General features: G+C 37.8%; 1 protein-coding gene and 1 pseudogene across 1 annotated transcript; one reads left to right on the top strand and one right to left on the bottom strand.

The window, feature by feature from the left end:
* Nucleotides 1-10021: 10021 nt before the first annotated feature.
* Nucleotides 10022-11792, bottom strand: LOC143689756 (nuclear speckle splicing regulatory protein 1-like; annotated as a pseudogene).
* A 14433-nt stretch (nucleotides 11793-26225) lies between these two features.
* Nucleotides 26226-50601, top strand: NECAP1 (NECAP endocytosis associated 1). The gene is made up of 8 exons (XM_077169941.1): nucleotides 26226-26360; nucleotides 43363-43463; nucleotides 43620-43724; nucleotides 44383-44464; nucleotides 45256-45364; nucleotides 45467-45650; nucleotides 48356-48458; nucleotides 48806-50601. The coding sequence occupies exons 1-8, from the start codon at nucleotides 26266-26268 to the stop codon at nucleotides 48852-48854; spliced, it is 828 nt and encodes a 275-aa protein (XP_077026056.1). The 5' UTR covers nucleotides 26226-26265; the 3' UTR covers nucleotides 48855-50601.
* The last annotated feature ends 8125 nt before the right edge of the window (nucleotides 50602-58726 follow it).

The following is a 58726-nucleotide window of genomic DNA, read 5'->3' as shown; positions in this document are numbered from 1 at the left end:
GATTTCTCTCTCTAAAGCCTCCACTAATTTACACTCCAGCCAACAGTGCTGAGAGTGTCTGTTTCCATTTGCAAAATGTGAGGTCTTTGCCATGCAGTTCAATATCATTATATTCTGTCTCCTGCTAGAGATACCATGCTTTGTACTGTAAGAGATGGATATGCAATGAGAGACATATCTGATTATAGTAGAGAAGGGCTGCCAGGATGGCACAAAACACCTTGGGAAGAGGGAAAGACTAATTCTTACAGGAGCAAACAGGAAGATAATGCCTTGAAGAGGTAGTGCTTGGGCTGGGCTTTAAGGATGGGTAGAAATTTGCAGGCACTGATAATGATGTAAGATAATAATTTGATTATTTGTCTTTTGTGCCACTAGACCATAAATATCTTTTTATCTCTGGCACCTGCTACTGTGCCTGATAAAACAATGTTTGGGGCATTAATAAATGAGTACCTTAATGTTTGGCGGAAAGGGTGTTGACTTCTGAATATAATTCAAAGAGTTAATTTGAGTCCTTAAAGCTGTTTCTGGCACAGATTCATCTGTCTCTAAGGACAATCAAGTAATTCAAATCAGTTTGAGAATTTTGCAATTCTGTTCTGAGGCCAGTAAAGAACTCACTGAAAACATCATCTTGTGAATAGTATTCTGGTTTCTGGATCACTTTGTTCCTTCTTATAAAATGACTAGTTGCTTTGTGGTATAGTTGGGAAAATACTGGGGAATTTAGGTAGGTTACTTCTATTTTGTTCCCTTTTGAATATTTGAATATACATTTCAAAGCAGAAACCTAATGCTTTGGAAAAAATGAAATTTTGAATATATATTTCAAAGACAGCCAAAAACCTTTTATGAGTCACTGATTAATTCTATGTTTTTCAATGGTGGAGATTTGTATTAGAGTTCATTTGGCCAATATAAAAATTTTAGCACCACAGAATCTCTAACCTATTTTGTCTGAGAGAATTAAAACTTTCTGACAAAGTTATCATCCTTAAAAAATTTTGATGAAAAATGATTACTGCATTATTAGACCAGATACAATAAACTCTAAATATAACTAAGTGCTAGAAATAGCACTAATATAACTAATAACTAATAGCACTAATACAACTAAGTGCTAGAACTGTCTGAAGTATACGACCACTGGCTCACAGTATCATCATATAGTTGTACAACTGTATGATGATCAATTTTAGAACATTTTCAGTACTCCACATAAGAAATAAAAAAGAAAAAAGAAAACTCAAATTCTTCCATACCCGTCATACCTCCTATTATTGACCCAAACTATTTGTGTGGTACATTTGTTACTGTTGATGAAAGAGTATTTAAATATTACTGTTCGCTATGATCCATAGCTTGGCATAGGTACATTTTCCCCATATATCCTTCTATAGTGTTGTACATTTGTTCCAGTTCATTAAGGAACTTTTTATATAATCAAGGATGTTGTCCACCACAAGATTCACTGTGCTATATATTCCCAAATTTTAGCCTCCAACTGGAAGAAAAAGTTCTTGATGTAAAAATATTCTAGGAATTAGGAAACGTGGATTTGAGTTCCATTTTTGGTAATAGTTGCTTGACCTTAGACTAGGCACTTGTGCTGGTTTGAAATGATGTATGTACCCTAGAAAAGCCATGTTTTAATCCTAATCCCATTTTGTAAAGGCAGCTCTTTCTTCTAATCCCTATTCAGTTTTGTATGCTTGAAACTGCAATTAGATCATCTCCCTGGAGATGTGACTCAATTGAGAGTGGTTGTTAAACTGGATTAGGTGGTGACATGTCTCCACCCATTTGGGTGGGTCTTGATTAGTTTCTGGAGTCCTATAAAAAAGGAAACATTTTGGAGAATGAGAGAGATTTCTGAGAGAGCAGAGAATGACATAAGAAGCAGAGTCGACCAGCCAGCAACCTTTGGAGATGAAGAAGGAAAACATCTCCTGGAGAACTTCATGAAACAGGAAGCCAGGAGAGAAAGCTAGCAGATGATGCTGTGTTCACCATGTGCTTTTCCAGCTGAGAGAGGAGCCCTGACTGTGTTCACCATGTGCCTTCTCACTTGAGAGAGAAACCTTGAACTTCATCGGCCTTCTTGAACCAAGGTATCTTTCTCTGGATACCTCTGATTGGACATTTCCATAGACTTGCTTTAATTGGGACATTATCTCGGCCTTAGAACAGTAAACTAGCAACTTATTAAATTCCCCTTTTTAAAATCATTCCGTTTCTGGTATATTGCATTCTGGCAACTAGCAAACTAGAACAGCACTTGACCCAAAAATGACTTTTTTTTCCAGCGGCGACATTATGCTGGTTATTGTTTTTCTTTTTCCACATAGGCAGGCACCAGGAATCAAACCCAGGTCTCCAGCATGGCAGGCAAGAACTGCCACTGAACCACCATGGCCCTGGATATTGTTTTTTTTTTTTTGGATATTGTTTTTAAAATATAAAGTGTTGGTGAGGATGTGGAGGAATTAGAACTCTCTCATGAATTGCTGGTGGGAATGTAAAATGGTGCATCCACTGAGGAAAATATTTTGACTGTTCCTCAACAAGCTAAACATAGAATTACCATATGATCCAGCAATTTCACTCTTAGGCATACACACCAAAGAACTGAAAAAAGGGACTCAAAGAGATACTTCTACACCAATGTTCATAACAGTTTATTCACAATAGCCAAAAGGCAGGAGCAACTCAAGTGCCCAAGAGATGAACAGAGAAACAAAATCTTGTACATACATACAATAGAATACTATTCAGCCATAAAAAAGAAGGAAGTTCTGATACATGCTAAATGAAGCTGAAAATGGGAGCCAAAATGGAGAGTTATTGCTTAATGGGTAAAGAATTTGTTTTGGGTGATGAAGAGTTTAGGTTATAGATGGTGGTGATGGCAGCACAACAGTGTAACTGTAATTAATGCCACTGAATGGTGCACTTAAAATACATAATTATATCTATATAGCTCCACAAAAAATGCATTTAAAAAAAATAGTAACTACCCCCAAATCTGACAAAAAAATGGAAGTGCTGGATTGGATGATCTTTAAGGTTTCTTTTATATGTAACAGTCTATAATTCTCTCACTTGAGGGAGAGAGAAGCTAAGAGGGCATTTCAGGCAGGAGAAAATTATGAGCAAAAGTATTAAGATAGAGGTGAATCCAACATGAGTAAATGATACAAGTGAAGTGATTGGCAGGAGTAAAAAGGATATGCTGAAGCATAATAGATAATAAAATAAAGAGTAGTGAAAGGTTAAGTAGAAACCTAGGTTTGAATCTCAGCTCTGTCACTTACTAATTTGTGACAGTACATGTTATTCGAACTCTGTTTCCAATTCTTCACCTGCAAAAGGGGTGTGAGTCAGGTATCATTTACTGATTTTCGAGTCCATTCCCATTCTTCTTTATAATCTCTTTGTCATGGCAGATTGGAAGCCTAGGTACTATACTTCTTGGACCTCCTCCCCAGCTAGGCTCTGATAAGGTAGTGCCAGAAGGAGATACTCATGTGAGAATAGAAAGGGAAGAGGAAGGAGAAGCACGTAGCTTTTGGCTCTGGCAGCAGCAGGCAACTGTGGCAGCCTCCTGCAATGGGGATGGCAGGTTTGCCAGTGGCAGCTGACAACTGCACACTCCAGTACATTATTTTTTCCAGTAGAGCCAGCAGGCTTGTGAGTAACCAGATTCCTGCTAAGTAGCAGCAAGAGCTCCAGTCTCAGAAACAACGTCCATTCTGGATAACATTCATTTCCATTTTTCTTTTCCAACTCTAAGGAGTTGGAAAACTGCCTCCTGTAGGTTTGATTTTCTATTTTTAATTAGAGCAGATGTAGGTTTTTTGCAGAAAAATCATGCAGAGTACAGAGTTTCCATATACCCTCCTCTCACACACAGTTTTCTCTATTATTAACATTTTGTATTAGCGTGGTAACTTTGTTACCATCAATGAAATGATGTTATTATAATTATGTTATTAACTGTAGCCCCAGTTTACATTAGGGTTCACTCTTTATGTTGCACAGTTTTATGTTTTTTTCTCCAAATTCTCGTAACTTATATATAACCTAAAATTTCCCATTTTATCCACTTTCATATATATAATTCAGTGGTATTAATTACATTCACGAAGTTGTACTTCCATCACCACCATCTATTGCCAAAACTTTTCAAAAACCCCAAACAGAAACTCAATATCAATTAAGCATTAACTTGCCATTCCCCTTCCCCACCTGACTCCTGGTAACCTGTATTCTATTTTCTGCCTTTATCAATCTACATAATCTACTTTTTTCATATGAATAAGATCATAAAATATTGGTCCTTTTGTATTTGTCTTAATTGATTCAACATGATGTCTTCAAGGTCCACTCATTTTTTCATGTAGCAAAATTTTATTCCTTTTTAAGGCCAAATAAAATTCTGGTGTTCCATTGATAGGCACTTAGGTTGTTTCCATCTTTTGGCCGTTGTGTATAATACCGTTTTGAACATTGCTGTGCAAATATCTGTTCTAATCCCTGCTTTCAGTGCTTTGGGGGTATTTAGCTATATGTGAGATTTCTGGCTCATATTGTAATTCCATAGGTAACTTTCTGAGGAACGTCCAAACTGTTTTCAACAGTGGCTGCACCATTTTACGTTCCCATCAACAATGTACCAGGGTTTCTATTTCTCTACAGCCTCTTCAACACTTGTTATCTTCTGTTTTTAAAATAGTGGCTGGTCTAGTGGGTGCGAAATGGTATCTCACTTTGGTTTTGATTTGCATTTTCTTGATAGCTATTGATTTTTTTGGTATGCTGCATGGCGGGGTCACATTTCATCATTTTCCCATGTGAGTATCCCGTTATTGCTGCACCATTTGTTTAATTTTTGTTTGTTTGTTTTGCTTTTCTGTTTTTTTGGAAGTACATGGACTGGGAATCAAACCCAAGTCTCCCACATGGCAAGTGAGAATTCTACCACTGAACTACCCTTGAAACCCCCGACAGCTGTTGACTTTTTAGCATCTTTTCATGTGCTTATTGATCCTGCAGTTTTTGATGGAAAAATAACACCATCTTCTTTCTCTTTTATACCTCTAGTAATTCCAACACTTGTAATCAAACCTTTGTATTTAAACACCATGTTAGCCATTATTATGATGTCAACAGCTAAAGTGATTTTTAGTTACCTATTAGATCATAAACATTCTCTCATCTTAGACTCATAACAAATATTGATAGAATCCTTCCCTTCCCAATGATAAAAGCCATTCTTTCTGTCAATCAAATCCCTATTCATGGCCCTCAAGGAAGTAGATCCTACAGGGATATCTCTCTTCCCCATATAATTATAATTATGCACACAGTAATAGTAAAAAAGTCAAGTAGGAACACAAACAGAAGAAGAAAATCACCCAGAAAGTAAAACAGTTCTGTTGGAAAGTGAAAAAAAAGAAAAAGAAAAAAAGCAACAGTTAATCTTATCATGATGACAAATATCAGGTGCACCTATACATATATTTCTGAGTCTTGAATGAAATCAACTGAAGCTGAGGGTTTTAAAGAGAATTTAATAAGGCGTGCTATTTCTATTGACTATTGGTTATTGGTTTTTTTGTTATAATATGTGTCCAGAACAGGCAAGGAGGGGTTGATGGGGTAGTGAACTGAGTGTAGGCACATATTTTAGTAGCAGTCCTTCTGACTTTAGTTTGCTGAATCCTAAAGTGGAAAAGACTTCAACTAATTAAACAAAAAAACCATAAGAAAAGTTTTTGAGGCACAAGACACAGGACTATTAAGGAGTGAGTGACTCTCATAAACGTAGATCTAGAAAAATTTTTGAGTAAATTTCATGGATTTTTTAGGTTGACTGCCTATTTCTGCCTTATTGAGGAAATGTCTTCCCTGTTTCCTTTCTCCTTTGCCTTTTTTCTCTATTTCATTTGCACAAGAATGTGGGCCACCAAAAGCGATGACACATAAACACGCCCATTTCAGATAAAATTCTCCTTTTTAACTCTTTTCAGATCATACCACATTAGGCACATTTGCCAGCCATTTAGAGAGAAAAGGTGTTTGAATTGTAGCTACATTGCGGTTATTCTGATCTCTGTTGATTAACTTCTGAAATACTATAAATCAATGTTTTTGCTAATGTTTGCTACATTACAAACAATAGTAATTATTATTTTAATGTAAATTGGAATTAATAACAGTTATGCAGCTTGAATCTGTGGTTTACCCCAGAAAAGCCATGTTCTTTAATCCTCATTTAATATTACTGGGTGGGAGCTTTTTTATCGTTTCCATGGAGATGTGACGCACCCAACTGTGGGTGGTAACTTTTGATTAGATGGCTTCCTGTGGAGATGTGTCTCCATCCATTCAAGGTGAAGTTGCTTACTGGAGCTCTTTAAGAGGGAACAATTTTTTTTTATTGATTAAAAAAAATTAACAACAAACAAAACATTAAGATATCACTCCATTCTACATATACAATCAGTAATTCTTAATATCATCACATAGTTGCATATTCATTATTTTTTAGAACATTTGCATCGATTTAGAAAAAGAATTAAAAAGACAACAGAAAAAGAAATAAAACGATAACAGAGAGAAAAAAGATTATACATACCATACCCCTTACCCCTTGCTTTCATTTATCACTAGCATTTCAAACTAAATTTATTTTAACATTTGTTCCCCCTATTACTCATTTTTATTCCATATGTTCTACTCTTCTGTTGATATAGTAGATAAAAGGAGCATCAGACACAAGGGTTTCACACTCAGAGTCTTATTGTGAAAGCTATATCATTGTTCAATCATCATCAAGAAACATGGCCACTGGAACACAGTTCCACATTTTCAGGCAGTTCCCTCCAGCCTCTCCACTACATCCTGAACAACAAGGTGATATCTACTTAATGCATAAGAATAACCTCCAGGATAACCTCTCGACTCTGTTTGGAATCTCCCAGCCATTGACACTTAGTCTCATTTCACTCTTCCTCCCCTGGTCGAGAAATTTCTCTCAATCCCTTGATGTTAATTCTCAGCTCATTCTAGGGTTTTTCTCAGTCCCTTGATGCTGAGTCTCAGCTAAGAGGGAACAATTTTGGAAAAAGCTAGAGAGCCACAAGAGTAACCAGGGCTGCCAGAACAGACAGAGTCAACAGAATGGACAGACCCCCAGGGAAATCGTTGAAGAGAAAGCTAGCAGATCTCACCATGTGCCTTTCCAGTTGAGAGAGAAATCCTGAATGCCATTGGTTTTCTTAAACCAAGGTGTCTTTCTCTGGATGCCTTAGATTGGACATTTTCCTAGTCTTGTCTTAATTTGGACATTTTCACAGTTTTAGAACTGTAAACTTGCAACTTAATAAATCCCCCTCTTTAAAAGCCTGTTCTGTTTCTGGTATAATGCATTCTGGCAGCTTTCAAACTAGAGCAACAGTAATAACTTATACATTGAGGACATAGCTACCAGGCCTTGTGCTAAGCACTTTATTGGCCCTATTTTATTTAACTCTCACCACACCCTTGTGTTGAGATAGGCACTAATATTGGTGCCCCATTGTTAAAAAGAACACTGAGATGCAAAGAGGCTAATGAGTTCTCCAAGTTTACACTGTTATGTAAATGGTAGAATTAGGACCAGGTAGTCCACCTGCAAAGCCATGCTCTCAGCAACTCTGCTAGTCTGGGATACTAAAAATTACTAAAACTCTTGTGTATTCTGTCAGTTTTCCAGATGGAGAGGTCAGTGAGGAGAAGGAACAAGTTATTGAGGCAGAATTGCATATTGGCTACGAATTGGCCTTGGAAATAATTAGGCCTATGTCTGCTGCTTGTGATGGTGGACAGTTTACTAAATCACATTGTAAGCAGTTTCCTCACCTGCGAAATGGCCAGGAAAATGATCGTCCTGCCTCTTGTAAGAATTAATGACATAATGCATGTAAGATGCAGAACAGTACTCAATAGTCAGTACTCTTAAATGTTAGTCATCATTATAATCCAATCACAGACATAGAAATGCTGATAATAATGCTAATAATATATGTGAACATTAAAATATAGAGTTGGCTGCAATGACAATTCTTGCACATTTTCCCTAGTGTATGGAGCCTCTCCATATACTAGGTGGGGAACTACTGAGAGGTAGGGGTCAGATATGTTCAACCTTATGAGTTCCCATTGCCCCACAGGTTTATCAGCACTGGGTATTGGCAGATTAAAAAAAAATTCTTTTGATATCTGGGCTGTGAGAAATGTCTTCCTAAGAGATTACTCTGGAAATCAGGCAATTCCTTAGTAGGTTATGTGCAGACTCTGATAACTGCAGCAGGGAGTAAAAGTTCCTCCTTTTGGATTTGTATTTGATGGTGTAGCAAGGACAACAGAGTTGAAGGAAAACCTTTAGTGTCTGATCCTTCTACTTATTACATCTAATGTAAGCACCTGCCACATGCCTTATGTCCTCAGGATGGAATGGGGATTCTCAAATAATGAGTCATTGCTGCAGACCTCCCTGGGGCCAAATGATTATCTGTGTTCTGTAGCTGTTATGGCTGGAACACCTGTTAGGAAAAGGATATGTTCCTTAAATCAGCAGGAAACAGAATTCTCATCTGGAACTTAGAGTGTCTCCAAGTGAGACTTAGCCTTTGCTTTTCAGGGATGTAGGCCCTGACAGAGTCTTTTCCACAGGTGCTAAGATGACTATGATCTCAAGGCCTGTACTTCAGAACTCTCAGTCTTTTTTGTCTCTAGATCTCTAAGCCATTATTAATTTACCCGCAAGTATTGACTGAACACCTACCATGTACCAGGCACTGTTCTAGGTACTGGGGAGACAGTCATAAACAAAGCAGACAAAGTTAGAATTCATTATCCCTCAGATTTAGAGATTGTCAAATTTACAAGCTGGACCAGTTTAACCTGATGCAGAAGCCACAGGCACAGCGCTGGAGAGCAAAGAGCAGGGATGGCAAGATTTAGGTGGATGGCTTTATTTACTATTTAATTAAACATTTATGAAATCATGGTAAGACCACTATAGTGTTTCTAACTTTGAAAAATGTTTATTTTTTTTGAATTACAAGCAAATACATGTCCACTGTAAAAATAAAATGCAGATACATATAAAGTAAAAAAGTTAAAATTATTTTTCTACTTCCTTCCCTATATTCCATTTAGTAGGTGATTGCCATTAACTGCTTGCTGTGTATCCTTTTCAAAACTTTTCTATGTACATATGCATGTGTTTTTGAATGGTATTTATACTCATTTTAAGCTATACATATAATATTGCAACTTTTTTTATTACTCAATAATATATCAGACCATTCTTTGTTATTTACTTTTTAAAAAAAATTCCTGGACTCCTATTCTCCATTTTATTGTTATGAAATATTCAAAACAAATAAGTATATAAAATAATGTAGTTAAACATCATCTTTATCAAGTTGTAATTAATCAGCTTTATCAAGATCTTAATATTTTCCTTTGGGTATTTGTTTTTTTGTGACCATATCTTCTACTTTATTGCTCATTGCCACGTATTATGATCTGAAATTCAGCATTTGTAAAACAAAGCAGCTCCTGTATCAAAATTGACATTAGGGTAGTTGTTTAAATAATTTTTTAATGGTTGTGGTAGAGCCAACTGTCCTCATTAAGTACCTACAGGCATTAAGCACACTCTTTTTTTTTTCAGTCTACTAAATTTATTTTAACATTTGTTCCCCCTATTGTTTATTTTTAATCCATACGTTTTACTCATCTGTTGATAAGGTAGATAAAAGGAGCATCAGACACAAGGTTTTCACAATCACACAGTCACATTGTGAAAGCTATATCATTATACAATCATCATTAAGCACACTCTTAATGGTTACTTAAATATATCCAAGAATGTGATACTAAATAAGATTATAAAAATTCAAACATTGATGGTAAAAGGATATAATTTTCTGTGCTTCCCTAGATCTTTCTATTGGTGCAGCTATCAATCATCTTCTTTCTCAGTATAGGCCTTTGCATTAACCACTACCATTTTTGCCTTGCCGAGTACCTGTCTCTAGCAGACATTACAGTTTCTTCCTTATTCCGCTTTGCAAGCTTTCTTACTGCCTCAGGTGAACTCTCTTTTTCTTTCTCCTTCTCTAACCTTTTCTCAGTAATTCTTCCAATGATGTTTCAGAGCTAGTGAGTTTTGCTTGGTTTCTTTCTTTGTCCTCTTCAATGTTTCTAATTTCATTAGAATTTTCCTGGTCAAGCAACCCATCCTTTGCTCTAGAACCTGTGCTGCTTTCCTTTCCATCTTGATTTCTTTCTGAAGATTGTACACTTGATTCTCGTTTTTCCGTATCTTTGTATTTATCATTGTTCTCATATCTTTTCTTCCTAACTTTCACATGCTCTTCCTTTTCTTTGCTTTTCTCTTCCTTCTCTCCTCCTTTCTCACTGTGTTGGTCATGAGCATTTCATTGTCTATTTCTTTCCTGTTCTCTTGGGGGATATTTCTCACTATCTTTCTCCCTTTTCCACTCTCTGTCATTTCTTTTTCTTTCTCTCTGGTCTCTTTCTTTTGATTTATCTTCTTATTCATGCCTCTTACAGCGAAATTCCATATACTTGGCCTCACTATGCCTATGGAAATCTTTCTTTTCTTTTAGGTAATCAGTTAGGGTAATACCTCTCCTGGTCCCCGTATTGTCTCTGGGAGCTTCTCTTCCCTTTTTCTCATGTCCTTTTTTTTTCTTTTTTGCATGGGCAGACACCAGAAGTCGAACCTGGGTCAATGGCATGGCAGGCGAGAACTCTGCCTGCCGAGCCACCGTGGCCCTCTCCTGTCCTCTTGACTTGGAAGTTTTTGTGTGGCATTTTACACTGTGTCCTCTTTCTTCTCTAGATGACTGTAAATGAGATTGATTCCTCTGATGCCTGGGGTCATTCTGGGGGATCTCCGTGCTTTCATCCCTTCTGCGTTCACTTTATTATTTTCTTCCCTTTCATCGTCCTTGCTGCTCTTATCATCAGAATTACCGTCTGCATCTGGGTTTTCCTCTACCTTCATACCAGTTTGGGAAACACATTTCTCATGTGGTATTTTGTTCTCTGAACTCACTTCATCAGAGTAACCTTTTGATTTCTCTTCCTTTATTCTAGAACTGGTTTCACGAAAGCTGCATTTAGGTACTTCCTCTTCACCAACTGCTTGATTTAACAGGTGCCTATAGAATCCACTGAGATCTCTCTGCTTAATTGTATCCAAACGTGCTTCAAGTGCAGCAGCCCTCTTTTTCTTCCTGTTCAGCTCTCTCTTGCAGTTTTTTCTTATAAGCAGATGATACAAATGTCTCTTCATCATCAAATTCTCCCTTTTCCATTTCTCATTGAATTTTCTTTTCCATTGTTTTTTTCCAGATCCTTTTTTCTGATCTCAACTACTTTTACTAATTTGTGAATATACATGGGCTTCCAATCTTTTCCCAAGAGTAATTTGGGATTACTTGCCTCCTTTTTTTGCTGCATTTCACCATAAATATTATCATATTCAAAACCAGTGGCATCTTCTGCAAGCTCTTCTGGATTTCCAGTTTGGTCTGTTTCATCACTTGCTTCTTAGCTGCTTCCCTCTGAAGACTTTCACTCACAGAAGCCTCTTCATGATCATTAGAATCATTCCCAAACCCTGATGTTTTTTGCAAAACAGGGTGCAACTACTGTGCTTTCTTTGGCAAAATAAGCCCATACTGCCTACCCAGAATCACCATCTTGTTGCCGTCTCTGCTGAACATATGCCAACGTCCCTTTGGATATTTCTTAAAGATATGAAACATCATAATAAAGTACAAATTTCTGGCATATTTCTTCCCAAATCTTTCATATCCCTCCTTCCCCAGAAGTAATCACTCTTCTTCCCATATATGTTTTTATACTTCTATTACATATAAACTCATCCATGTATCATTTTATTTTGAATGTTGAAAAATTATATTTGAATGGCCCTTGATTTACTTTTAAGTTATTATCAGTATAATAAAATCAGCATAAAGAAGGGTATAAAATGGAAAAGAGTTTCCTCTCCTTTCCCCTTTCCATTTCTCAGAAGTAAGTCTCTGTTGAGTCTCAGATATAGCTCATTAATTATTTTATGTCTACCAAGCCTATATATTTTCTATTCATTTTCACACAAATGACCTGATATATTATCTTCTCTTCTGCACCTTGCATTTTTCACCTAATAATATATCTTTTTTATATCAGCATATATTGATTAATCTCAATTTTTAACAGGCACATGGTACTTTGACAGATGTTCTATATTTTATTTTATCAGTTCTGGATTGATAGACTTTTACATTGTTTCCATTTTTTATTACAAAAATACTGTAATAAATATTCCATATATCTTTGCATACATGTGATATCTATAGTTCATACTAAATAAAATACAGATGTGCTAGCAGAACTGCACAAGTATACAATTTTTAACCTGTACTGTGGTTTCTTGTATTAAATTGTGTGGCATTGTGATAAAAGCACTATTTTGTAAATAATGAGACATGAGGTTCCAATCCTGATTGCATCACCAACTCTGACTTTGGACAAGCAACTTACTATGTTCAAGATTCAAGTCTCTACATCTGAAATGTTGTATTTGAACTACAAGGTCACTAAAGTCATTCTAGCTAAGAAAAGCTATTAATTATGATTAAAATCTCTTTACAATTCTTATTATCACTGCATCTGTAGCAACCCCAGGAGCTAGGAAAATTAGACTTAACAAGTATCTTTTTTCTGTTGTTCTTTATTTAGTCAAGATGACATAAAAGTTTGAAAGTAAATAGCAGGGTTAACATAATTGAAAAAAACATTTTTTTTAAAGTGAGGAGGTATTACCTAAAACAAAAAGGAAGGAGATGGCCAATATACATGTCAATAAGTATATTCATCTGGTAAGTGTCATCTAAGCAGATCACTCAGATGGCTAAAAACATTTTATAGCTTCTCACTAAGAGCTAACAAATAATCCAAGAAAACATTGTCATTTTAACAGAGTGAAAATCAAATTCTTGTTTTGCATGAAGATACATGTGATAAGAAAACTATTAAATATCTTATAAAACTACAAAACCTTTGCCAACCTTAACAACAACCAATACAATTCACCTCCAACAAGACTTCTACAGCTTTCTACATCCATCCATTTTGTTTCCTACACATTCTTATTTCTCATTCTGTGTCAATCAGACAAGTATCATTTTGTGATTGATAATAATACACTGAGAAAATTTTAAATTAGTCAGAATCAAAAGAAACTGCAATTCAGGGAAAAAAAACAAACCTGTAATAAATAACTTTGTGTTTGGCTGAAGAGAAGGAGCAAGGAAATATGTTACTAGTGGGGAAATGTCAAGAAAGCCACGATTTTCTAGGAATGCCTAGAGTGTATAATGATAATGACTAAATGTGCAAATTTAAAAATGTTTCTGCATGAGGAAGAACAAAGGAATGTCAATAATGCGGGATGTTGAAAATAGATGGTAATTAATATTTTATGGCTTTAACCTATGTGTGAGACAAGCAAAAAATGTTTATTTGGTACAAAATTTATATTTTGGCTAGTGCATTTCCTAATATAACTTATGTGGACAGCTTAATCGAACACCATAGTACTTGCAACCTTGCATAGGGCATGAGATTTTGTATGTTTGTCCAGAGTGATGCCCAGATAAATCCCAGAGTGATTTAAACAGTGAATAGGAAAGTATTAGCAGAGTCCCCTAGGGGGAATGGTGAGAAAGGGGGTGTGCTGGTTTGAAAGGAAGTATGCCCCCTAAGAAAAGCCATGTTTTAATATAAATCCCATTTCATAAAGGTAGAATAATTTCTACTCAATGCTGTATGTTTGAAACTAATGAGATCATCTCCCTGGTTGATGTGATTTAGTTAAGAATGGTTGTTAAACTGGATTAGGGGATGACATGTCTCCACCCATTTGAGTGGGTCTTGATTAGTTTCTGAAGTCCTATAAAAGGAGAATGAGAGATTCAGAGAGACTTAGAGAGGGCAGAGAATGCTACAGCACCACGAAGCAGAGAGTCCACCAGCCAGTGACCTTTGGAGATGAAGAAGGAAAATGCCTCCCGGGGAGCTTCATGAAATAGGAAGCCAGGAGAGAAAGTTAGCAGATGACGCAGTATTCGCCATGTGCCCTTCCAGCCGAGAGAGAAGCCCTGACTGTGGCCGTCTCACTTGAGAGAGAGACCCTGAACTTCATCGGCCTTCTTGAACCAAGGTATCTTTCCCTGGATGCCTTTGATTGGACATTTCTATAAACTTGTTTTAATTGGGACATTTTCTCGGCCTTAGAACTGTAAACTTGCAACTCATTAAATTCCCCTTTTGAAAAGCCATTCCATTTCTGGTATATTGCATTCTGGCAGCTAGCAAACTAGAACAGGGGGAAAATTCAACTTCCCCAAGTGGAGAATTCTTGATATTCTCACAGGCAATGGGGAAAACCAAAGCAATAGGCCGAGCCTCCAATCTTGGGGTTTGTTCATATGAAACTTAATCCAAGCAAAGGATAGGCTAAGCCTAGTTAAAATTAGGCCTAAGAGTCACCCCAAGAGCCTCTTTTGTTGCTCAGATGTGGCCTCTCTCTCTCAGCTGACACAGCAAGCAAACTCACTGCCCTCCCCCTGTCTACATGGGACATGACTCCCAGGGGTGTGGACCCCTAGAATGAGCTGGAACTCAGCATCACGGGACTGAGAAAACCTTCTCGACCAAAAGGGGAAGGAGTGAAATGAGACAAAATAAAGTGTCAATGGCTGAGATATTCCAACAGAGTCAAGAGGATTATCCTGGAAATTATTCTTATGTGTTAAATAGATATCACCTTGTCAGTCAAGTTGTAATGGAGAGGCTGGAGGGAACTGCCTGAAAATGTGGAGCTGTGCTCCGGTGGCCATGTTTCTTGAAGATATTGTATGATGATATGGCTGTCACAGTGTGACTGTGTGGTTATGACAGCCTTGTGTCTGATGCTCCTTTTGTCTACCTTATCGATGGACAAGTAAAACATATGAATGGAAAATAAATAAACAATAGGGGGAACGAATGTTAAAATAAATTTAGTAGATTGAAATGCTGGTGATCGGTGAAGGGGAGGGGTAAGGGTTATGGCACATATGAATTTTTTTCTGTCTTCTTTTTATTGCTTTTTCTGAATTGATGCAGATATTCTTTCTAAGAAATGATCATGATGATGAATATACAACTATGTGATGATAGTGTGAGTTATTGACTATATAACAAGAACGGAATGATCATATGATAAGAATGTTTGTGTTTGTATATGGTTATGTATCATAAATTAAAAATAAATAAATTTGAAAAAAAAAAAGCCATGATTTTAATTTTCACGCTCAAATTAAACCTAAAAATATTCAGGATTCAAAGATGAGTGAGTTCTCTGTCATTTCCAACCAAAATGCTTTTGTTAGATTTGGCTATATCACATATACTTGGGAAGTCATACATATAAGGAAATTAGCCTGCTTTCTACCACAGTTAATCTATTCTCCAGTTTAGAACCTCTCTGAGGTGTGTAGCTACTAGTCGAAAGAGGGGGCAGAGGTGAATTCCAGCCAAGATATTTTGAATTTTCTTTATTGGTAAAGAACAAATCACACCTGTCAAGGGAAGCCAAAATCATGATTCTTTTTTTTTTAAATTTTTTTATTAATTAAAAAAGTTTTTTGAAAAATATGACAATAAAGAAACACAAACATTCTTAACATATGATCATTCTGTTCTACATATATAATCAGTAATTCACAATATCATCACATAGTTGCATATTCATCATCATGATCATTTCTTAGAACATCTGCATCAATTCAGAAAGAGCAATAAAAAGAAGACAGAAAAAAATTCATATGTGCCATAACCCTTACCCCTCCCCTTCACCGATCACCAGCATTTCAATCTACTAAATTTATTTTAACATTCGTTCCCCCTATTGTTTATTTATTTTCCATTCATATGTTTTACTTGTCCTTTGATAAGGTAGACAAAAGGAGCATCAGACACAAGGCTGTCATAACCACACAGTCACACTGTGACAGCCGTATCATCATACAATTATCTTCAAGAAACATGGCCACCAGAGCACAGCTCCACATTTTCAGGCAGTTCCCTCCAGCCTCTCCATTACAACTTGACTGACAAGGTGATATCTATTTAACACATAAGAATAATTTCCAGAATAATCCTCTTGACTCTGCTGGAATATCTCAGCCACTGACACTTTATTTTGCCTCATTTTGCTCTTCCCCTTTTTGGTCAAGTAGCAAAATCACGATTCTTTTTTTTTATTTTACTTTTTTAAATACCAAAAGAACATCATATAAATGCAAACATTCCTATTTTGATCATTCCATTCTGCATACATAATCAGTAATTCACAGTATCATCACATAGTTGCATATTCATCATCATGATCATTTCTTGGAACCTTTGCATCTATTCAGAAAAAGAAATAAAATGAAAATAGAAAAAAAAATTATACATATCATATCCCTTACCCCTTTCCTTCATTGATCACTAGAATTTCAAACTAAATTTATTTTAACATTTGTTCCCCCTATTATTTACTTTTATTCCATATGTTCTACTTGTCTGTTGACAAGGTAGATAAAAGGAGCATCAGACACAAGGTTTTCACAATCACACAGTCACATCGTGAACGCTATATCATTGTTCAATCATCATCAAGAAACATGGCTACTGGAACACAGCTCTACATTTTCAGGCAGTTCCCTCCAGCCTCTCCATTACATCTTGAATAACAAGGTGATATCTACTTAATGTGTAAGAATAACTTCCAGATTAACCTCTCAACTCTGTTTGGAATCTCTCAGCCATTGACACTTTGTCTCATTTCATTCTTCCCCCTTTTGGTCGAGAAGGTTTTCTCAATCCTTTGATGCTGAGTCTCAGCTCATTCTAGGATTTCTGTCCCACGTTGCCAGGAAAGTCCACACCCCTGGGAGTCATGTCCCATGTAGACAGGGGGAGGGTGGTGAGTTTGCTTGTTGTGTTGGCTGGAGAGAGAGGCCACATCTGAGCAACAAAAGAGGTTCTCTTGGGGGTGACTCTTAGGCCTAATTTTAAGTAGGCTCGACCTATCCTTTGAAAATCATGATTCTTTTAATAAATTGTACTGAGTTCTTACCATATCCTGGAAACAGTGTTGGGGAAATGTAAATATTTTTCTTGCCCTTGGAGATGCTTTATAGTAAGAAAAATGGGCATACTAATAAACAATTGAATGCAATGTGTTAAGAACTGAATTATAAGAACTGAAATATAAGAAATGTTGTGGGAGCATAGAACAGAGTTACTAGTTCTATTTAGGGAAGTTAAGGAAAGCTTCCCAGAGAAACTGATATTTAAGCTAGGTCTAAGGATTTTTTCCTCAAGGAATGAATAGGAAGGGTATTTCAGCCTGTGCAAATGAGTTCAGTACAAACAGGTATGTTTGGAAAATTATGACAATGAAATCACGCAATAACCACGGTAATAATTGTGTGATTAAATTAAAGAAGTTTTGTGGGTAAGGAAGAGGGTGCAGGGAAGTGGCTCTAGATGAACCTGGAAGGAAAAGTTGGGGCCAGGGAATGAAGACTCATATAAGGAGGTTAGACATTATTGTGCAACATTATTGTAGACATTATTATGGAGAGCTTATAGGATGACTCCTTCAAAACGCAGAATACAAAGCTCATACTGCTCTTTGTAGGTATGATCTAATCCTTAGATACACTCTTAGCCTGTCTTCATTACTTACTTTTCTTATATATAGAATAGTGGGTATATTAGTTAGGGTTCTCTAGAGAAACAGAATCAACAGGGAAACACTCACAAATATAAAATTTATAAAAGTGTCTCACGCAACCGTGGGAACATAGAGTCCAAAGTTCACAGGGCAGGCTGTGAAGCCCACGATTCCGATGGAGGGTCTGGACAAACTCCACAGGAGAGGCTCACCAGCCAAAGCAGAAAGAGAGCCCGACTCTTCTGAATCCTCCTTAAAAGACTTCCAGTGATTAGATTAAGCGTCACTCATTGCAGAAGACACACTCCTTGGCTGATTACAAATGGAATCAGCTGTGGATATAGCTGACATTATCATGATTTAATTCTGTGAAATGTCCTCATTGCAACAGACAGGCCAGCACTTGCCCAATCAGATAAACAGGTACCACCACTTGGCCAAGTTGACACATGAATCTGACCATGACAGTGGGTAATATGAAAAACTTATGGGTCAAAATAAATTAGTAGATATTAAAATCTGTTTTTTGGGGGAGTTCAGAGCAACAACAAAAAAATAGGAAAAAATAAAAACTACAAAAGTGCCATCACATTTGATAAAGGTATCATTTTTAGGAACTTTTGGTGATATATATTCACATATGTATGGGTACACTGGCCTCTGATAAAAAGTGCATTCCTACTGCAGGTCACAGTAAAAAAAAAAAAAAAGATTTGGAAAGCACTGTTTAATAATCTCTAAAGATCTCCCCCAATAAAAAAATTCCTATTCTTCCATTAGCTGATTCTTCGGAAGTAGATCTTATTAATTTAATTTGCAGAAAGTTTGAAAAATTCTAGAAGTAGTCTTTCAGTGGAATATGTGAATGTTAAAAGATTTGAGGTCCGTCTACATGTACTGATGTATTTAATGTATTGTTAAAGAAAAAAGCAAAATGTACACATTATGTTTGTATGATTTCCATTTATGTAAAGTTGTACATCACATGCACATGTACATGCTTATAAATGCATAGCAACTAGAAAATGCTAAGAAAAAATATAAAAGATTGTTTACAGTGGTTAATTCTATGGAAATGAAGAGAGTATGGATCTTGAGGAGCAGGGAAGTAGGCTTTTAAATTTTTGAAAATAAACTTTATTGAGTTATAACTTGCATACAATAAAATCCATCCTTTTTTTTTTGCATGGGCAGGTACCGGGTAGGTCTCCAGCACGGCAGGCAAGAACTCTGCCTGCTGAGTCACTATGGCCTGCCCAAAATACATGCATTTTAAGTGCACACTTTCTTGATTCTTGATTCTTGACTAATGTATACAATTTGTGTAACTGACACCATAATCAAGATATAGAACATTTTCTAAAATAGCCTGTACCTCTTCTTATTCAATCCCCCCACCATCCCTACCACCAAGCAACCACTTATCTGATGTCTGTTATATTTTTTCTAGAGTTTCATAAAAATGAAGTCATACGGTATGTACTCTTTTGGGCCTAGTTTCTTTTGTTCAGCGTAAGTTTTTTGAGATCCATTCATGCTATTGTAAGTATTAGAAGTCTGATCCTTTTTTTTTTTTTGCTATCACTGAATATTAATAGCTTGATCTTCCTAATTTCTATCCTGCCACATTTAAAGCATGGTGCAATGCATACTGTGACCAAACACCTATGGGAACAGCTTCTAGCAATTAATACCACAGAGTAGAACATTTTTTGTTTGTTTTGTTTTTTGCATGGGCAGGCAGCAGGACTCAAACCCGGGTCTCTGGCATGGTAGGCAAGAATTCTGCCACTGAGCCACCGTCGCACCACCCCAGAGTAGCACATGTTGCCACATGAGAGCAAAGCCTAGGGCAAAGAGAAGGAAGTAAGAGGGAGAGGAGGAAGAGAGGGAGGAGGACACAATCTCGGTTCATTTCTGGTTTCCCAGCTGATTGGACAGACAGTCCAGTCTTTCCTAAAGCCCATCCCCACTGGTTGCACAGCTGGTCTGCATGTACCAGTTTCTGTGGTGCAGAGACTATAATCCCAGTTTCTGTGCTTTCAGCAGCTTTTGCGGCATTAGAAACATCCTGCTAGCAGGAGAAGACTAGTAAGACAGTATCCCTGAGCTTGTCTTCTACCAACATCTTTATGAACTCTTCTCAGGCCTGTTCACACACTCTTCATCACTGCGGTCAGTCACAAAGATCAGACCTTATCTGTTCTGTAAATAGTGGTTCCACAGAGGTCAAATCTTTTCCTGGCCATCGAAACCTCTACTCTGCAGTTTCTGCGTTGAAACTTGTAGTGGGAATAGTAGTTATTATTTTACCAAGTCTCAGTTTGTATAAAAGAGTAGTCTTTCCTAAAGTGTTTGGGCTGACCATGAGAATGCACATTTCTTTTTTTTTTTTTTTTTTTGCCAAAAAGTCCCTTGAAGAAGCTAGCAAAAGCACTCCCCAAGCTTGGAGATTGGCCAGAGTGACCTCTCTGTGGTCCCAGCAGCTATTGCTGCTGCTGCTGCTGCTGCTGCTTCTGCTACGGTTTGGAGCCAGGGATTGCTTTTGCTCCCACAGCCATAAATGTGTTTTTGTGGACATTATGTTTTCATTTCTTTTAAGAAAATATCTGAGTGGAATGCTTGGTATATGATAAATGTATGTTTAACTTTTAAGAAAATACAGAGCTGTTTTTCCAAAATGCTTGTACCTTTATTCATTTAAGTTATTGCTTTATAAAAATTATGCAGAAAGCACAGGTTTCCCATAATCCTCAAAACAGTTTTCCTTATTATCAATACTTTGCATTAGTGGTAACTTTGTTATAATTGATAAAACAACATTGTTATAATTATACTATGAAGTACAGTCCACAGTTCACTGTTGGTATTCGTGTTAGTCAGAGTTCTCTAGAGTTACAGAACCAACAGGATATATCTGTAAATATGATAATTATAAAGGTGTCACATGCAACTGTGGAAATGGAAGATTCCAAAACCCAGAGGGCAGGCTGTGAAGCTGCAAGCTCCAATGAAGGGTCTGAATGAACTCCACAGCTGAGGCTCACTGGCTGACAAAACAGTGAAAAAGTCTCTCTTCTCCCTTAAAAGTCTTCTACTGATTGGATTATATCATTGGTGGGTGTTCTAGTTTGCAAGCTGCTGGAATGCAATATACCAGAAACAGAACAGCTTTTAAAAAGAGGAATTTACTATGTTGCAAGTTTACAGTTCTAAAGCCATGAAAATGTCCAAATTAAGGCACCAGCAAGAGGTTACCTTCACTCAAGTAAGGCTGATGAAGTTCGGGGTTTCCCTGTGTGGAAGGGCACATGGCAAAGTTCTGCCAGCTTTCTCTCCCAGCTTCTTATTTCATGAAGCTCCCCTGGGGGAGGTTTTCCCTCTTCATCTCCAAAGGTCTCTGGCTGCATGGGCTCTCATGGCTCTAAAGCTATTTCCAAAATGGTTCCATCTTAAAGGGCTCCAGTAAGCAACACTACCTGGAATGGGTGGAGACACATCTCGGTGGAACCCATGTAGCCAAAAGTTACCACCCACAATTAGGCGGGTCACATCTCCATGGATAATGAAAAAGCTCCTATCCAGCAATATTGAATGAGGATTAAAGAACTTGGCTTTTCTAGGGTACACCACAGATTCAAACCGGCACAGTGGGAGATATGCCTTTGTTGATTGCAGATGTAACCAGTCACAGATGCAATCAACTGACTGATGATTTAATACATCAGACTTCTGGTTTATCAACCAGCCATGAAATATCCTTGCAGCAATGATTAGGCCAGTGCTTGACTGACCTGACAACTGGGCATCATCACTTGGCCAAGCTGACACCAGAACCTAACCATTACCCTTTGTCAACTTGGTAGGTACACACATCACCTTGAAACATGCTTAATTTCCAAATAGAACACAATAACAAAACATATATTTTGCCTAATGTTCTAGTTTGCTAGCTGCTGGAATGCAATATACCAGAAATGGAATGGCTTTTAAACAGGGGAATTTAATAAGTTGCTAGTTTACAGTTCTAAGGCCGAGATAATGTCCCAATTAAAGCAAATCTATAGAAGTGTCCAATCAAAGGCATCCAGGGAAAGATACCTTGGTTCAACAAGGCCAATGAAGTTCAGGGTTTCTCTCTCAAGTGGAAAGGCACATGGTGAACACGGCATCATCTGCCAGCTTTCTCTCCTGGCTTCCTGTTTCATGAAGCTCCCTGGAAGGCATTTTCCTTCTTCATCTTCAAAGCACTGGCTGATGGGCTCTCTGCTTCATGGTGCCACAGCATTCTTTGCTCTCTCTGAATCTCCTCGCTTTCTCTCCTGTCGTTCTCTTTTATAGGATTCCAGTAAACTAATCAAGACCCACTCAAATGGGTGGAGACACATCTCCCCTAATCCAATTTAACAGCCACTCTTGATTAAATCACACCTCCAGGGAGATGATCTAGTAAGAATTTCAAACATACAATACTGAATAGGTATTAGAAGAAACAGCTGCCTCAAAATGGGAGTGGGATTAAAACATGGCTTTTCTAGGGTACATACATCATTTCAAACCAGCACACCTAACAAATCCAACTGTCCTGTGTACAACCAGAAATGCACTATGTCTCTCCAGAATAGGATGCAAGTCCTTAGGTAACATTCACTCTTAAGCTTCATGTCCTATAACTTAAACACTATAACATGAACAATACAACTTATGTCATATAATAAGAGAAAAACAAGATATTTGCTTATGTACAAATGCAAACATCTTCTAAACAAAACATGGAGGAAATATCCACACGACCACAGTTCTCATTTCTGAAATTGGTCATGTGGTAGTAGTTTATATTTATCACTAACTTCTTCTACTACCCATTCCATGTTCCCTTAATCCTCAGCAAGTACTTCAGCTGCCCGTGGTTCTTTGCCAGGTGGAGTGACCCAAACCTTCATTCCTGAAATTTCTGGGCCATTAGTAGTCCTGCCTGGATTGGGTTGCTGCAGTTTGTCATTGACTTTAATCACAGGGCATGGTAGTACCAAGAGATGTCCTAGGGAATCTCCTGTATTCCAGGAAAACACTTCTTTTTTTTGTGTAGTTGCAATCTTATTTCTTCTTGGCAGTCAGGATCAATCACCCCAGACAGGATAGTAATCCCCTTTCATGCCTGTTGATTCAGTGGCATGAGAAGCCCAAAGGGGCTAGGTGGCAGTCTTAACTTCCAGTTCAAAGGAATCATTGTTGTGTCTCCTGGTAGGAACACTCCTCCTTTTTGGAATTAAGATTGGTAGACCAGCAGAGATTATGGTTTTAAGGACAGGAAGCAAAAAATTTTCCTAAGAGATCACTAGAGGTGATGGTGAGTGGTGCCACTCTGATTTTCACCCATTGATTACTGGACCCATGAATCCTGGTGCGTTAGTGTTCTCTAGAGAAACAGAACCAACAGGAGATATCTATAAATAAGAGATTTACAAAGGTGTCTAACGCAACCATGGGAATGAAAGAGTCCAAAATTCATACGGCAGGTTATGAAGCTGGCAGCTCCGATGAAGGGTCTAGACAAACTCCACAGGTAAGTCTTGCTGACTGAAGGAGCAGTGAAAAAGCCTCTCTTCTTACTTAAAAGACTTCAACTGGTTAGGTTATCTCACTGGCGGGAGATACGAGTGTTTTCCAGTTGTAATAAGCCATAGATACAATCAACTGACTGATGATTTAACATACCAACCTTCTGGTTTATCAACCAACTATGAAATATCCTTGCAGCAATGTACAGTTCCATGGTTTTAAAATATTTTTACTCTAGAAACATATACAATTTAAAATTTCCCCCTTTAACAATACTCAGATATACAATTCAGTGGTGTTAATTACGTTTACAATGTTGTGCTACCATCATCACCATTCATTACCAAAACTTTTCCATCACCCCAACTAGAAACTCTGTACCATTTAAGTATTAATTCCCCATTTTCTACCCCTGCCCTGGCCCCTGGAAACCTGTATTCTAGTTTGATATAATGAATTTGGTTATTGTAATAACTTTTTTCAACATTTTTTATTGTTAAATATGACATATATGCAAAGAAAAGAAAGAAAGAGCAATGATTTTCAAACTACATTGCAACAAGTAGTTACAGAACAGATTTCAGAGTTTGTTATTGTTCACTATTCCACTATTTCAGATATTTCCTTCTAGTCGCTCCAAAACACTGGAGGCTAGAAGAAACCTTTTTTCTTCTTTTTGTGAAAAATAACATATATACAAGAAAACAATAAATTTCAAAGCCTACCACAATAATTAGTTGTAGAACAGATTTCAGAGTTTGGTATGAGCTGTAATTCCACAATTCTATGTTTTGACTTCTAGCTGCTCTAAGATATTGGAGATTAAAATAAATATCAATATGATGATTCAGCAATCAAACTCGTTTGTTAAACTCTACCTTCTCTGTATAACTCCACCATCACCTTTGATCTTTCTCATACTCTTTGAGGGGTATTTGGGCTATGTTCATTCTAACTTTTTCATGAGGAAAGGGGCAGTTGATAACATTGGATAGGGGAATATTACTTATAGACCCACTAGTGAACTGCCTTTACTTCTATCTATTCCCTTACGTTTGCGTTCAACCTCATTAGCTAATCATTTAGCTAGCTTCTCCGTTTCTCTAGGTCCCCTACATTGTATACCACAAGCCTCTGATTTTACTTTTGTAATTACTGCTTATAAGTGAGAATATACAGTATTTGTCCTTTCATGTCTGGCTTATTTGAATTAACATAATGTCTTCAAGGTTCATTCATGTTGCTACATGTATCAGAGTTGCATTCCTTTTTACCGCCAAATAATATTCCATTGAATGTGTTTTAAAATGAAGTTATTCTATCATTCTAACTCCATGCCAGTTATGTATGAGTTGTTCCATCTCCTTACTTCTTATCCTTGCCAGCAACTTGCCTTTGAGCAAGTAAAACATGGACAATTTTTAAAACTGTTTTATTGTGTAATATAATATATATATATATAAAACAAAGAAATACAAAAGCAATACTTTTCAAAGAACTCTTTAAAAAGTAGTTTACAACAGATCCCAGAGTTTCTCATGGGATACCAAACCATTCTCTCAGAGTTTTCCTTTTAGCTGCTCCAGAATATAGGAAGCTAGAATGCTTAAGTATTTTCCTTATCATTACAATTGACCTTTTTTCCTTTTTTTATGAAAAGTAACACATATACAAAAAACAATACATTTCAAAGCACAGTACCACAATTAGTTGCAGAACATATTTCAGAGTTTGATATGAGTTACAATTCCACAATTTTAAGTTTTTACTTCTATAGCTGCTCTAAAATACTGAGATTAAAAGAGATACCAATTTAATGATTTAGCATTCATATTCATTTGTTAAATCCTTTCTTTTCTGTATAACTCCACCATCATCTTTGACCGTTCCATCTCTCTCTTTAGGGGTGTTTGGGCTAAGGCAATTCTAAATTTTTCACATTGGAAGGGTCTGTCACTACTATGGAGTAGGCAGATGGAACTACCTGATGTTCTGTAGAGGCTGGGCTAGATTTCAGGACTTATCTGGACCAGGGACCCATCTGGAGGCTGTAGGTTTCTGGAAAGTTACTCTAGTGCCTGGAACCCTTGTGCAATCTTATATATTGCCCTAGGTGTTTTTTAGGAATTGGCTGGAATTGGTTGGGATTTGGCAGGTTATGGTACGTAGCAAGGTCTAACTAAAGCTTGCATAAGAGCAACCTCCAGAGTAGCCTCTTAACTATTTGAACTCTCTCTGCCACTGATACTTTATTAATTACACTTCTTTTCCCCCTTTTGGTCAGGACAGAATTGTTGATCCAACAGTGCCAGGTCTGGATTCACCCCTGGGAAAAGGCTGAGCATTTCTAACTTTAATGCTCTGGAGAGTTAAAATCCGCCGTGCTTATGTCTGAATCTTTAAATTTCTTGTAGCTACCCAGTTTGGGATTACTGACGGGCAGATAGCCTCTTTCCTGCCAGGGAACTACAATTAAGCGACTCTTTGAAAAACAAGCGGCGCCAGGTTTGAATTTTTATCCCGCGCCACGTTTCATCACTTCTAACATGGCTTCAACGCCGCTGGGGAACAGGAGTTCTCATAACATTTCAGTAGCTTAAAGGGACGGTATCTTCGCCATTACCCAAGATGGCGTGCAGTGAGACTCCGTTTCCCGGTTTCAATATGGCCTCCACTGCTGCATTACAGAAGAGGTTAATCTGAGGAATAAAGGTAAAGGCGCGCGACCGAAACAGGAAGTTGCGTACAGGAAGTTTCTGTGTAACACAGTCTCCAGCCTCCGCGCTCCGCCCTGGGTCTACGCTCCACCCCCGGTGGCTCGAGAGCGGAGCAAGATGGCGGCTGAGTCGGAGTATGAGTCGGTCTTGTGTGTCAAGCCAGACGTCAGCGTCTACCGTATTCCCCCTCGGGCTTCCAACCGCGGCTACAGGTACTATCACCTAGGCACTACAGCATGCGCATATCTTGTCGGATTTAACAGTTTCTTCGGAAGCAGGCTGTCCATCCCTGCCACTGCCATCTCTGGGTTATCGCCCTGCTAGTCTTCCCACCTGGGTTGTCATCGCTCCTTTCACCTGCTTTCCCACCACTCTGATTATCGTCATCCTTCTTTCCGGTCCTTGTTTTATTACCATCTTGTCTTCTCCTCCGTTCCCCTCTCGTATCCATCTGTGGCACCCCTGTACTCCATTCATCCACATTCAGAGGTGTCTGCTTGTCGTAAGTCACCTTCCGTTCGCTCTTCCCTGCGTCCTTCAGCTTGTCACTTCATCCTCCCCACTCCTCTCTCTCGATACACACACACTTCTCATACCACCTGCACACTTGTGGATAATCATTGTGTTGTCGGGCGATCTGAATGATATAATTTATTTTTTTCACCGTTGTTAGTTTCTCTACCAAACGTCATCATTATTTGTTTTTCTCTTCAAATGTTTTGTCAATGATCATAATTTTTCCAATGGTTGTCAGTTCTGTTTCTTTTCATCATATTTTCTTGATGATTATGTAGTATTTTTCTGCCTCCCCCCCCCCCCCCTCTTCTCCTGTAATTTTTCTCTCCAGAGTTAAGGCACATTTTCTCTGTATGTCCTAACCACCTTGTAATCTAATGACCCATGAGGGCCTCAGGATGCTGTATGATATCACCTGGTCAAAAGAGCATTTACAGGGTTACATGGTAAAAGATGGGCATATGGCTCTAGCCACTTAACGGCTGTGTGATTTTGGGCAAGTTTCTAAACCTTTCCTAGCTTCAGTTTTCCCATCTGTTAAACAAGGGAAGAAGTTAAAGATAATAAACCTGCTTTATTTATATACCTCTTAGGGGTTTTTGAAGAGCTAAATGAAATCATATAATGTATGTGAAAGAATTTGGGACGTTTTAAAGCAGTATGTAAAATATAAGATAAAATTCTTATTCCTCTCTCTAATCCAAGTCACTGTCATCATTTTTCTTGGCATTTACCGTTACCTTGACTGAAAAGTTCTTCTCTCCCTATGTCCAGTATTTTGCCTCCTTAAGGGAAGTTCATTCATCATGAATCAATATTTTCGAGCTTGCCAACCTATACTCTGTGGGTTGTACTTTTTGACAGAGAGTTAGTGTTACTTTCAAGAAACTTTCTATCAGACCCACAATTGACCATGAATAGCGCTCAACATGATTTTTGATGGTCAATAAATACAGGCACTGTCTACATATGACTCCCTTTAGACATCATCTTCTTTGGGAAACCATCCCTGCCCTTCCATTCTGGCTTGTTGTTCTCTTCATGTGATTCCATAGCACCCTGTACTTGTCTCTGCTGCAGCATTCATTCTGTTTGCAATCTATTGTTTAGTCTCCTCTTTTTGTGGCCTAGTATGTGAACAAATTGAGGTCTTTTTTTTTTTTTTCACTGTACATTCCCAGGGTTTGGCACAATGTCTGGCTCTTAGTGGGCACTCTGTAAATGTTAACTGACAAAAGAAATTATATAGCTCTAATTACATAGGTTATTATTGATTGAATTGCACATGAAGTAAAATAGATCATGACTTCTACTTTTAGCAGTTAAGACTTCCTAAAGGAGATGATACATATTAAGTGGGGTTCTAGTCTTTTTCCTGTACTTCAAGTTTTAAAATACCTCCCTTCTCTCACCCATTTGTATTCTTTACTGTCACTTCCTAGGGCATCAACAGTTTATTCTCAAGTCATTTAACTGAACTGAGCCATTAAAGGAATTCCTTAATTTTCCTCTTCCCTATTATCCTTTTGTGTTTTCTGTGTTTACCATTGACATTTTTTATCCTCCAGGAGGCAGTTTATCACCAACCACTCTTCTCTTAGTTTATAGAGTAGTGAAAGCAGAACTAATTTTAATTGTGGTTCTCTCTTTTGTTTGCTTTTTGAGTATGATTTATTTAAGGATAAAAAGGACTTTTTAGCAAGTAGGAGAGATCTTTCCTTTGAGTGACTAATAAGATAAGAGGTAATAAATGTCTTTGTACCTAGAGAAGTCCGTTACTTTCCAGGTTTTACTGATCAAGTTTACTGGACTAGAAGAAGGAAACTTTAGGCTTATAAGAAACTTGTAAATGAGTTCTCAACTTATAAACTGGCTTGTTAATTATCACAATACTCCTCCCCCAGCTAAATCAGTATTAAATGCTTTAATGTGTCTGGGGTTAGACAGCCTGAGTTTGAATTTAGGCATCATTACCTACTGTGTTACTGTCCTTTTCTTAAAAAAAGTATGAAAGAGGTAAATACTTTCTCTGCCTATTTCATATGGCTTTTGCTGTAAGTATTGAATAAATCATACATTGAAATCTCAGAGGACCTGTAATAATGATGTATAAAAGTTTTATGACTAAGGTAAAGGAAAATTCATGAGGTTAGCTTAGAGTAAATGGTCAGAAAACCAGGAAAACTATGAGTTCTTCAGGCTACGTGCTGGAATGGAAGAGAAATTAAGGCCCAGGACGGAGAGAAATTGCTGCTGTAAATAGCCATTCCTTTATACGTTAAATGTTGGGCACTAGACACAGACACATGGAGATAAATAAAATAAGGAAACCTGTACAGAGAAACATATGTGATAGGCTTGTTTCTAATATTTTCCATAGCCTATTTACACCTATATAGTCATGGTATATGACTACAATAAGTAACAACTCATTTTAGAAAATTTAATAGGCAGGGGACCTCTAGAGTGATCTAATCTGGTTCAGATTATTTGAGGGTCTTTGAGGGCAGGACATCAAGAGGGAAAGGTATGACTGGATCCCATTCAAAATCAGTACTGTTTTCACTTTTCCTCCTTTCTGCCTTTCAGTTACCACCTTGTTAAACCCATTCTTGTTCAGAGACTGTTACCTTTCTAACCTGCAGCTATTCTTCAGGTTCCTAGGGGCTGAGTTCTTTTATTTATATATATATATATATATTTTTTTTTTTTACATGGGCAGGCACCGGGAATCAAACCTGGGTCCTCTGACATGGCAGGCAAGCATTCTTGCTGCTGAGCCACCGTGGCCCTATTTTAAAAATATTTTTATTATGAATAGCAAACAGACATACAAACATTCTGGACATGGTTACAATCAATGATTCACAATGTCATCATATAGTAATATCGTCATATAGTTGTATATTCATGACCATGATAATTTTTTTGAACATTTGCATCTCCAACAAAAGAAAGAAAAAAGAAAAAACTCATACATGCCATATTCCTTACCCCTCCCTCTCATTGACCACTAGTATTTCAATCTACTCAATTTATTTTAACCTTTGTTCCCCCTATTATTTTATTTCTTATCCATATTTTTTACTCATCTGTCCATACCATAGATAAAAGGAGCATCAGACACAAGGTTTTCACAGTCACACAGTCACACTGCAAAAGCTATATCATTATACAGTCATCTTCAAGAAACATGGCTACTGGAACACAGCCCTACAGTTTCAGGTACTTTCCTCTAGCCACTCTAATACACCATAAACTAAAAACAGGATATCTTTATAATGCATGAGAATAACCTCCAGGATAACCTCTCGACTCTGAAATCTCTCAGCCTCCGACACTTTATTTTGTCTCATTTCTCTCTTCCCCCTTTTGGTCCAGAAGGCTTTCTCAATCCCTTAATGGGGCTGAGTTCTTAATAACTTTTACTTTGCCCTCCCTTTTCCGCAATCTTGGTGAAACAGAATTAACAAATGCAGTGTTTCATAAAGTTTAGATATTTAGATAGTATCTTAGACTGTATCCAAATTCATTTGTAGGACAGATAATATTCAGTACTTTCTAATAGTTTTCATGGACATTTTTAGCTCCAGTCCAGATGTCTCTCCTGAACTCCATACTCATATATTTAGCTGCCTGTTGTACATATCTTGAATGTCTATGAGACATCTCAAACTCAGCATATCCAAAACTGAAATCTTGATCCTTCTTCCCAATAATTAAGATGAGCCTTCCTCATCTTAATTATTGGCAACTCCTTTGCTCAGGCTAAAAACCTTGGAGTCATCTTTGACCTCTCTTTTTCTCTTATCCCATACATCAGTCCATTAGAAAGTTTTGCTGGCTCTACTTTAAATAAGTTCAGAGAATATAGCTATTTCTCCTGCAGTTTCTTCCAAACCAGCTACTACTCTCTACTCGCCTAGATTATGGCAATTATCTTTTTTTTTTAGTTTTTATTCTGGTAACATTTGTACAACCTAAAATTTCTTTTAACCACATTCATATATATAATTCATTGCTGTTAATTACATTCACAGTGTTGTATAACCATCACCACCATCCATTACCAAAACTTTTTCATAATCCCAAATAGAGACTCTGTAAAAAAAATTTTTTTTTTTTTTTTTTTGGGGAAACTTGGTGTATTTTAAGCCTTAACTTTCCCATTTACTATGCAGATACTATTCTCTGGCAACCTGCAGTCTAGATTTTGACTCTGAGTTTGCTTATTCTAATTGTTTCATATCAGCAACATCATATAATATTTGTCCTTTTCTATCTGGCTTATTTCGCTTAACATCATGTCTTCAAGGTTCATCCATGTTGTCATATGCATCAGGACTTTATTCCTTTTTATGGCTGAATAATTTGCTATTGTGTGCATACCTCACAGTTTGTTTATCCATTCATCTGTTGGACACTTGGGTTGCTGCCATTTTTTGGCATTCGTGAATAATGCTACTGTGAACATGGATGTGCCTCTTTTCAATTCTTTGGGGTATATACCGAGTAGTGGGATTGACAGGTCATGTGGTAATTCTGTACTTAGCTTCCTGAGAAACTGCCAAACTGTCATCCACAGTCACTGCACCATTTTAACAGTTGCATGAGACAGACAGTTTCAGAGGGAACAAAGGTACTTCTTGGGCTCCACTGAGGAAGGAGCCAGAGTCTTCCCCACACATAGGGCAATCTGTCAAAATTCTGTATCCCTGACAAGTACATGGTGCCAGTTATGAGGCAGCTCAGAGCTGAACCAATTTATTCTTCACTGATACAGCTATTCCAGGCTAACATGGGTATCAGTCCCTTCTCTGAAGCTGAATCAGACAAACTTGAGAGCATTGTGAACTTAATTGAGTTGCTTATTTTCTTTGAGTCACCACTTCCTCACCTGTTCCATGCTGGGGCTTCAGAGCCCTGGGGAATTTCTCTTCTGGGGTTGTCGTATTGTTACTGGACAAAGACGGTAGATTTGGAAACACTCAAATGACCAATTTTCTCCCATATATTTACAGAAACAATGATGAATCCTACTTTCCTTTTATTTCTGTTTGGGATCTCAACCCTTCCACCCATTTCAGACTGGTGTAAACCATGTCTCCAGTCACTGATGTTCCCCCAGCAGTTGTTCCATACATTTCCTGGCTATTTACTAGTTACTCTGGAGGACGAACTAAATTCCACACCTCACTATGCTGCCATCTTGCCCCACCTCCTACTGCAATAATCTCTTGACTAATCCACGTACTTCAGCCTTCATCTCCTTACATTTCTTCTCCACATTGAAAATATAAGGGAGATCATGTTACACCTCTGCTTAACCCTATGTATTAGTCGGGGTTCTCTAGAGAAACAGAACCAACAGGAAATATCTGTAAATAAGAGATTTATAAAGATGTCTCACACACCTGTGGGAATGGAAGAGTTCAGAATCCATAGGGCAGGCTGTGAATATGGCAGCTCCAATGAAGGGTCTCAACGAACTCCACAGGAGAGGCTCGCTGGCTGAAGAAAGCTGTGAAAAAATCTCTCTTCTCCCATAATAGTTTTCAACTGATTGAATTATCTGATTAGTGGGAGACATGCCTTAGTTGATTGCAGATGTGATCAGCCAGAGCTGTGGTCAGCTGACTGGTGATTTAATAAAGCAGCCTTCCAGTTCATCAGCCATCCATGAAATATTCTTTTAGCAACTGTCAGGCCAGTTCTTGCCTGACCAGACTACTGGGCACCATCACCTGGCCAAGTTGATATCAGAAACTAACCATCACATCCCACTTCTTATCAGCATGGCATCTATACACATCATCTTGAAACATACTTACTTTCCAAATATAACAATAACAGACATACATTTCACCTAACAATTCTCAACTCTCTTGCGTATACCTGGAAGTACGCTATATCTCTTCAGAATAGGGTCTAAGTCCTTAGGCAACATTCGCTCTTAATTTTTTACTTTTTATTGATATATATTCACATACAATGTAATCATCCAAAGTGTAAAATCAGTGGTTCAGAATATCATCATATAGCTGTGCATTTATCACATTTGACTTTTTTCTTTTAAAAATACATGCAGAACATTTTTTGTATGTGAAAAATAACATACATACAAAAAAAACAATAAATTTCAAAGCACATCACAGCAATTAGTTGTAGAACAGAATAACATTCACTCTTAAACTTCATATCCCATAAATTAAATACTATAACATAAACAATGCAACTTATGTCATATGCTAGGAGGAAAACGATATTTGCTTATGTACAGATGCAAACATACTCATAACAAAACAGGAAGGAAATACACATACACTCAGTCCTCATTTCTAAAACTGGTCACGTGGTTGTAGTTCATATTTATCACTACCTTCTTCTACTACCCATTCCATGTTCCCTTTACCCTCAACAAGCACTTCAGTTGGCTGTGGAGTTTTCCCAGGTGGGGTGACCCAAACCTTCATTTTGAAGTTTATGGGCCATTGATAGTCCTGCCTGGATTAGCTTGTGGCAGTTTTCCATTGACTGTAATCACAGGGCATGGCAGTATTAAGAGACACCCTAGGGGATCTCCTATAGTCCAGGAAAATTCTTCTTTACCTCCACTGGGTAGTTGTAGTCCTATTTCCCCTATACTCTAGATCAGTCACCCCAGACAGTACAGTAATCCCCTTTTGTGCCTGTTGATTCAGTCATGAGAAGCCCAAGGTATCTAAGTGGCAGTCTTAACTTCCGCTTCAATGGGATCACTGTTGTATCTGCTTGTAGGAGTACTCCTTCTTTTAGAACTAAAACCTGTAGACAAGCAGAGCTTAAGATTTTAGAAACAGGAAACAAAACTTTTTCTAGTGGATCATTAGGGGTGATATAATGAGTGGTGCCACTCCTATTTCTACCCCTTGATGCCTGGGTCTGTGAATCCTGGCTATGGGAGAACAGTACCATACAGTGGAAGCTGATGCAGTGCATGCACAGTCTTCTGGAGAACATTGTCCCAGCCCTGCAAGGTATTGCCACCTATTAGGCATGGTAATTGGGTCTTCAATAGTTCATTACACCGTTCTGCCAGCCCAGCTGCCTCTGGATGATGGGGAACATAGTAAGATCAGAGAATTCCATGAGCATGTACCCATTCCTGCATTTTATTTGCTGTGAAGTAGGCTCCTTGTTCAGAAGCGATGCTTTGTGGAATACCATGATGGTGGGTAAGGCATTCCGTAAGTCTACAGACAGTAGTTTTTGCAGAAGCATTGCATGCAGGGAAGGCAAACCCATATCTGGAGTACATGTGGAACAAATCACTGCCCCCTCCATGATGGAAGGGCCCAATGTAATCAACCAGCCACCAGGTAGCAGACTGATCACCTTGGGGAATGGTGCTATATTGGGGACTGAGTATGGGTCTCTGCTGTTTGCAGATTGGGCACTCAGCAGTGGCCGTAGACAGGTCGGCCTTTGTGAATGACAGTCCATGTTGCTGAGCCCATGCATAATCTCCATCCCTACCACCATGCCCACTTTGTTCATGAGACCATTGGGCAATGGCAGGAGTGGCTGAGGAAAGAGAATGACTTGTACCCACAGTACAGGTCATCTTACTTGATTATTAAAACATTCTCTGCTGAAGTCACCTTCTGGTGAGCATTCATATGGAACACAAATATCTTCTTGTTCTTTGCCCACTCAGAAAGGTCTATTCATATACCTCTTCCCCAGACCTCTTTGTCACCAATTTTCCAATCATACTCCTTCCAAGTCCCTGACCATCCAGCCAAACCATTAGCAATAGCCCATGAGTCAGTATACAAATGCACCTTTGGCCAGTTCTCCTTCCAGGCAAAAGGAACAACCAGGTGCACTGCTCAGAGTTCAGCCCACTGGCAGGATTTCCGCTCGCCATTGTCCTTTATGGACATCTCAGAAAGAAGTTGTAGTGCTGCAGCTATCCCCTTCTGGGTGCTCCCTACATATCATGCACAACCATCTGTAAACCAGGCCCGAGTTTTCTTTCTTCCCTAGTCAACTGACTAAGAAACTCCCCAAGAGGCCATAGCTCTGTCTGGGAAAAAAAACGTAATGTGGCAGGAGTGGGGGCTATGGACATTTGGGTGACTTCCTCATATAACTTGTGCCTTCAGGACCTGCTTAAGCCCTATCTCTTATATACCATTTCCCTTTTATGATGGAGTGCTGCTGTGCACACCCAACTTTATTGCTTGGTGAGTCAGACAACACCCAGCTCATGACTCAGGTCTCATCGTAACTTCGTGGCCCATGGTTAAGCATTTGGTCTCTTCTAGGGCCCAGTTGCAGGCTAAAAGCTGTATCTCAAAAAGAGAGTAGTTAATCTGTAGCAGATGGTAAAGCTTTGCTCCAAAATCCTAAGGGTCTGTGTTGTGATTCTCCTTTAGGGGCCTGCCGAAGGCTCCAGAAAACATCCCTATTTGCCTCTGACACTTCCAGCATCATTGGATCTGCTGGATTATATGACCAAGTGGCAGAACACTTGGGCTTGTTGCATACCCTCCTGTTGTTCAGGTCCCCACTCAAAACTAGCAGTTTTTCTGGCCACTCAGAAAATGGGCTGGAGTAGCACACCCAAATGAAGAATAAGTTGTCTGCAAAATCTAATGAGGCCATCTAGGCATTGTGCTGTGTTTTTTTTTTTTTTTTGTTTGTTTTGTTTTTTGTTTTTTTTTGTCATAGGAGGGACATTTCGACATGCCTCACACCAGTGGACACATAAAAATTTCACTGAGGTGGAAGGCACCTGTATTTTTGTTGACATGCAAATGCCTTACCAATAAATCTAGAGTAGTTGCTACTTCTTGCCCATTAGGTCTAATCAACATAATATCATCAATATAACTGGCCATGTCTTGTGGGAGGGAGAAACAATTAGGGTCCCTCCAGACTAGATTGTGACATAGGGTGTTGAGTTGATATAACCCTGAGGCAGGACAGTGAAGGTATACTGCTGACCTTATTAGCTGAATGCAAACTTTCTGGTGGTCTTTTATGACAGTTATTGAGAAAAAAGCATTTGTCAGATCAGTAGCTGCATACCAGGTACCAGGTGATGTGTTGATTTGCTCAAGCAGTGATATCACATCTGGACCAGCAGCTGCAGTTGAAGTCATCACCTGATTATCAATAATCCACTGTCATCCTCTATGGCCCATCTGTTTTCTGCACAGGCCAAATAGAGTTTATGGGAATGTGGTAGGAATCACTACCCCTGTATACTTTAAGTCCTTAAGAGGGGCAATAATCTCTGCAGTCCCTCCAGGAATCGGTATTGCTTCTGATTCACTTTTTTTTTTTTTAATTTTTAAATTATATAATATAACATATATACAAAGCAAAGAAAGAAAAAAAAGCATTAATTTTCAAAGCACTCCTCAACAAGTAGTTATAGGATAGATCCCAGAGTTTGTCATGGGCTACCATATCATCATCCCAGATTTTTCCTTCTAGCTGCTCCAGAACATTGGCAGCTAGAGGGAATATTTTTGTCATCACAACTGACTTTTTTTTTTCTTTTTTTTGTGAAAAATAACATGTGAAAAAAAAAAGCAATACATTTCCAAGCACAGCACAATAATTAGTTTTAGAGCAGATTTCAGAATTTGGTATGGGTTAAAATTCCACAATTTTATGTTTTTACTTCTAACTGCTCTAAGATACTGGAGAATAAAAGAAATATCAATAAAATGATTCAGCAGTCATACTCACTTGTTAAATCTTACCTTCTCTGTATAATTCCACCATCACCTTTGATCTTTCCCCCACTCTTTAGGTATATTTAGGCTATGCTCATTCTAACTTTGTCATGTTGGAAGGGGCTGTCAATAGGAAGATGGAACTAGCTGATGTTCTGGAGAGGCTGGCCTCTGGGTTTCAAGACCTGTCTGGTCCAGACGAACCCATCTGGAGGTTTTAGGTTTCTGGAGAGTTACCCTAGTACATGGAACCTTTGTAGAATCATATATTGTCCTAGGTGTGTTTTTTAGGATTAGCTGGGATGGTTTTGCAAATTATGATAGGTAGCAATGTCTAACTGAAGCTTGCATAAGAGTGACCACCAGAGTAGCCTCTTGACTCTGAACTCTCAGCCACTGATACCTTATTTTTACACTTCACTATTTTGCTATGTAGGGGCAGGTTTTGTGGCTTAAACTTGGCCTTTCCTACCGTAATTGCCCTCACTCCATGAGTCAGAGAACCGTGTGGGGATTCTGCCGGTTGCTCAGTATGGCTATTCCAATTATACATTCTGGAATATGACCACAGAATGGGTCTGGGTACACACTGAACCCACTGTGAGACTGACCTGAGCTAAAACTCCATCAATTACCTAACCTTCATAAACCCGTACTCTGACTGGTGGACCAGAGTGACGTTTTGAGTCTCCTGGAATTAGTGTCACTTCTGAGCCAGTGTCTAATAATTCCCGAAATATCTGATAATTTCCTTCTCTCCAATGCACAGTCACCGTACAAAAGGCCAGAGGTCTCCTTGGAGAAGACTTGGAGGAAGGTAAATTTTGGGCAGTGTAAAAGGATCCTTCCTCAAGGGTACCCATCCCTCCCCTCATTCAAGGGACTCTGGGTTTGTAAACTGAAGTCTGGGAATTGGTTAAGGGGTTGTGACTCTGTTTTTGTAATTCAAGTTAGACTTCTGGTCACTTGACTTAGAATTCTTCTGCTTATACAGCTCAAACAAGAATTTAGTAGACTGCCCATTTATTTTACTTCTAGGTACCCTGTGACCTACTAACCAATGTATAAGTCTCTGTGAGCCAAATTATTATTTATTTATTTTTGCATGGGCAGGCACCAAGTCTCCAGCGTGGCAGGTAAGAAGTCTGCCTGCTAAACCACTGTGGCCTACCCTGAGTCAAATTATTTTGACTGTTGCTTTGAGTCTTCTGTCCATTATGGTGACCATGCCCACCTTATCTATGGTGGCCATGCCTACCTTATCTGTGGTGGCCATGCCCACCTTATCTATGGTGATTAACTTTTGCCACATGACTTCTGCCATCTCAGGATCCGATTTTCCCCATTGTGCTTAAGGATTCCAGCTCAGTGACAGCAGTTCCTACAGTAATATCTGACCTACAAATAAGGGTGCCCGTAGAGCCCTTGAGGGATGATGGAACTGTTAGGCCTGGAGGACAGGACCCCTTCCCCCATGCTGTGACCTATCCCTGGCAAATATTTCAGAAACCCTCTCCCACCCCAATCTATACCAGTCCATATCTTCTTCACCCTCCAGCAGTTGCCCTCTTGTGATAACCCCCTATTACTCAACCTCCACCCTCCAGCATTTACAACCTTGCATGCTTAAGACAGCACTTAAATTTTAAACTTTACCAATGGAAAGCTGCCAACTCCTAACGTAGCCCCCTGTTTCTTGCCCCCAACTCTCTAATCCCAAGCCATAAGAACCCTATTCCCTGCCACCTCTGGGTGGCTGTTTCTTTCTCTCTTGAAATGCTGCCTGGGTGGCTGTGTTTCTTCCTGAAATAAAGCCTTTGTATTCCTTTGTTCCCACCTCCTTCCTGGTGAGTTTGCCTTTCAGGAACTGGTCTCGAATTTATTTGTCAAGATTCTGGTAAAAGATGTGTCCTCTGGACATTCCTGGGTTGTCTCCTCTGGACATTCCTGAGTTGTCCACTCTAGCATTCCAGTCTCTCTAAGCTTTTGAATCCCCTCATCGAGATTATGTCAGGGTAGTTCTGGCATTTTGACCAAAGGTGGTGTCGGTCACCTTTTGAACCATGTTTTAGCTATCCTCCAGACAACATTGAATGCAGAATCTCTGCTTAGTGGACCCATATCAGTACATTCAGACTGATCTAACTTTATACTCCTTCCACCATTATTCCACACCCTTAATATCCATTCCTCACTATTCTCATGGTTTCTGTCTATATAGATTGGAAAACTCTTGCAGTTCTTTTGGAGTATAGCTTCCCTCATGGGTCACACATTGTACCTCACCTTTCAGGGCCTGTTGGAACTTTAGTGTAGTTATAGGTCTTGAAGTAAAGAGGGGTGGGGGTGGGTGGGTCATGAAAAGAAATAGACGTGTCTTTCAAGCCAGTTACTTCAGGGAATTTTGTTGCAGTTTCATCTGGTGAAACAGGATTAGTTACTCCAGACAAGAGTGAGGGCTATTTCCACAGGGGAAGTGGTTGCAGGGTTAGCAGACACTGAAGGGTTAATCTCTTTAGGTGGAGGTTTGATGACAGACTCTTCTGGGCAGACTGTAGGCCAGGAAGGTGTTTCCTCAAGGCAGGGCGGAGGTCAGGAAGCTCTTTCCTCAGGGCAGTCCATTACAGGTCTATCTAGCAAAGGCTCAGATTCCAGGGATTTCATCTTCCCAGTTCTGTCATTATTGAGCCATATTACCCCATCACATGTCTCAGGATCCTTTTTTTTTTTTTTCTTTGCAATCCAAGTCCTTACTTTAGCAGAGTCTGCAAGGTTGAGATTTTAGTTTACTTTGTAAATCTGTTACTCGTACAGTGAAGCGGTGTTTGGTTTTTCAGAGATCTAAAGTCTATGACCACAAAAAATAAGGTTTTCTTTCAGTGCAAACATGGAAACTTTTTTTTTTATTAATTAAAAAAAAAATTAACTAGCACAACATTTAGAAATCATTCCATTCTACATATGCAATCAGTAATTCTAAATATCATAACATAGATGTATGATCATCATTTCTTAGTACATTTGCATCGATTTAGGAAAAGAACTAGCAAAACAACAGAAAAAGATATAGAATGATAATATAAAGAAAAAATAAAAATAATAATAAAAATAAAAAATATATAAAAAAGAAAAAAGGAAAAAGAAAAAACAAACAAACAAAAAACTATAGCTCAGATGCAGCTTCATTCAGTATTTTAACACAATTACATTACAATTAGGTAGTATTGTGCTGTCCATTTTTGAGTTTTTGTATCTAGTTCTGTTGCACAGTCTGTATCCCTTCAGCTCCAATTACCCATTATCTTACCCTGTTTCTAACTCCTGCTGGACTCTGTTACCAATGACATATTCCAAGTTTATTCTCGAATGTCGGTTCACATCAGTGGGACCATACAGTATTTGTCCTTTAGTTTTTGGCTAGTCTCACTCAGCATAATGTTCTCTAGGTCCATTCATGTTATTACATGCTTCATAAGTTTATTCTGTCTTAAAGCTGCATAATATTCCATCATATGTATATACCACAGTTTGTTTAGCCACTCGTCTGTTGATGGAAATTTTGGCTGTTTCCATCTCTTTGCAATTGTAAATAACGCTGCTATAAACATTGGTGTGCAAATGTCCGTTTGTGTCTTTGCCCTTAAGTCCTTTGAGTAGATACCTAGCAATGGTATTGCTGGGTCGTATGGCAATTCTATATTTAGTTTTTTGAGGAACTGCCAAACTGCCTTCCACAGTGGTTGCACCATTTGACATTCCCACCAACAGTGGATAAGTGTGCCTCTTTCTCCGCATCCTCTCCAGCACTTGTCATTTTCTGTTTTGTTGATAATGGCCATTCTGGTGGGTGTGAGATGATATCTCATTGTGGTTTTGATTTGCATTTCTCTAATGGCCAGGGACATTGAGCATCTCTTCATGTGCCTTTTGGCCATTTGTATTTCCTCTTCTGAGAGGTGTCTGTTCAAGTCTTTTTCCCATTTTGTAATTGGGTTGGCTGTCTTTTTGTTGTTGAGTTGAACAACCTCTTTATAAATTCTGGATACTAGACCTTTATCTGATATATCGTTTCCAAATATTGTCTCCCATTGTGTAGGCTGTCTTTCTACTTTCTTGATGAAGTTCTTTGATGCACAAAAGTGTTTAATTTTGAGGAGCTCCCGTTTCTTTCTTTCTTTCTTCAGTGCTCTTGCTTTAGGTTTAAGGTCCATAAAACCACCTCCAATTGTAAGTTTCATAAGATATCTCCCTACGTTTTCCTCTAACTGTTTATGGTCTTAGACCTAATGTTTAGATCTTTGATCCATTTTGAGTTAATTTTTGTATAGGGTGTGAGATACGGGTCCTCTTTCATTCTTTTGCATATGGATATCCAGTTCTCTAGGCACCATTTATTGAAGAGACTGTTCTGTCCCAGGTGAGTTGGCTTGACTGCCTTATCAAAGATCAAATGTCCATAGATGAGAGGGTCTATATCTGAGCACTCTATTCGATTCCATTGGTCGATATGTCTATCTTTATTCCAATACCATGCTGTTTTGACCACTGTGGCTTCATAATATGCCTTGAAGTCCGGCAGCGTGAGACCTCCAGTTTCGTTTTTTTTCCTCAAGATACTTTTAGCAATTCGGGACACCCTGCCCTTCCAGATAAATTTGCTTATTGGTTTTTCTATTTCTGAAAAATAAGTTGTTGGGATTTTGATTGATATTGCATTGAATCTGTAAATCAATTTAGGTAGGATTGACATCTTAACTATATTTAGTCTTCCAATCCATGAACACGGTATGCCCTTCCATCTATTTAGGTCTTCTGTGATTTCTTTTAACAGTTTTTTGTAGTTTTCTTTGTATAGGTTTTTTGTCTCTTTAGTTAAATTTATTCCTAGGTATTTTATTCTTTTAGTTGCAATTGTAAATGGGATTCGTTTCTTGATTTCCCCCTCTGCTTGTTCATTGCTAGTGTATAGAAATGCTACAGATTTTTGAATGTTGATCTTGCAACCTGCTACTTTGCTGTACTCATTTACTAGCTCTAGTAGTTTTGTTGTGGATTTTTCCGGGTTTTCGACGTATAGTATCACATCGTCTGCAAACAGTGATAGTTTTACTTCTTCCTTTCTAATTTTGATGCCTTGTATTTCTTTTTCTTGTCTAATTGCTCTGGCTAGAACCTCCAACACGATGTTGAATAATAGTGGTGATAATGGACATCCTTGTCTTGTTCCTGATCTTAGGGGGAAAGCAAACATGGAAACTTTTATATCATTCATATGATGCTTAAGTTGTAAATTTGCAGCCTTCAGCCCATTCCTGTCTCCCATCACTGTATCCAGTATATCTAACAATAACCAGCCAATGTCATTATATCTCTTTAATTCCACTTAACTCTGTAAAGATATGAAAAACACTCTCACCCAGAGCCTTACCTCATATAAGTGTACAATTAACAGAATCAAATGGTGATATTTTGTATATCTTTCTTGTCAACTGACCCCATGGACTATCAGTGCCATCTTGATTATTGGAAACAGTCATTAGTGCCTTTGAGTCTGATCAGAGTAGAAAACCAATTGTAAAACCCGTTTTTTAAGATTCTGTTTCTCCAGAACCATTCCCAGAACCAAGCTGTATTAGTCAGTGTTCTCTAGAGAAACAGAACCAACAGGAAATATCTGTAAATATAAGATTTATAAATTTGTCTTTATAAATGTGGGAATGGAAGAGTCCAAAATCCATAGGGTAGGCTGTGAAGCTGGCAGCTCTGATGAAAGGTCTGGATGAACTCCACAGCAGAGGCTAGATGGCTGAAGAAAGCTGTGAAAGGCTTCCCCTTAATAGTTTTCAACAGAAGAATTATGCCGTGTCAGACATGCCTTAGTTGATTGCAGATGTAAACATCAATCTGGCTGTAATCAGCCACAGCTGCAATTAACTGACTGATGGTTTAATACACCAGTCTACTGGTTTATCAGCTGGACATGAAATATGGGTGCAGAGAAGGTCAGGCAAGACAACTGGACACATTACTTGGCCAAGGTGACACCAGAAGCTAACCATCACACCTTGTAATGGCTCTCCTTTCACTCAAAGGAAAAGCCAGATCCTGTTAATGACTTGCAAAACCGTATGTGACCTGGCCTTCTATTATCTCTCCCACATCATCTCTTACTCTAATCTAGCTGCAGTTGCTTCCTTGCTGTCCACACCATGCCACACATGCTCCTACCTATGCCTGGAATGTTTTTCTCCAGAGATCTGCATGGGTATCTCTCACTTCCTTCATGTTTTTACTTACATTTCACCTTAATGAGGTCTATCCTGTCTACTCTCAAGTGAATGCTGCAACCTGTTCACTTTCCCACTGCCCTTAGAGTCTCCCTTATCTGCCTCTATTAGTTACCTTTTAAGGTATTCATTAGTTTACTTCTTTATTATGTTTCTTTTAAAATTACCTTTTATTGGAGTATAAGCTAGATGAGGGCAGGAATCTTTGTTTTATTTGCCATTTTTTTTTCACCTATAATAGTGCCTGTGGCATAGTAAGCACTTTATAAATATTGAATTCAGTGAAAGGGATTTGAGAAGTAGACTTTGCTATAACCTGATCAGTGAGGCATCTTATATGGGATTTTATTTATAGTATGAAAATAGCATCATCATGAGAAATTTTCTTTCTTTTATTGCTCTAATATGTATTTTTACTTGTTTTTATTTATTTATTTTTTTATTAATGCTTATTAGAGTCCAGAATCCTTGAGTAATAACATTGTCTTCTACTTGCTTTGGGATGTATTTAACACTGAGACATCTGTATATAGAGAATTGTTTTCCTTGTTGATTATTTCATTGTCAGGGAGAAAGAATAAGGAGTCTAGGTCAGCAAAATAGATCTATGGCAAGTGATTCTGGGTAGTCTTTATTATATTAATGACATGTACCTGAGGCTTCCCATTTTCCTATCCTAGGGCATCTGACTGGAAATTAGACCAACCTGATTGGACTGGTCGCCTCCGAATCACTTCAAAAGGGAAGACTGCCTATATCAAACTCGAGGATAAAGTTTCAGGTAATCTGTGCAGGTGACCCTTTAGCACATTAAGGAAATTGGTTTGGGGTGCTTTTATAGCACATTCTAAGTTGGGAATTGCAGTGGAGATACTTGTGAATTGGAGTTCTAGAAGTTTGCTTTTTTTGCTCAAAAAGTCTTTTTCTTATCTATCAGGGGAGCTCTTTGCTCAAGCACCAGTAGATCAATATCCTGGCATTGCTGTGGAGACAGTGACAGATTCCAGCCGCTACTTTGTAATTCGAATCCAGGATGGTACTGGTAAGGGATATGGGACTTGAAAAGGATGAGGTCAGGAAAATATGTCCCTTTTGCATATATTTGACTTGTTTACTAAATTTTTCTTCCCATTTATCCAAAGTTATTGTAGTTGCTAATGGAAAAGGATGAGTATAGTGTTAGTAATAGATTTCAACATAAGTTTAAGACCTAACAGTTAATAGGCAGATATTTCAAAATGCATGTCTGAGCAAAAAAAAATGAACACACATCCAGTTTTTTGTGGTGGTTGTTTATGGTGGAACTCTTCTGAACCTTTTATGTCTAGGGTAGTAGTTTTCAATCCTTTTTCCACAGTCTGTAATAGAGGTTGGTCAACTTTTCTCTAAAGGGACAGATATTAATATTTTAGGCTTTGCCTGCTGAATGGTCTTTATTGGAACTGCTTAGCTCTGCTGTTGTAATGTGAAAGTAGAGACAATCTGTAAACAAATCGGTGTCTCTGTTTCCCAGTAAAACTTTATTTACAAAAACAGGCTACAGCAGAGTTTCACCCATGGGCTGTAGTTTGCCCACACCTGGTCTATTAGAAAGTGTTTCACATTCATACTATCTAGTAAAGTTAACTGTTATGTTTTCAGTGAATAGAATGTTTCCTAGAGGACATTTCCTGTTCTGAGTATTTCCATCTTTTTCACAGGGCGTAGTGCTTTCATTGGCATTGGCTTCACAGATCGGGGTGATGCCTTCGACTTTAATGTCTCCTTGCAAGATCATTTCAAGTGAGTGAAACTTGTCTTTAGTTACCAGGTTGAATGGTTATCGGAAGACTGCTTCTCAGGTGAATGGGCTCTATCTCTTTTACCTCATTTCTTTATTTGATAAACCAGTTCACTATAACTATGGATCTCCCTATTCACTTCTGTTTCTCTATATTATCTTTGCATCCATTCTGCATTTCCTTTCCTTATAGCCTGAAATATATTTTAGAGCCTTTGTACAATGGTTTGAAATGATGCTTTTGTTTATGCCTCTGGGAAATTTGTCCTTACTTTTAGGTTGTAGAGAGAGGCATATAGTAAGAGTCTGGGCTGTATGTGTATGTAGGAAATTGCGTGCCAATTTTGTTACCTTATGTAGCTGACTTATTTTCTTCCTATAGTCCACCTGATTTTGGTGCAGCTATGTTGGACAGTGTCATGTACACTGTCAGCTTCCTCTTCCTTTGTGCCTCAGGACTCTCTGAAGGTGTGGAAAGCTACTCAGTCAGCACACGGATACAACCTGGAATGACTGGGAAATTAAAACTCTCCAGAGGCATTTCTCAACCAAGGGGAATGGGAATTGGATAAATGCCTTCCTTTTGGAAGGACAAGGCTAATAAACATTCTCTGTGGTTCCTCAGAGAGTTCTCAGTGGGGTTGAGCCTCACTTCTTCTCTTCCTTGGCTTTTTTTCCTTTCCTTTTATACTTGACTGCTTCCTGGAATCCCTTCTCAAACTACACTCAAATTTATGTGACAGGCTTGCTTTCAGAGAAACCCAAACTAAGCCAATTTGCTCTTTTCCTGAAGGTGGGTAAAGCAGGAATCTGAGATTTCCAAAGAATCTCAGGAAATGGACACTCGTCCTAAGTTAGATCTGGGCTTCAAGGAAGGACAAACCATCAAGTTGAGTATTGGAGTGAGTATATTTTGTTTTCCTTTTTATTTTGTTTTCCTGTGTTTCCATAAGCCTTTGACTTGCTCTTTTTCTTTCTTTCTCTCCCTCCCCTCTTTTTTGTAGAACATTACAACCAAGAAAGGAGGTGCTTCTAAGCCCAGGACCTCAGGAGCTGGGGGCCTAAGCTTACTCCCACCCCCACCTGGAGGCAAAGTCACTATTCCCCCACCATCCTCCTCAGTTGCCATTAGTAATCATGTCACCCCACCACCCATTCCAAAATCTAATCATGGAGGCAGTGATGCAGGTAAATCACTCTGGTATCCCTAACTTTGAGAAGTTAAAATATATCTTACATGTTAGTTGAGTAACACCTGTTTGCCAATGACAGCATTGAGATTTTGCTATGCTTCAGGTCTGACTTAGAAATACTGAAATGGCTCTTGTACTGACAAGGTAATTCTGGCAGTCTTTGGTAAAGGTCATAGTTTTTCTGGTGAACAAAAATCAGGTATTTGGTAGGTTCTTTGGCAGAAAATGGATGGTATTAAAACAGTTTCCTTTATTGTACCATGATTAAGTGCCGTTAGACCTGTGAGTCAGATGGACCTTGATTTTAGTCATGGCTCTGCTACTTTGTGTCTGAAGGAGTTTTGTAACATTATTTAAGTTCTTTTTTTAAAACATTTTTTATTGTTAAATGTGACATATGTACAAAGCAAAGAAAGAAAAAGCAGTGATTTTCAGATACAAGTAGTTACAGAACAGATTTCAGAGTTTGTTATGGGTTACCATTTCGCTATTTCAGATTTTCCCTCCTAGCTACTCCAGAACATTGGAAGCTAGAGGAAACATATTTTTTTCTTTTTTTGTGAAAATTAACATATATACAAAAAAGCAATACATTTCCAAGCACAGCACAACAATTAGTTGTAGAACAGATTTCAGAGTTTTATATGGTTACAATTCCACAATTTTAGGTATTTACTTCTAGTTGCTCTAAGATACTGGAGATGAAAAGAAATATCAATATAATGATTCAGCAATCATTCATTTGCTAAACCTCACCTTCTCTGTATACTCCACCATCACCTTTGATCTTTCTCCTATTCTTTTCAGGTGTTTGGGCTATGCCCATTCTAACTTTGTCATGTTGGAAGGGGTTGTCTATAATATGGGATAGGGGAATGAAACTAGTTGATGTTCTGGATGAGCTGGCCCCTCTGCATTTCAGGACTTATCTGATCCAGGGACCCATCTGGAGGTTGTAGGTTTTACCCTAGTGCATGGAACCTTTGTAGACTCTTATATAATGCCTTAGGTGTTCTTTTTTAGGATTGGCTGGAGTGGTTTTGCTTGGGGTTTGGCCAGTTATGGTAGGTAGCAGTGTCTAACTGAAGCTTGTGTAAGAGTGACCTCCTGAGTAGACTCTTGACTCTATTTGAACTCTCTCAGCCACTGATACTTTGTTATACTTCTTTTCCCCCTTTTGATCAGGATGACATTGTTGATCCCATGGTGCCAGGGCCAGACTCATCCCTGAAAGTCATCTCCCAAGCCACCAGGGAGACTTTTCACCTCTGGATGTCACATCTTACATTAGGCGCAGGGCAGTGATTTCACTTGCAGTGTTGGGTTTAGAGAGAGAGAGAGGCCACATCTGAACAACATCCTCTGGAAGTAACTCTTAGGCACACCTATAGGTAGGCTAAGCTTCTCTGCTACATACATATGCTTTTTCAGTCTCAACTTCCTTATCTACAAAATGAAGATGTAAAACTACCTCAGGATTGTAAAAGTTAAATGATTTGACATCAGCTAGCACAGCACTTGGAACATAGTAGTCATTCAATAAATGTCACTTTTTAATCTTTGCCATTTCTTCACAAGGGTAATTGGTAGCAAAGGAGATAACATCTAGGTTCGTGAATATACATTCCTTTCTCCTCATTATCTGATGGAAAAATAATAGACAAGATTATATGTTCCCATTTAAAAAATGAGAACATTAGAACTCAGAAAGGCATGGGACTTTCCCTAAGATTAGAGAACCAGATTTATTAGAATCTGAGAGTTTTAACTGAATGTATTGGATGACGCAGGGCATTCCTAGAATTGATTACTAAGTGCATGCTTTCTCTTTTGGAAATATTTGGAGTAAAATTGGTATGTCTTTTGCTAAGTGTTAGCAGAAGGCACTGACTAGACTAGGGATAGACTAGATATTTAAATCCTTTTCACTTTTGAAACATATATCTAAATTTTATTTCATTTTTAAAAATTTAATGTTTTATTTTGATTAATTATAGATTCACCTGCAGTTGTAAGAAGTAATATAGAGACCCTGTGTACCCTTTATATATAGTCTCTCAATGGTAATATCTTGGCAGTTGAGTATCACACTCAGGAAATTGACTTTGATATAGTCCTCCAGTCTGATCCAGATTTCACCAGTATTTCATGTACTCATTTGTGTGTGTGTGTTTAGTTAAATGCAGTATATATTTTTTAGTTATGAAATTTTATCATGTATAAATTTGTGGGTTCACCACCACTCAAGTTGCAAAACATTTTCACCACCAGAAGGAACCCCCTCATATTGCCCTTCTATAACCATACCCACTTCTCCCCTGACCTCCCCTTCCCCCATTCCTAATCCTGCTCAATCATTAATGTGGTCTCCATGTTTATAATTTTCTCATTTTAAGAATGTTATATGAATGGAATCATACAGTATGTAACCTTTTGGGATTGGCTTTTTCCACTTAGCATAATACTTATGAGATTCATCGACATAGTTACATATATCAATAATTTGTTCCTTTTTATTCCTTAGTAGTGTTCCATGGTATGGATATACCTACCATTTAGTTGCTTCAGTTTCTGGCTATTATGACTACAACTGCTATGTACATATGTGTATACAAAGTTTTTGTGTGAATATAAATTTTCTTTTCCAAGGTTTTCATTATGTTTCCCTTTTTCTTTTTTCTTCCCTTACTTTGTATTCAGATATCCTTTTAGATTTGGATTCTCCTGCTCCCATCATGACACCAGCCCCGGCTCCAGTTTCTGCAGGCAGTGACTTGTGGGGAGACTTTAGCACTGCATCTAGGTAATGGCCATAGTGACATCAATATATTGTCAGTCAGGGTAGAGATGGTATGTGTAGAGTCAAAGGAAATCCTTGATCTGGGAAGGCAGGGGATTTATAGGTCCTATAGAGTGCATGGCAGGAGTACTAAGAAAAGAAATATAGGAGTACTGGGCATGGTGGTACAAGAAGCTGTAGGATTGATTAGATTTGAGTGCAATATTTCAGACCTTGGTATGTAGAATTGCTATGAAGTACGGTATCAGGAATTCTGGGCCATGATTTTCATGGAAACTATTAAGTAAAAACTGCTAGGCATTATCCTAATATTACGCCTATGGCTTTCTCTCTGTTCTCCTGTCTTACAGCTCTGTTTCAAACCAGGCACCACAGCCATCCAACTGGGTCCAGTTCTGAATAGCATTGGCAGGACTTTAAGGACAGACTTGAAGAGTAAAAATGACCTAGAGGGCACCAATCTGTGAGGGAGCTTAGAACCCCCCTCCCTCCCTAGAACCAAATTACTGGACAGTCTTTTTCATAGCTTCTCCATTGCATTCAAGCTGGTTTTGTCATACGCCTTTGTTGTTACTTGCTGTTCAGCAAGAGTATTCGCCCTCTCCTGCTTACTACCGAGGGAGAAGAATAATGGATCTTATCATATTGTGGCTTACTGTGCAGGATTCAAAAGGCCAGGGTCTATTTGAGGGGAAATTGAACTCTAATATTTGTAAAAAATTTTCTCCGTCTTTTAAAATCTTAAATTTATTTCAGAATCATCTCATGATTGTGTGCCTCTCTGTGAAATCTTTTTTAGCAATTTCAGGGGAGACAAAAACTTTGAAACTCCCTTCTCCACTAATCCAAGACTCTAAAAAATGGACAGACTGATTTCAGTATTTACAGGGGAGACAAAAACTTTGAAACTCCCTTCTCCACTAATCCAAGACTCTAAAAAATGGACAGACTGATTTCAGTATTTACAAATTCACAATTTTAATAGAAGTAAATATGGAGAAAGACCTGCTTCCTGGGTCTTGGCTATATATATCCTTCAGGCTTCACTATTCAGTGAACAGCCAGTGTTGGATGCAGCTCCATCACCCTTCACCCTCTTGAGTGTTTACATTTCTCTTTCTATGATAAGAGGGTTGTTTTGGTGGCACCTCCACTTTTGTTTTCTGTTTGTTGGCTAGTGCAATGTTCTTGACTAGTTGGTGTCTCATAGATGAAGGAATGCAAGGGGTTGTGCTCTCCAAGTAAAATTCTAGAGAAGTGTTTATTTTCTTGCAGCTTCACCTATTTGCTGTATTTGAAACACAGCTTTACTTTTTACATGACCATTATTTGACCTAAAGTTGAAGGATTTTGGACATTTAGACTCATTTAAAGAGCAGAGAGGTTGAAAACACCTAATTCTTATTCAGTACCCACATTGCCTTCCTACCTGGGTATCTGACCCTTTTCCATAGACACTTCTTTTCCAATCCATCTGGCTCTTCAATAGCAAGCTGCTACTATATCTCTTATCATTTCTGAAGGAAGTTGGAGAGTCACAGTTTTAGTTGTGAAAAGTTTGCCCCAGGTTGATACCTGTCAGGCAGGGTATCTCAAAAGTTGGCCTCTCACCATTTTCCTTTATTTTTACCCCTCCATTCCTTATACAATGCTGTGAAGAGAGTTCCCCCTCTCAGATGAATGAACACTATCTATCTTTGTTACTAGACAATTCTGAGAATAAAATGAGGGAGGTTATAATTTCTTCCTTAGTACCTATTTGGATGTGTATATTCTGGTTGAAGGGTGTTCTTATATCTATCTTCAAATTATATTCTCTTACCTGAACTTTCTTCTTATCTTTTTTTAACTCTGGGTCCATTTTCTTTCGATGCCTCCCATTCCAGGCAGCTCTATTCTTGCAGAGCCATGGCAGAGCATTCTTAAATTCTAGTGAAAAACACTAAAAGGAAAGTCTACAATCACTTGTGACTAACTACTGGGAACCTATTTTCTCAATCTTCTTCCATGTTGTGTTCTTTGTATTTTCAAGATGATAATATATTGTGTATTTGAATTGCTGAAAAATTGAAAATAAGTTTAAGATATATGTATATAAGCATATGCTGTATTGGTGCAATAATGGTAATTAAAATATGGAAAAAGGTGATGTCTCTTTTATCTTTTAATTTGCATATTTGATTCCCTTTTTCAATATATAAATGGGTCAGTAAATAATAGAAAGGCATTTCATATTTACTTTTTTTGAGAAATAAGCCTTTTAAAAGTTGAGGCTGGATCTTAGTGCTCAGGGTTCTAAATCCAGACAGCAACTAATACGTTACTACAGAGATTATCCTTGTTCAAATTAATTATTTATTTCCTGGTATAGTTCATTTGATTAGCTTCAAGATAGCTTCATGATCTAGTCACCTCACACATTTCACAACTGTAATGATTGAAAGGGATCATTGTAAAAGATGGAATTAAAGTCAGAGACATAGACATTTTTTGAAAAATATTTTATTAAAATATCTTCATGCAAAGTATATTCCATTCAAAGTATACAATCAGTGGCACACAAAATCATCACATAGCTGTGTATTCATCGCCATGATCATTTTAAGAATATTTGCATCAGTCCAGAATAAGAAATAAAAAGAAAACAGGAAAACCCCGTACATCCCATACCCCTTACCCCACTCTCTCATTGACCACTAGTATTGCACTCCATGTAGTTTTTTATTTTTTTATCCCCTATTATTTGTTTGCTTTTTTGTCCTTATTTTTTTACTCATCTATCCATACCCTGGACAAAGGGAGCTTCAGCCGCAAGGCTTTCACAATCACATGGTCACTCTGTAAAAGCCATATAACTATACAGTTGTCTTTAAGAATCCAGGCTATTGAAATACAGTTCAACAGTTTCTGGTATTTCCTTCTAGCTGTTGTAATACACCAGAAGCTAAAAAGAGATATCTGTATGATGCATAAGAATAACCTCCAGAATAATCTCTGACTCTATCTGAAATCTCTCAGCCACTGACACTTTACTTTGTCTCATTTCTCTTTTCCCCATTTTGGTCAAGAAGGCTTTCTTAATCCCATGATGCTGGGTTCTGGCACAACCCCAGGAGTCATCCCACACAGTGGGGAGGGCAGTGAGTTTATCTATTGACTTGTTGAGAGACAGGCCACAACTGATCAGTAAAAGAGATTCTCTGGTGGTGACTCTTAGGCATATTATAAGTAGGCTTGGCTTCTCCTTTGCAGAAATAAGTTTCATAAGGGTGAACTCCGAGATCAGGGGCTCAGACTATTGGTTGTCCCCAATGCTTGTGAGAATATCAGGAATTCTCCAGGTGGGGAAATTTAATATTTCCTCCTTTTTCCCCAGTCCCTCAAGGGGACTATGCAAATACTTTTTTATTCTCTGCCCAAATTATACTTGGATGTTATCGGGGCGTCACACTATCCTGAGAAACCAACAAGATCTCACTCCCTATTCAAGATTCCATTATGGTATTCAAATAAACCATACAACTTAAATTATATAGTGTGCTACCAAAAAATATAAATTTTGCACCAAGTAAACATCTCTTCTTTTGTTCTCAGAAGTTGAAGTTTTAAAATATAGACCATATCATCCTTTACCCTTTAGTCTGATTTACCTTAATCCTATCAGATCAGTTTCATTCATATCTCCAGTTGAAGTCTGATCACTTTATCAATTTTTTTAGCAGTTGCTGTGTGGGATAATGCTGACCTTCACAGTTCAGAGCTCTGACAGAGTCATAGACTTTTTTTTTTTTTTTTAATATTTTTACTGAAATATTTTAATGCACATACAGTCCATCCAAAGTATATACTCAATGGCTCACAATAGTTGTGTATTCATCACCATGATTATTTTTAACATTTGCTTAACTCCAGAAAAAGAAATAACAAGAGAAAAGAAAAAAACCGTACATCCCATATCCCTTAACCTTGCCCTCTCATTGACCATTAGTATTGTAATCTACCCAATTTTTTTTACCTCTGACTCCCCCACCCCCATTAGTGGCAAAGACTTTTTAAACAAAAGTTTTTTTTAGTTTAAGAAAACAAAAAATACACATGGAACCACCAAAAAATGGATCTTTTAGTTAGCTTAACCATAGGCATATTTAAATAAAGTATCGAAATAATCACTGTAAGCCTGTGTTTGCACAGTAAGTTTCATAAACCAATTTAAAATTAAGGCAACAAGGAAAAATCTACATATTCAGATAGCAAAGTTCTTAAATTCTAAATGAAAAACTAACAGATATCATTTGATCAGCTGTCAAAATGGTGAATGTTCTCAAAATATCAAGTAGAAAGGTCTTACAAATATCTGCATATCTATAGTATTGACCTATGTTACTGAATATTTTCCTTATTTCAGGAAAATATGAAGATACAAATAATTTTTTCATTAGTATATGGAAACCATAACCACCTAAAATGGATATCTTAGTTAGCTTATCCATAGGTATATTAAAAAAAAATCTAAGTAATTACCATAAAGTCTGTTTGTACAGTATGTTTCATAAACCAATTTAAAATTAAAGCAAGGATGGAAAAAAATCTATAGATACAGCTATCAGAGTTACTTAAACTCTAAATATTAAATAGTATCTCAAATACAATTTGATTAACTATCAAAACTGTGTGTGTTTTCAAAATATCAAGTAAAAAGTTACTACAAATATCACCTTTGCTATATGTCATGGTCAGGTTCATGTGTCAACTTGGCCAAGTAGTGGTACCTGTTTGTCTGGTTGGGTAAGTGCTGGCCTGTCTGTTGTGATGAGGACATTTCATAGAATTAGATCATGAGCATGTCAGCTGCATCCACAGCTGATTCCATTTGTAATCAGCCAAGGGGAATGTCTTCTGCAATGAGTGATACTTAATCTAACCACTGGAAGCCTTTTAAGGAGGATTCAGAAGAGACAGACTCTCTTCCTGCTTCGGCCAGTGAGCCTCTCCTGTGGAGTTCGTCCAGACCCTCCATCAGAATCATCGGTTTCACAGCCTGCCCTGTGGATTTTGGACTCTGCGTTCCCACGTTACGTGAGACACTTTTATAGATTTTATATTTGCGAGTGTTTCCTGTTGATTCTGTTTCCCTAGAGAACCCTAAGTAATGCACTATAGTGAGCTATGTTACTAAATATTTTCAAATTTTTGATTTCAGGAATTTATTTTATCTAATATTACTATAACTCTGCCTATAGGTTTTTTTTTTTTAACTGTTTTTTAGTTATAAAATATAGCATATATATAAAAAGAAAAGAAAGAAAATAAGCAACAATTTCCAAAGCACACTTCAACAAGCAGCTACAGAACAGTTCCCAGAGTTTGTCATGGGCTGCCATGCCCTCAACTCAGATTTTTCCTTCTAGCTGCTTCAAAACGCTAGTGGCTTTATCAGAGTCATAATAATGGAATCATATAGTATCTGTCCTTTTGTGCCTGACTTATTTCATTCAGCATTATTTCCTAAAGGTTCATCCATGTTGTCATATTTTGGGGCATCATGCTATCTAAATGCTGCATGATATTCCATTGTATGTATATGCCACATTTTGTTTATCCACAGTTCTGTTGATGGGCACCTGGATTGTTTCCATCTCCTGGCAATTGTGAATAGTGCCACTATGAATATTGGTCTGCAAATGTCTGTTCGTGTCACTACCCTCAACTCTCCTGGGTATATACTGAGTATTGGTATTGTTGGGTCATAGGGCAACTCAATATTTAGTTTTCTGAGGAATTACCGAACTGATTTCCACAGTGGCTGAATCATTTTACATTCCCACCAACAGTGGATATGTGTTCCGATTTCTCTGCATCCTCTCCAACATTTATAGTGTTTGTTTAATAACAGCCATTCTTATAGGTGTGAGGTGATATCTCATTGTTGTCTTAATTTGCATTTCTCTTAAGGCCAATGAAGATGAATAACTGTTTGTATCCTTTTTTAGCCATCAGTATTTGCTCTTCAGAAAAGTGCCTATTCATTTCCTCTGCCCATTTCATAATTTTGTTTTTTGTTGGTGAGCTGTATAATTTCTTTATGTACACAGGATATCAAGCCTTTGTCCAATATGTTGTTTCCAAGTATTTTCTCCCATTGAGTTGGATGCCTCTTCACAAAGTCCTTTGAGGCACAGAAGCTTTTGATCTTAAGGAGTTCCCATTTGTCTATTTTTTCTTTCACAGCTTGTGCATTATGTGTAAAGTTTAAGAAGCCACCTCCTATTACTAGATCTTGAAGATGTTTCCCTGATTTTTTTCAGGAAGTTTTATGGTACTGGCTCTTACGTTTAGGTTTTTGCTCCATTTTGAATTAATTTTTATATATGATATAAGGTAGGGGTCCTCTTTCATTCTTTTGACTATTGAAATCCAGTTCTCCCATGCCCATTTATTGAAAAGACTATTCAGTTCTAATTTAGTGGATTTGGGTGCCTTATTGAAGATCAAATGTCCATAAATTTGGTGGGCAATCTCTGCACTCTCGATTCTGTTCCACTGGTCAGTCCTTCTGTCTTTGTGCCAGTACCATGCTGTTTTAACCACTGTGGCTTTATAGTAAGCTTTAAAGTCAGGACGTGATAGACCTCCCAGTTCGCTCTTTTATCTTTAGTTTTTTGAGGTCTCTTTCCCTTCCATATAAATTTGATAGCCAATTTTTCCAAGTCTTCAAAGTAGGTTGTTGGGATTTTTATTGGTTTTGCATTGAGTCTATAGATTAGTTTGTGTTGAATTGATAGCTTGACAATATTCAACCTTCCTATCCATGAGCATGGAATATCTTTCCATCTATTTAGGTCATTTTAAAATTTCTTTTAGCAATTTTTTGTAATTTTCTGTGTATAAGTCCTTGACATCCCTGGCTAGGCTAATTCCTAGATATCTCATTCTTCTGGTTGCTATTCTGAATGGACTTTTTTCCATAGTTGTCACCTCAGATAGGTCATTGCTTGTGTATATAAACATTACTGATTTTTTGTATATTAATCTTGTATCCTGACCCTTTGCTGAATTTGTTTATTAGGTCAAGTAGTTTAACTGTAGTTTCTCAGAGTTTTCCAAGTATAGAATCATGTTATCTGCAAATAATGAAAGTTTTACTTCGTCCCTTCCTATTTGGATGCCTTTTATTTCTTTCTCCTAATTGCTCCAGCTAGTACTTCTAATATAATATTGAATAATAGTGGTGACAATGGGCATCCTTGTCTTATCCCCAATCTCGTGGGGAATACTTTCTATTCTCACCATTAAGTATGATGCTGGCTGTAGGTTTTTCATATATGCCCTTTATGATATTCAGAAAGTTTCCTGAGATGCTAACTTTCCAAGTGTTTTTTCATGAAAGGGTGCTGGATTTTGTTGAATGCTTTTTCAGCATCAATTAATATGATCATATGATTATTCCTTTTCAATTTGTTAATGTGCTGTACTGTGTTGATGGATTTTCTTGTGTTGAAAAACCCTTGCATTCCTGGTATGACTCCCACTTAATCATGATGTATATGTATAATTCTTTTAATGTGGCATTGGATATAGTTTGCTAGCATTTTGTTAAGAATTTTCACATCTGTGTTCATTAGGGAGATTGGTCTGTAGTTTTCCTGTATCGTCTTTTTCCGATTTTGATATTGGAGTGATGTTAGCATCATAAAATGAGTTAGGTAGCATTCTGTTTTGTTCAGTTTTTTGGAAGAGTTTGAGCAGGACTGGTGTTAGTTCTTTTTGAGAAGTTTGAGAAAATTCTCCTGTGAAGCTCAGATCCTGAGCTTTTTTTTTTTTTTTGTGGTAGGATTTTTGATGACTGATCGGATCTCTTTACTTGTAATTGGTTTGTCGAGATCCTCTATTTCTTCTTGAGTCTGTATAGGTAATTCATATGTTTCTAGGAATTTTTCCACTTTATCTAGTTTGTTGGCAAACAGTTGTTCATAATATTCTCTTATTGTTTTTAAAAAATTTCTTCATAATCTGAAGTAATCCCCTCTCATTTCTGATTTTATTTGTTTGTGTCTTCTTTTCTTCTTTGCTAGTCTAGCGAGGGGACTATCAATTTTATTAATTTTCTCAAAGAACCAACTTTTAATTTTGTTGATTCTTTCTGTTGTTTTATTGTTCTCCAGTTTGTTTATTTCTGCTTTAGTCTTTATTATTTCTCTCTTTAAATTTGTTTTGGGGTTAGTTTGCTGTTCTTTCTTTAAATTCTCCCGGTGAGCAGTTATATCCCCAAGTTTTGCTTATTCTCATTTTTTAATATAGGCATTTAGGGCAATAAATTTCCTTCTCAGCACTGCCTTTGCCACATCCCATAAGTTTTGATATATTGTATTATCATTATCATTCATCTCTGGATATTTACTGATTTCTCTAGCAATTTCTTCCTTGACCCACTGATTATTTAAGAGTGTGTTGGTTAATCTCCATATATTTGTGCAAACGCTGGTTCTTTGGTGATTATTAATTGCCAACTTTATTCTGTTGTGATCAGAGAAAGTGCTTTGGATAATTTCAATCTTATTAAATTTATAGAGACTCAGTTTATGTCCAGTATATGAACTATCCTGGAGGACATTCCACGTGCACTAGAGAAGAATGTGTAGTCTGGTGTTTTGGGATGTAGTGATCTATATATGTCTATTAGACCTAATTCATTTATCTTGTTGTTTAGGTTCTCTATTTCCTTGTTGTTCCTCTGCATGATTGTTCTATCCATAGTGGAGAGTCGTGTATTGAAGTCTCTTACTATTATTGTTGATATGTCTATAGGTCCCTTCAGATTTTCCAGTGTGTCTCATGTACTTTGGAGCTCCTTGATTGGGAGCATACACATTTATGATTGTTATTTCTTCCTGGTGAATTGTCCCTTTCATTTATATGTAGTGTCCTTCTTTTTCTGTTATGATATCTTTACATTTAATTTTTGTCTAATATTAGTATACCTACTCCTGCTTCCTTTTTTTTGCATGGGCAGGCACTGGGAATCGAACCAGGGTCTCCAACATGGCAGGCAAAAACTCTGCCTGCTGAATTGCTGTGGCCCACCCTCCTGCTTTCTTTTGATTGCGGCTTGCATAGAAGATTTTATTTTTCCATTCTTTCCCTTTCAATCTAACTGTGTCCTGGAGTCCAAGATGTGTCTCTTTTAAACAGCATATAGATGGATTATGTTTTTTATCTATTCTATCAGTCTGTATCTTTAATTGGTGCGTTTCATCCATTAACATTCAAAGTAATTACTGTAAGAGCAATTTTTAATTCTACCATCTTGTCCTTTTGTTTTTTGTCAGATCTGTGTATTATTTTCCTTCTCTCTTTTCCTTTAAATCACCTTTACTTATATTCTTCAATTCTGTGCCCTCCTTCAGACCTCCCTTTCCTGTCTTTTTTTTTATCAGCTGACAGGGCTCCCTTTAGTATTTCTTGTAGGGCTGGTCTCTTGTTGACCAGTTCTCTCAATCTTTCTTTATCTGTGAAGATTTTAATCTCTCCCTCAGTTTTGAAGGATAACTTGGCTGGATAAAGAATTATTGGTTGAAAGTCTTTCTCATTCAGGATCTTAAAAATATACCACTGCCTTCTTGCTTCCCATGGCGCCTGTTGAGTAGTCTGAAATCAGGCTTATGTGTTTTCCCTTGTATATAGTAGATTGCTTTTCTTGTGCTGCTTTCAGGACTTTTTCTCTTCAACACCTGACAATCTGATTAGTATGTGTCTTGGAGTGGGCTTCTTCAGATTTATTCGCTGGGCCTCTTTGATGTGCATATTTGTGTCTTTTATAAGTGTTGGGAAGGTTTCTCCAATTATATCTTCAACTAACTTTCCCAATCCTTTACTCTTCTCCTTCTGGGACACTAATAATTCTTATATTTTTGCCCCTTTTATTGTCCATTATTTCCCTAAGGTCCAGTTAATTTTTTTCCCTCTCCTTCTTACTGTTTGTTCTTTTGTGTGCTCTAGTTCTGTTGTTCTCTTTTCTAGCTCACTTATTCTTCCTTCTGCTTCTTCAAATCTGCTATCATGTGTCTCCAGTATATTTTTTATTTGGTCTACTGTATCTTTTATTTCTGTGAGATCTGCCATTTTTCTATTTAACATCCCAAATTCTTCTTTATGCTCTTCTAGTATCTTCCTGATAGCCTTTATTTCTTTATAAATATCCTTGAGTAAAGTTGTTCCATATTCTGTGTCCACTATTGAATTTTGATTTGGTTGTTTGGCCAGGCTATTTCTGC

The sequence above is a fragment of the Tamandua tetradactyla genome, chromosome 7 (assembly GCF_023851605.1).
Source record: "Tamandua tetradactyla isolate mTamTet1 chromosome 7, mTamTet1.pri, whole genome shotgun sequence".
In the NCBI taxonomy this organism is placed as follows: domain Eukaryota; kingdom Metazoa; phylum Chordata; class Mammalia; order Pilosa; family Myrmecophagidae; genus Tamandua; species Tamandua tetradactyla.
The sequence above is the reverse complement of the archived record's forward strand: the minus strand, read 5'-3'. Positions and strand labels throughout refer to the sequence as shown.

Bases quoted from the DNA above. Each gene is read 5' to 3' on its own strand.
- NECAP1 (XM_077169941.1), top strand. From the start codon at position 26,266: ATGGCGGCTGAGTCGGAGTATGAGTCGGTCTTGTGTGTCAAGCCAGAC. The intron at 43,464-43,619 runs GTAATCTGTGCA...CTTATCTATCAG, and splicing joins ACTCGAGGATAAAGTTTCAG to GGGAGCTCTTTGCTCAAGCA. The intron at 48,459-48,805 runs GTAATGGCCATA...CCTGTCTTACAG, and splicing joins GACTTTAGCACTGCATCTAG to CTCTGTTTCAAACCAGGCAC.